General features: G+C 41.9%; 2 protein-coding genes across 2 annotated transcripts; both read left to right on the top strand.

The window, feature by feature from the left end:
- Nucleotides 1–1,171: 1,171 nt before the first annotated feature.
- TERB1 (telomere repeat binding bouquet formation protein 1) lies at nucleotides 1,172–18,254 on the top strand. Its single transcript, XM_066557665.1, has 20 exons — nucleotides 1,172–1,205; nucleotides 2,164–2,274; nucleotides 2,456–2,584; nucleotides 3,035–3,166; nucleotides 3,588–3,648; nucleotides 3,744–3,859; nucleotides 3,999–4,121; nucleotides 4,652–4,804; nucleotides 5,865–5,996; nucleotides 7,401–7,526; nucleotides 8,490–8,647; nucleotides 9,396–9,751; nucleotides 11,273–11,334; nucleotides 12,319–12,411; nucleotides 13,805–13,975; nucleotides 15,028–15,108; nucleotides 16,069–16,182; nucleotides 16,568–16,675; nucleotides 17,173–17,405; nucleotides 17,951–18,254. The coding sequence occupies exons 1-20, from the start codon at nucleotides 1,172–1,174 to the stop codon at nucleotides 17,978–17,980; spliced, it is 2,523 nt and encodes an 840-aa protein (XP_066413762.1). The 3' UTR covers nucleotides 17,981–18,254.
- A 2,294-nt stretch (nucleotides 18,255–20,548) lies between these two features.
- Nucleotides 20,549–47,136, top strand: DYNC1LI2 (dynein cytoplasmic 1 light intermediate chain 2). The gene is made up of 13 exons (XM_066557323.1): nucleotides 20,549–20,678; nucleotides 21,309–21,382; nucleotides 21,800–21,916; nucleotides 27,779–28,009; nucleotides 34,108–34,274; nucleotides 34,610–34,703; nucleotides 35,308–35,443; nucleotides 35,762–35,873; nucleotides 36,547–36,606; nucleotides 37,333–37,374; nucleotides 37,788–37,905; nucleotides 38,881–38,997; nucleotides 44,136–47,136. Exons 1-13 carry the CDS (start codon nucleotides 20,584–20,586, stop codon nucleotides 44,240–44,242), a joined length of 1,470 nt encoding a protein of 489 aa, XP_066413420.1. The 5' UTR covers nucleotides 20,549–20,583; the 3' UTR covers nucleotides 44,243–47,136.
- Nucleotides 47,137–57,109: the final 9,973 nt, after the last annotated feature.

Genomic DNA, 57,109 nt, shown 5'->3' with positions numbered 1-57,109 from the left:
TGGGTGGGTTTGGTTTTTTCTTCGGCTGGCGGGGTGGTGGCAGTAGGACAGAAAGACGTGAGGAAGGCTCGCAAGCTTTTCCTTGTGGCAGGGTTGGATTTGCAGGAAAATGAAATGCGTGTCTGTTTTCACTTCTGAAAGGCTGCAGGGAGATGAACTCTCTCAATTCTGGCTCTTTAAGGGAAGCAGCAAAGGAATGGGGGCCATCAGTAACTCCCAAGAGAAAGCAGGGCTGGCTGTCTTCATTAAGATGACAATGATTCTGCTTTGAGCCTTTGCTCCACTTTGAGAAGGAAAACAAATCCATTCTTAAGCTGCATTCGCCACTGATTTAAAGTTTCTACCTGGAGTGAAGTAATTTTTTGAGAAATTGTAGGAGGTTACTGTGATGCTTGCATCAACCTTCTGTGTTTGGGGCTTGGGGCACGTTTGAGGGAGCATCCTCCTGCCTCCAAAGCTGAATGTCACTCCTGCTCTGCTCTCAGAGGCTGCCCTGTTGGGTTTGTGAAGAAGCAATGCTGTGGGGTTTTGTGGGTTACATGGTTCATGGAATGGTTCATGTGACAATGTCTTTGGTGAATTTCAGTGAGTTCTCACTGTAAGGAATATGTCTCTGTGCTCGCTGCCCTTGGTTTGATCAGTACTGCCAGAACAATGCTGATGGTTTAGTGGCTCCTTGAGCAGCAAGAGGCCAAATGTTTGATAGTGTTCACCCCCTAAGAAACAGGACTTGGTCTTAGTGCCAGTTCTTGGCTGATGGCAAAGTTGGCCACTCTTGTAAGGAAAGTTGGATCAGCTTTGTTGTGATCAGTGACACAGAGCAGATATTCTTTTACTGTCAGATATTCTTTACTGAGAGTAAAGCCTCTCAGTGGTAACATGGAATGACCTGATTTCTGCAGAATGGCCACTCTCAAAAGATGATAACCTGGTAGTTACAAATGCAGGGCTGTTATAAAATACTGTATTTCCAAAGGAAAACTTTGCCATACAAGAATACATTAAGCTGTGTGTGTGAGAGATGACAGAGTAAAAGCAGAAAACTGGGAAAAGTGCATTTTAGAAAAATGATGTCATTTCTACTGCATATCTTATAAACACTGCTAATCTGAACAGAACTGAAAACACTTTTTCCTTGCTGTTGTAGAACAAGAACAGAGATAAAACAAAAATGAACTCTCAAAAGGTGCAGATAAATCAGTGTGGTAAGATATCTAATATAATTTGTCATTATAATCTGCATCAATTTTACAAAGTTTTAGCAGACTTTATTGATAGGCCTGTTGTGGGGTGGTGAGCAGTTGGGAAAACTTGCTTGGTGCTTTTTCCTAGTTGCCAAATTTTGGATACTGTATTGGATATGCAAAGGGTAAATCCAATGCCAAACCTACACACATAGTAAAACACACCACCACAAAGTCACTCTTTTTTTTTTTAATTTGCTAATATTTATCCACATTTTTATTGTATTTTAACTTGTTTAAGAACCCTCAAACCTTGTAAGGGTTTACAGTAAGCAATACCTTTTGTCACTGTTAGAGATAATTATCAAGTAAGTCTTCTAATGATAGCCCAAAGACTGAGAAGCAGATTTTCCAAGTCTGCTTACCCACTTTGGGTTGTATGTAGGTGCCCAGAGAATATTTTGTGTTATGTCTCCAAGCACCTGATTGAGGGCTCTGCTGCTGAGCTGCATGGTTTATGTCTCCTGTAACTCAGTACACGGAGCAGCCTTGTGCTCTTGGACTCCTTCCTTACTGCTCCATAGATTTTCAACTGCACTCTGAACTTTATTTGCACTCTGAATACTTTAATGGCTGTGTATTATTTACACTTAATGCACCTTGCAGTTGTGAATTTAAGAGTTAGTAATTTACATCAGACTTACTAAGAATTACTAGTAATTAAAGGCCAGAAATATTACAAGGAGGCTGTTACTCTGCAAAGGAAATCATGCTCAAATAACAAACTATGGACAGAAATATTTCTAGGTTTGTTGTTTGTGACTGAATAGAAATGATGTGGCTCCATTTTGGGTCACTTTTCCCCCTTTTTTAAAATGCATGTACATACTACATTTTGGACAGGTTTATTCTAATAGTGACTAGATTAATATCTAGAAAATATAACAATTTTAATGAAGTTTTTTGTGTTTGCTCCTAGATATGAAAACAGATCTGAACTTACTGCTTGAATGCCTTAAATATCAGATGGACTGCCCTCTGTCTCAGAAGGAGGCTTTGATCACTATCTATTCCATTTGCCAACAAAACAGTAAGAAAGGCTTTTCCTTAGAAGCAATGCAGTCATTTCTGTTCACCATATATGCCAAGAACTGGTGGGCACTGTAAAAATGTCTAAAGGACATAAGGCTTGAGATGCTGGAAAATCTTAGAAGCCTTTCAATTTGCAGAGAAACAAAAGCAAAAGTGTCTGTTCTTTTTTCCTCTTGTAGGTGAAGCGAGCGAGTACTTTCGAGAAATTGGAGGTTTGATGTTTATAAGTGACCTTGCCAAGTCGAGTGCTCATTGCATCGTAAAGGAAGCCGCTTTATTTACATTGGGGATTATTATAGAGAGTAATGGTAATCAAAATAATATTGTTTGTATTGCTGAGTGCACTATGGCCCCCTGCCATTACTTGTGCTCCTGCTTTGTCTCCATTTTCTTTTGGTCTCACAAAATGAGACTACAAGCTTGTCAGTGGAGCAGGGGCAGAGAGGGTGCCCCAGTTGCCCTGTCCATGCCTGGATTTGATCAGTGCCTTGCTGAGTGGTGCACACAGGGTGTCTTTGAGTTTCCAGACACCTGCACTCCCCTCTCCCTCAGCAGCAAGTGTTCAATGACTCCTGGATTGTTCCAAAGCTTGCCAGGGTCCTGCTTGGTGTAGAACTCACTGCAGGGGGAAGCCCTCAGGCACTTCATAGTCCTGCCCTGTCTCTGCTCCCCACATACTGGCCACAACTGAGACTTAATCATTTAGGATGATGAGTGGCTTACTTTAGGACTTAATGGTTTTCACTTTCTGTTTTCAGTGTATTGTCAACAGACTTTGTGTACTTCTGCCTTGTTTGAAGACCTCATTTTATTTTTAATTAAAAAGGATTCTGGTGTGAACTTGAAAAGAATGTCTGTTTATGTCATCTTAGTACTGGTGTCAAATAATAGTAAGTTGGGTTTTTTACTCTGTGTTACAACACTCCTTTTCTATTTGCCAGTCTGCAGTCCAAAATCTAGAAGAGTCAATAAGCAATGTTTTGGTGAAGTTAATTTATAAAGATGGATGTTTGCATGTAACTGAACCTGAATTGTTGAAGTAGGTCATTGTTCACTGGGATTTCCTTAAACAACAGAACTTGGTTTAGTTCTAAAAATATAATTTGCAAATGCAAACACATAGTTTCTGAGAGTGTCTAGAAAGAGAGAGACATAGAAAGGTTATTGACCAATATGTTGATATGATTTTGTTTCCTTCTGGGCAGGATTTGTGCCTAGGAAGGGGAATGTACGTATGTCACTTAAACTTGCTGTTAAGATTTTGTCTGCACTTGCATTTGTCTCTGGAGTCTTGTGTGTGTTCTCTTTTAGAAAATGGGCAAACCTGTGTCAGAGACACAGGCTGCATCAGCCTGCTGCTGCAGTTGTTCAGGTAAACAGGCTTGCAATTCAAACAGACAAATAATGGACTGATTAGCAGCCATGTTTCCTTGACTGTTTGGGACTTGTTTGCATTGTCTTTAACAGAACAACTCTCTCCACGTCTGAGAAGAATCTGTCAGATGAAACCTCTGATCCCTGCTATCAGCTCTGGTGCTCAGTGTGCAGCACTCTCTGTGCCTGTGTCAACAACCCCCAGAATGGTATGTGTTGCTCTGAAAATTGTGGAAGAACTTCAGAGATATTCTCCAAATCGGTAACGCTTTGGTTTCATTTTTACTGTTCAGCTGAAGTTGATTTCATTGCGTTTTGATTTGGGGGAATTTGTTTTTACTTTTGCAGAAGATAATCAAAACATTTGCTGTTCGGTTTTTCCCTATGCCAAAGAGTGGCTGGAGAGTTGCACAGAGCCTGAGATAGTTCGTCCCATCTGTTCATTTCTTGGTCTCACAGTTGCAAATAACTGTAAGTGCAGCTCAAGCTTTACACAATTTTGCATTTGATAAAAGGAAGTTTGATTAGAGAGCTAAGTGGTTTTTTCTTTCTTGTCAATTTCTCTCTATCTCAAAGTCATTTGCTGTTCTTCTGACTCTGACCACTGTGTTCCACCATCTTTGCTTACACTGCGCTGTGCTCAAGTCCACAGCCACAGTCTGGTGACATTGCATAGGGTCAGTAAAACTGTTGGGAGCTGTTCTGATTAAAAGTGTGTCTAAATTCAAGTCCTTATGACATGACTGAAAACAATGACTTAGGTTGAACTCGGGCATGATGTCTGCCATTTGTGTGCACAAATTAGGGTCATGTTTTCATGTTGCTATTTTATATGCAGTTACTGCATTTCTTGAGATTAATGTATATCCAGCTTCTGTTGTATAAGAAATCTAATGACTAACACATGCACAGAAAAACTCTGATGGACTTATTTGGTGAAATGCTAAAATAATTTGTAAACTCTGTCACTTAAATCACATTTTTTTCTTTTTTCCACTAAGCATATGTGCAGAAATATTTTGCTTCTATTGGAGGATTGGATACATTAGCCAAAGTTCTCCTTGAGCTTATGCATGATTCTTGTTTGAGTCACTCCAGCATGAAACTTGCCGTGGTAGTAACAAAGACTCTGGATGCCTGTATTGCTAATAACTGTGAGTCAAAAGACATTTTTGATCTATGGTAGTTTTAAAATGCAATTTTTAAAGTCTTGAGCTGGTGGAAAAGTTGCAGAAATGAATGCTGAAAGGCAGTTAAGTTATACACATCCCAGTGGATGTTGCAGTGCTTTTTAAAAGTCAGAGGTGTAAGTGGGGAGTGATTCAGTTCATCTGAGGTAGATTAATGTCCCATTGTTGCTAAAATAAATACAGTGACATTTAAACCCAACTGAAAATTAAAAATAAGATGCTACAGCCTGTGCTGGGTAAGTAAAGCTGAGCTCTGGGCCTGGATTTCACCAGTCAGTTTGGATCCTGGAGTTAGGCCTGTGCCTGAATAATAAATTGTGTAGCTTAAGGAAGCTTTAGTAATTCAGAGGGGGAGCTGAAGGAATGTGGTGTTTCTGCACAGCACACTCTGCTCTGGTCTGCTGGCTGGGTACTGCTCTCCTGATGAGGTTTTGTGTTTTTCACAGAAGGTTTGCAGAAACCTGTGATGCTGATGAACCTGTGCTGTGGCCATGGTTGGTGTATCTCCCACTTCTGCCATAAGAGCTTCAAATGGAAGTTCCCAAAAGTTTAAAAGCATCAGCCTGCACTGGTTGTGAGGGTGGTTTCAGATCAGTTGGGTGTGACAGGACTGGGCCTCAGCGTGGATGGTCTAGCAGGGGTGTTCCAGTGCCAGGAAGGGTTTGCCCCCTGCTCTCTATGGCAGATACTCTGTTGTTGTATTCAACTCTCTCTGGCTCCATGCTGGAGCTGATCAAGGACATGGAGGAACTCAGCAGGGATCTCCAAAAGTTGCACAGTGCAAAGCCCTCCTCATTCATCAGATCTTCTGCCTCATCTCCATGGAGCACAGGCTGGGAAGATGGGCAGGGCTGGATTTGGGAGCAGCACAGGAGGGGTGGGCTAATCTGAACTGTTCAAGGTGGAGCAGGCCCAAGGCTTTGAGGGCTCTGTACAGTTCCCTCAAAACCAGCATTTGATCCTTGGATAATTCCTCTACACTCATGATCTAGTTTATTTTCCTTCCAATTATTTTAACAAACAGCTGCCATGGGTGTTGTCTTGGCAAAGTATCACACTGTGTCAGAGCTGCTGAAGCTGCTGTCCAATGAGACACTGAGCACAGGAGAAAAAATCAGTATTATTCTAACAATTGGACACCTTACTGAAGTTTGTGGTAAGATTTGCTTTTTTTTTCCTGTCTGTCAGCTTCTCCTAAATTCTCATCCAGTGACTCCTCCAGTGGTGTCACTTCATCAAGGCTGGGACACGAGAGAGAGTTCTATTAAATAATACAATGTCAGTATTTGAACAAAAAGTTTTCTATAATGTTCCATCTTTAAATTTTAAAGCTTGTCAGCAGGAAGTGTCTTTAATAGCTTTGAATAGTAGACTAAATATGCAAGAATTCAAAGCTGGGCTTAGGTATCCCAGGGAATAGTTAATCCAGACCTGAAAGCTACTACAGTCCAGACATAGCAAATGGGTTGTCTTGAGACCCTTTTCATGGTCCTTGGCACATACAGCTCCTACCCACTGCTTACAAGGCCAGTACTATTTGTAAAAGCCATCTAAGAGCATTGGTTTCAAGACACAGAAGCAGCAGGTAGCCCTGAAATGTTTTTGTCATGTTCCTCAGGGCTTGTCCAAGCACATCTGGTACAAATACAGCACTTCAGTTGGTGTTTTGTGGTAGTGCAAGCAAATAGAAAGGGAAATTCATTTGTACTTCTGGTTTTTCTCATGTATGTTTAGATAAACAAGAAAAAGGCCTTATGTTCAAAAATCCCGGTTGATTTTCATCCTCTGAGTGCCAATGATGTGTTCAGGAATTAGCTCAATCAGTCACAAATTTATTTTAGCAGACATTTTCTCATGAAGAATTAGTGAAACAAGACTTAATGGAAAATGTCTTTTGAATTGAAAAATTATTAAAAAATTATTGAACAGTTGTTTCAACAGAAAAAAAGTTTCTCTTAAAATATCAACACTGTCAAAATAAAAGTGTTAAAATTTTTTTATTTTTTTATTAAGTGTAAAGAGGAAAGAACTATGTTTAGCAAGTTATCAGTTATATGAATACATATGTGAATGAGATCACAATAAAAATACAGCTAATTACATAATAAATGAGTTGGAACAGATTGGCTAGACCAGGATTAAACTACTCATTTTATTTTGCTAATTATAAACCTTGAGATTTTGATATTTCTACATCTCAGGCCTCACAGAAATGTCACATATCTACTCCAAGAGCAGGTAATGGAAGAGAGGAAATACAGGAGTCATTATTCAAATGTTTCAGGCCACAATTAATGAGCTTGGAATGAGCTTGGAACTCCATTGTATAATTTGTCTCAGTGATCCTTCAGTTTCCTTACAGCAATCTGAGTTCTGGTCAAATCATCCTGTGGGATGTAAAGCTGTCCTGCTGTCACTGCAGCAGGCTCGGGTCTGGAATGAAAATCTCTCTTTCTACAGAAACTTGCAGAGAGTTGCCAGTATTGGCCCCTAAAATTACTGTAAGGTTAAGGTGTGTGGGGCTGAAAGCAAAGCTGTCCTTTACCATGTCCTGTTCTAGAAGAGAACCAGTGTGAGCTGCTTCAGAACAATGGTCTGCCACTTATGATTCAGGTATTGACAGAATCTCAGGACGAGGAACTCATCAAAGCTGCTACTTTTGTGCTGCAGAACTGCAAACAAATGAGTAAGCTTGCTGTTCCTGCTTTAAAAATGAGAGTGATTGTTTCCATCTTTGGGTTCTGCTGATGCCCCAAGTGATTTTAACTGTGGCAGCTTTGTAATTCTGTGTACTCCAAAAGATGTTTGTTTTCTGCACAGAAAGTTGCTTACTTGTCATCAAGAACTGACTTAGGCAGAAAAAAGAGAAGTAAAAATTCCAACAGTGTTGCAAAAATGCATTTGTGAAACCTCTCCATGGAGGGCCAGCTCTTAAAGCTTTCCCATCTATAAATTGTGTGGAGAATACGAACATTGTCATTTAACACCCAGTGGGTGCTCTCTTCCTGGGGATGTACCACTAGAGGGAGAGAATAAACCAGGAGATAATCAAGCCCAAAATCACTGTGTGTACATTAATTTCTATTATTAAGAAATCTTGATCTTTTTTTTCTAAAATAGGATGTATTTTTAGGTCCCCCATCTCAGTTTTTTTATTACTTATCTGTACAATCCCTCCCATGAAACAGAGACCTTGTCCTCTAATCTCTAGAGCGTGGAGGGTGTGCAGTTGCTAATTAGGAAAAAATAAACCTGTATCCACATTTCTGTGCTGCAAGCACAACTGAGAGGTTTGAGTAAGATTGGGGAGGTGTGATTTGTAGTGTCCATTAATACAGAATTGTTTTTTAAAAAAGCAGAGACTCATACTGGTGAAGAACCCAGAGCTAATTCAATGAAAAAGCTTTTTTTTTTCACAGCATCATTGTGAAAACAGTTTATAGGAACTAAAATTGCAAGTTCACCTCTTATTACTGCAGCATATATTTCAAGTGTGTTAACATTTATGTATAAATTTAAGGTTTATAAAAATTGTTATTTTGCATTAAATTATTGGGGCTGTCCCTCAGCATACTAACATATAATAAATACTTTTAAAATGTTACTTGATAAAATTTTAAATATTAATCTTTTTTTCTATTTTATAAAGCTGAACAGTTGTCTCTGAAATTATGTGATAAGTCATTAAATGTGAACAATGCAGAAGATTTGGATGTGCAAGTCAGAAAAAGATGTCTGCAAGACTACTGGAAGAAAGCGAAAGAAATTTTACACAGAATAAACTCAATTGAAAAACAGCACGATGAGGTTGGCCTACTTACCAAAATAGTATAAAACTAATCACATCTTTCCAGAGTTTAAGGAGAAAGAGAAAGTAAATCCTTAAGATAATTTCCATGTGAGCAAAAAACCCAGGAACACACGTTGGATTTGTGTGAAAGTACAACCTGCAGCTTTTATCAGTATTGTAGATCAGACTGAGTTACAGGTGTGCAGAGAACGGAGGCATCTGTATTGTATGAAGTATTCTTGTTGATTGTAACCCCAGGTTTTCTATGAGATAGAAAAAGAAGTTGAATTAATTTTTAATTAATTCAGTTAATTTAATTGAATTGCTGGGCATTCAAATCTATAATTTTAATATTTGCATGCATGAAATGCCCAGGGTTGTATGGCTGTGGTGGAATAGATGATAAAGAAGAATGCAAACATAGGCTGAGATATTTTCATTTTCTCCTTGTGCTTTAAAGCTGCTGTGTATCTGTGGCTTTGGAACAGCAAGTTTATGAGTTATTTAGATGGCTCTTACTTTCTAGCAGTGCCTTAGTAGCAAATTCCTTACTTCAGCCTGAAATTAGCATTTAGGAAGTATCCCCTCAACACATTCAGTGGCATTGCTGTCTTGCTGGCCCTCAGCTTGGTCAGGGGGTTTTCTGAAGCTTCTCTGGAATTTGCTTAACTGTCAGAGTTAGACTATCTAGTTAATCCTGGCACTGGATTTATTTAACATTTTTATAGAGCTCACATAGTCACTAACCAGTACTTTTCAATACAGGAAAGAGTGCAAGGAGAAATATTTGTAGATGAATCCTCAGTAGCCAATTCTGAAGCACTAAAATCCCATGAAGTGAAACCTGTTGATCCAAAGAAATACACAGAAGGAACACAGAAAGTCGTCTTTTGTCCACAGTTGACCTCAAAGTTGAATAATCAGGTTCTTGCTCCATCTGTAACTTCTGCTCCACAAAAAAATGAAACAGTGAACGCTATGGATGCAGCTTCTACCAGACAAACTGAACAGAGGAACATTCCATGTTCAGTCACTGAGCTGCAAACAGACAGTGTACCTCAAACTCACAATGTAAATGGGAAAACCGCTTGTGGAAAAAGTCGCTCTGGTCTTCAGGCAGGGTGAGAGTTTTACACCTAAGCAGAAATACTAAGTTGCTTTTCTTTGGTCATTGCAGATTGACAGGCTTTTAAATTATCTGTAACTAACCATGGGTGTTTTTCATCAGAGAGTTTTTGAGGTCACAAATCAAAGATTACAGGCATTGCAAAGCTGCTGCTCTCTGAGTGCTGGTGGTGTACAGAGTGCCTCTTCTAGGGCACATTTGAATGCCTTCAGCATAGTGCTGAAAATCACCCATGGCTTTTGCCCTAAAGTTCTCACTGGTGTAACAGATCAAGATTTAAGCTGTTGGTTTGGACAAAACTACAATGGTTTCTGTAATGTGCACTTACTAGGGAAACAACAGGTAGAGAACTGCTTGGAAAAATACTAAACTGGAGTGTCTGCAAAGCAGGGGGAAAAGTTTCTGCACCTCTGCTGTTCTCCCCTCATGTTCCAGTGCTGCCCTGCATGGGAAGGGAAAGGAACAGCCCTATTTGGAACCATTCTCTTCCTCATTGCTCTCACGCAGATGCTAATTTTCTTTTTCTTTTGCTGCTTGTGTTTATCTTTCCTATTGATAAACCCAAAATTATTTATAGCTAACTTGCAATGATAAATACAGATTCCATTCTCTTGAGTTTATATCTGGAATATCCCTCAAGACAGTCAATGGAAAAGTATAAGCACAACTACATTTTTTGGGGTGGGGAGGGTTATGTTTTGTTTTGGACTTTTTGAGTTCCACGTTTTTCTTGTGTTTTTTAACTGCACCTTGCTCTGTGCAGTTTCCTGATATTATATTGTTACTTTGCAACTACCACAGAAATCACCAAGAGCCTGGATATTTTCCATGGTACATTCAGGTAAATTTTGCTTTGCTACTGGTTAGCATAATTTCACAGCTTCTTTAGTTGTTGTTCTGGGCTCTGATGCACAAAATTCTTAAAATATGAATTTTAAAAAAATCTGGTTTTGAAATACGTGTTTGTGTGAGCACAGGAGTTACTGGAAGGTAACCATGGATCAGGCTTCTTGCTCCTGTGGCTTTCAGAGGGAGTCAGGGACACAAAAATGCTCCTTCAGGGTATCATAGCAGTGTGTTGGTTGCACAGAAGTTAATTAATCTAAGAAAAGAAGAAAACCAGTTGCCTTTTAGAGTATTTGCTGCAAATGGTGAAGGGTACCGTATTCTGAAGACTTTGTGAGAGCTTTATGTACACTTGGTAATCTTTATGTGAATCTGAATTGCAAATTACTCTGGAAACCAGCGGCAGCTCTGCACTCCCTGCTGAACAGACTGCACAGAATGCCAATCACAGATCTCTGGGAAACAGGTTTTAACATGCACTGATTACATGCTGGGTGCCATAAGTCCAGTAGCTTGGGATAATTAGAATAATTTTTTTAGAGTTTTCTCTTTATATATTTAATATGGGTTTTTGTTGTGCCCTTGGAATGTGTGTATTCATTTGCAGGTAAATGTACATTGTTTTTATTGGTTTATTGGTTTTAATTTGTTTACATTTTGATCTTCCCAGTGAACAGTTATTTAAACAACCAGCAGAGACTGTTAGAAATATGAAACAGACACATACATCAGGTATAAATAGCTACACATATTCCTTTCTGAGCTGATTTTGTTCTTAACGAGATTTTAATTAGTTTTGTGTACATTTATCACTACTTTTTATCACTTATTATGTATCATTAGATGACAGAGGTGCCTTATGTGTAATATCCTTCAACAGGTTTGCACAGTGTTGGTATTTTATATTGTACACAGTTTTACCAGGAGAACATTTATCCTACTTTTCTTCTAATACATATTTTAGCTTTGTTTTTTTTAACTGACTCTAATTGTACAAATGAATGTATCAGAGATTAAGTTTAGTGTTTAATCTGTACTGACCAGTGAAAGGCACTAATAGAAAATGGAGGTTTGGTCCTGTGCCTGTGAGGCTGGGATAGAACCTGCCTGTGACAGTGACTTTTGCCTGATGCTGTTCCTACATGATGAACATGTGTTTAAGAGAAAAGTTTTCCAGATTTGCATGAATCCTGGTCTGATACATTTATTTCAGAACTGGGATCAGTTCAATCAAATCTTTATTCCCTGTTTACTTTCCTGTTAATTTATAAAATTGTTCATTAGATTAGAATTTGCCAGAATGGGAGCTTTACAGGTGTCCAGCTGATCTCCAGGTTACACCTGTTTAAACTGAGAATATGTATTATTCCAATACATTGCATTTTTCAGCACTTGATTCCAAACAAAAATAAAGTTTATAGCACTTTGTTAAGCAATATGGGTTTACTGGGCTCATTTGCTATGTACAAGTTGAAATAATATCCTTTGGGAGAGTGATGATAAACATTTAATTGAACATGGTTATTCTGGAATTACAGAAATGTGAATGTGAGGCATTTAACTTGAGAAATTTCATTTGGATTTCTGCTGTTCTATTAATTATACTTTAATAATCTACAAATAGAAAATGCAGTTGGATGTAGTTATGCTGATGCATGATTGCCATGGCAAAAGATGGGTTATATTTCTTAGTGACTTTTTTCCTCCCTCATTTAGGTCAACATTCATTCTGCTCAGAGAAAACTGAGAGAATCAAAAGTACTTCAGCTATATCTTCATCCCATAAAATGGCAGATTTAAGGTGTTTAGGTGAGTATTATCTTAGATCTTTCTTTCCAGTGTACCTAAAGAAGCCTTAAAGAGTCAGCAGTGCAGTAAGTGGATTGACTTGACAGAAATTGTAACACATCTCTTGTTACCTCTTACATAATAACAAAACCTGAGCCTTTCCCTTTCCCTTTCCCTTTCCCTTTCCCTTTCCCTTTCCCTTTCCCTTTCCCTTTCCCTTTCCCTTTCCCTTTCCCTTTCCTTCCTTTTTTTTACCTCCAATATAAAAGATAAATATTGAAATAAAACTGAGAAATTGCAGTTTTGGTCCATGAAATAATGTGGGTTTGCTGACAAACAGAACATATAGTAACTTGAATTATTTAGAAGAATAATTAGAAGAATACTTGAGCAGGTGTTTTCCTCCTTTCTCTGCCTTCAGAGGGAGGAAGAACACGTAGCCCTGCTCATTTCCCTCATTTCTTTGCCTGCTAAACCTCCTCAGTGTTCTGCAGCCCCTCTCTCCCTCACTGCTGTGAAGTACAGGCAGGCAGTTTCATGGTAATCCACGACTACAGCCCTCTGTTACCCCAGGCTCTAATTCCTCAGCCTGCTCCATCAGTAGGTCATGAGAATGCTGGTGGTACTCTGGATTTGTGAGTGGATTTTGTAATCAAGCCAATGTTTCTTTATTTAAAAACCCCCAACAGAACAAAAACCCACAGAAAACAAAAGAACCCCTAAAGCAGCCCATAACCCACGTTTGAACATTGTTTTTATCAGAGTTGTCAAACTAAATTCAAGCTGAGCTTTAGCACTGCTTTATCTTAAGGTAGAATGTTACAGATATGGATTTGTGCCCTCCCTGTGATTCCTCACACAAGTTCTCCTTCAGCTGGTGTATGAGAGCATCCATGAGAGCATCCAAGGATATCTTAAACCATAAATTACCCTAGGGAATGTCCTCAAAATGAACAGCAAGGCTTCCTGTGAGACCATTCATGCCTAAACTAGATTTACCATTGATTCAGATTAATACAGGTAACTGTTACAACACAAAGTTTAAAAAAAATATATAGCACATTATATATATATATATATATATATATATATATTGGCTCCTGGATAAATGTGCAAATGGAACTGAGGCCTATGTCTTCCCATCCCACCAATATTTGTAGTTCTGTAGAGGATCTGTGCCTCACTCAGTACTTCTGGAGTGGAAGTGCAGTATAACTTAGTCTCATAAAATGTTGAAAACAATTTTTTTTTAAGAGAACAAATACAAAGTATTTCAAGAAAGCACATAAAAGTGCCATGAGTATGGAAAACCTGAAGTCAAATTGATCCTAGTGAGCAAAATAAAACCCTGAACTTTGTGGTGGCTCCTTTAGAAGCCGTGATTGCTATTTCTGCACGATCCTGTTTTTCCCAGGTTGTACAGCAGGGGGACTGTCCTTGAACAGCAAAACCTTCACCAAGATGTTGCAGAGATGCCTGCACAGGTGTGAGCACCACAGAGTTATCCTGGAGGCTGAAGAAAGATACCGAGGGGAGCTCCGCAGGGTGGCTGCTGGTAACAACAACAGATCTGCAGCTCACCAGAGTATGGAGTTTATGTTCAGTACTTGGAACCATTGCTTTAGAGTGGCATTTAAAATTCTGAACTTTTGTTCATTTACTTCTGATTGTCTTGCTGTTTTAAACTCACTTGAATTTGGTTTACAGTGATTTGTACTAAGTGAGATCAGAACTGGCCACTCCTGTTTTGAAGGATTTTGTGTGTTTCTTGCCATGGTGACAGATGCTCATTATAGGCTTTCATAAGACTCTCACATTTGCCAGAAATAGTCAAGTCCTAAGAGAAAGGAATGTATTAAGTTGAAATATGTGTGAGTAAATGTATGACATCACACCAAAGTAAATTCATTCAATATTCACAGAATCAGAGAATGACTGGGTTGGAAGAGACCTTTAAGAGCATCGAGTCCAACCCATGCCCCAACACCTCAACTAAACCTTGGCACTGAGTGCCACATCCAGTCTTGTTTTAAATGCATCCAGGGATGGTGACTCACCACCTCCCCAGGTAGACCATTCCAGAACTTTATCATTCATTCTGTGAAAAACTTTCCTTAATGTCCAACCTAAATTTCCCTTGGTGCAGCTTGAGACCGTGTCCTCTGGTTCTGTCAGTTGTTGCCTGGGAGCAGAGACCAACCCCACCTGACTAGAGCCATCCTTTCAGGAGCTGTGCAGAGTGATAAGGTCACCCCTGAGTCTCCTTTTCTCCAGGCTGAACACCCCCAGCTCCCTCAGGGGTTCCTGACAGGATTTATGTTCCCAGCCCCTGTCCAGCCTCGTTGCCTCCTCTGGACACGCTCGAGTGTCTCAAGGTCCTTCCCAAACTGAGGGGCCAGACTGGACACAGCACTCGAGGTGTGGCCTCCCCAGTGCTGAGTACAGGGGAAGGATGATCTCCCTGCTCCTGCTGGCCACACCATTCCTGATACACTTATGGGTCTAGGATACTTAGAGGTCTTAATGAATTAAATAGAAGCACATCCTCTATTTTTTCTGGTTTAAAGAATGAATTCTGAAAATTAAACAGTTATTACTTATTGGCATTTGTACTGGTGTTCCTCTTATATTTTCCAGAAATGCCGCTGGCCTCAGTGAAGAAAGACAGGCTGCATAAAGAAATACCAACTTTTAGGAGCAAGAAGGACAGTTTCCAAAGTAAGGGCTTGGTTTGGAAACTAGTGTGAAAAGCCCTTGCTGTCTATTAATTCTTTTGCAGAACTTTATCATGGGTGACTGTGAATAGAAAATTATTTTCTTTTTTTCCTCTAGATTCTGAGAACAATCTGTATATTATTAGGCCAGAAAATGCATACTCTATAATCATGAAATTGTGTAATGCACATTATTTCCCAGCAAAGTTATCTGGTACTTGCTGTATTGATCCTGTTTTGAATCCTGTCATGGTTACTTCCATGGCATTTGCTATTCCTCAGTTTTTTGTGGCGTTGTTTTCTAAAATGGAGAGGTTTAGTCAGGCTCAGAGCAGAGTTTAGCTGCCTGAACCTGGATTCAGCACCACTCCTTATGCAGTTCCAAACATGTTATTCCATTAGATTAATTCCTGTTCCTGCTGGGAGCTCTGCTAAAGACTTGGGGCTTGTGATACACAGCTACAAGGGGAATCCTTAAGAATGAATTCTTTGAAATGAGAATTGAAATTTGAATTTTGAAATTCCCACCAAAAATTTATTTTTAGTACTCTTATTTTCAAAACCCTTGTTCACATGGTTATTTTATTTCATTAATGCCCAGTAGAGCATTAAAGCTAGTAGGTTGATTTTGAAATTTGTTTATATTTTTCCCCATCAGATTCAGTAATTGAGTAATTTGTCTTATGAAAGCCACAAAGGTATTTTAAAACATAAAAAATCCAACCAAAGCAACTGATTTCATCTTGAAAGCCCATTAGAACAATATATTATCTTTAGCAAGTACACATTTCCTGTAAGCTGAAGTAAACTGAATTTTCCAGTCTTTCTTCCAAGACCAGATTAGTGGTATGGCTCAAAAAATAGCTCTTGCTTAAATTTTTATTGCTAAAACATAACCTATGTTTTATGATTTGGGCTTTTTTTCTAATAAAGGTGTGTAATGTTTTATTGTTTATTTTTTAAGGCATTCTTTTGACTCCAAATAGAAAAGACAAATCTAATACTTCAAAAAGAGATGAATATAGTAGAAATACTAGGTGGACTAGCAACTATAACTTGACACCTGCTTATGAAAACTGTGAGTATTATCAGAAAATGAATTCTCTGATATGCACAGCTGAAAGATCAGTATTTGAGTTCAGGTCAGGGGATTGAGAGAAGCATCTGCTCTTGCCATTGGAGATGAATGGCTGTGCATTTAAATAAACTGTTACACTTTCTCTCACAGAAATCAACTTGAACATCAATAATCTTATTATTTGCTTCTGGTTCATCAATAGTCCCTATGTCTTAATGTGGATTATGAGAAAAAGATCTAAGGAGAATGAGATATTACTAACAAAGCAACATTTACATATTCAGATTAATTAGAATAAATGCTCCTTTACGGTTTTATATCCAGTTTTTCAGTAGATTTTAGTTAGCTTTAAGTGACTAAATGGTCCTTGTTCACAATTTTGTAGCTTTACAAAAATCCCAAGATGCTAACCAGAAGAGACAGAGAGTCAAAGAGATGTGCAGCCAGAAATGTCAGCATTTAAAAGAAAATTGCATACATTCACTTGACAAAGATGAGGTTAGTTATGCAAAGCCTAATCATGTTTATAAATGGCCAAATAAAAGCAGTAGGAATTGTGTAATTTCTTTTTAGTTACCTTTCACAGGAGCCTAGTAGCAAAATGAACCTTATTAAAAAAATATTCCTGTGTTGATTCTACTCCAGTCACACTGATTTAGCCCTGAATTGAGTTCAGCATTTTTCAGCTGACATATTTTCAGAATGGTGGATCTGAAGGTCTGATTTTTCCTGTATTGATGAAGATTTGCACAGTATGGAAGTAACAGAAACCTAAAGGAATAAACCTGCTAAAAGAATAAACTATGTAGGCACAACAGAAATGAAGATCACAGAAAAATACTGTATTTTAGTAAGTAGTGACAGTGAAGAAACCTTGGAGAAGCATTTTTCCCTTGCCAGTGGGCCCATTTCTTTACAACTATTAAATGTTGAATTGTAATATGTTACTTCCACGTGCAAAATAGTATGTACATTTACATAATTCTTAATGACACCAAAATAATCATTTGCAGGGCAATGAAATGTGTTCCCTGGCCATGAGCATGAGACCTCTGAACAAGAGAAGAGTCCGAAAAGATTTCACAACTGAAGAAATCAACTGCCTTTTGAAGGGCGTCCAAAAAATGGGCAACCACTGGAATTTGATTTTGTGGTCTTACCCTTTCCAGAAGGGACGGACAAGTGTTGACCTTTCCAAGAAGTACTACAGGTTACAGGTGCAGGTACTCATCACTGAAGTTTCTACTTATGGCAAATGCTGGGAGCCCGGTTCTCATCGTTAGCCCCTGAGCTGACTTCCAGAAATAAAGACAGGTTTTGAGAGTGTGCAGCCGTGGGATTGTGCCTTGTGTCAGTGCAGTGCCCACGAGAATGGCCTCTGGTGTAATTCCATCAGGGCTGGTGCTTGGAGAGAGAGATCTCAAGTAGGGAAAAGACCAGAGAGCCTTGGAACCCACCACTGCCACCTGGCAGGGTACAAAGAGAGTGAGAGTGTCATTAAGGACTCTAAATTAATCCCTGTGTTTATCAGGAAATTGGTCTCCTCTCTGCTCAGCTCTGTGGTGATGCTGGTCTGGGAGAGCTTCTGCAGCAGTTTCCCAGTGATAAATCCATGCATCCCTCACACAGGGAGCACTGCTCCTGTGCTTTGGAGACCATGGCAGCAATTAAGTGACAAGTCTTTGTCTATGGAAAGCTGGTCTGTAATTGTGCAGTGGTTTGGGGCAACATTTCTCTTGATATTTTCTCTTTTATCTCCATTTTATAGATGAAAAAAGCCCACAAAGGACATCAGTAACATCATCAGTGAGTGCTTTGTTGCAGAATGTTCAAGAACAGCCTTTGTAACAGTGAGGTATTACCAGAACAACTCAAGCCCTTGGAGAATTTAGGTTGGCTTGGACTCCTGTTTTTCAGTGACAACTGACAGAATTGTTACGCATTGTAATTTTAATTTACCATAACTTGACAGTTTATTTAAGTAATGCTATCATAGGCAACAAAATCTCTATTGGTAAAAATTACATTAATTTGGAACATAATTTAACCTTCTTGAGCATTTGATCTGTGCAATTTTTGAGTTAATTTTTTGTCGCTTGCTCTATACTATTTGTAAGAAAAGGATATATTGCTAAAATGAATACTTTCTGTCTGGAAGTGCTGTTAATGTTGTTGTGTCTGAATCTGTTTCCTCTTAATTAGTGAAATGTTTAAAGCAGGTGGAATATTTTGTCACATGTTGAATATGCTGCATGTGCAGAAAAATGTCTCTGTGACAGAAAACACTGAATTTGTGGTTAAACACTGCTGCACAGAGGAGGCAAATCTTTGACTGCTACAGAAATTCTGTACTCACTGTTGAACTGAGCAGGTACTGGTAGAATTTGGCTTCTGTTTATAATTGGACAGTTTTCTGGTGTATTTTTCAAATAAGTGAGCAGTACCAGAATTTCTGCTAATTACACATTTTTTATAGGAAGCTTTACTGAAAGCCTTGGTAACTCGCTGTTTCAGTGATAGCCTTAGTATTTCAGTTGTACTTTTTACTTGTTCTGATAAAGGAAGGATGAATCAATAGTTATTTTATTATGGAAAGGGTTTAGTTGTTGTATTAGCACTAGGTTTTCACTATGATGTGGCTTAAATGCTGAAAAACAGGCAAGGTAACCAAAACCTGAGAGACTTGCAATAAAGATGATGCCAATGATGCAATAAATATGCCTTCCAATATTTTCAGCTGTTGTAATTTGAGGGTTTTATTATTAAAATACTGAAACATCTATAAAAGATGTCTGTGAGTGGAGCTGTTGCCAGTAGCAGGGTTGAGTATCAGTGGAACTATTGGCAGAGTGGGAGCCAGAAGGGCTCCTGAGGTGGGGTGTCCCCAAGGAGGACACTGGGGTCCCTCACACGCTCCAGGTTGTCCCCAGGACACCAGCCTAGTCCAGACCATCTGTTACTGCATCCTTTGGCTGAATGTGTGTTAGTATCCACATTGTCAAGATCTGAAATATGTCTCGAGTGGCTAAAATATGTAAGGTGTAAATCTTTACTTGCCACAAGGTGAGAATGTTGCAATACTGACAATTTACCTCACCTTAGGTATAGTTCAGGTTGGAAAGGCCCTGTGGGGCCTTTGGTCTCCTCTCCTCTTTGGAGCAGGACTGAGGTGAAAGTTATTCCAGTTGTTCAGTGCCTTGTGAACTTCTGAGGGTTTTCAAGGAAGGAATTCCTGCTGCCTTTTTGGGCAGCCTCTGCTCATGCTTCACCTCCTCTCGGCAGGCAGGGGCTGGAACCACATTGCTGGAACATTCTGGTGGGATCTGAAAGGGAAGTCATGGACCAGGAACAGGCAGAAACCCGAGGTGTGAATTTGTGCAAGTCAGTCTTTTGCTCTCCTTTGGACTGACTGCATGATCACTTGATTTTGATGCATTGATCAGTTTAATTTTCCTGCACAAGCGCTTTGAAATCCACATGTAACAGGCACTACAAAATTGCGTGAGAATAGTTGATATAGAGAATAGTCGCTTTTAGGCTGGTTGGGCCACCCAGGGCAGTATTTCAGCACTTTGAAAAGCTGGAATGACTGACAAACCATCGAGGGAAGTCCGTTTGTAAAAACCCTGACGTGCTCTCCTGGTTCCGTTGGTCAAACAGAGCGTGTTAGGGGTGTGAGGATGGAGCGGTAATGACAGCTTGATCAGTCAGCAGCAATTTACACGGTGCGCTCATCCAGATCTGCCCCGGCACTGCCGGCACCGCGGCTGCACTGGCGGGGGCGCGGCAGGGTGGGGACCGCGGCTGTGGAGAGGTACCAGGGCAGGTGCCAGGGGGACAGGGAGGAGCCGGGGCAGAAGTGTCAGGACAGGAACCGAAGATCAGGAGAAGGTATCTGAGCAAGTCCCAGGGAAGGTACTCGGGATATAGGAGGAGGTACCTAAGCAGGTGCCTGGGGTGCGGGTGGAGGTTCCCGAGCGGTGCCGGGGTGCGGGCGGAGGTTCCCGAGCGGTGCCGGGGTGCAGTAGGAATTTCCCGAGCGGTGCCGGGGTGCGGGAGGAGGCTCCCGAGCAGTGCCGGGGTGCGGGCGGAGGTTCCCGAGCGGTGTCGGCGTGCAGTAGGAATTTCCCGAGCGGTGCCGGGGTGCGGGCGGAGGTTCCCGAGCGGTGCCGCTCCCGCGGGCAGCAGGGGGCGCTGGCGGCCCCAGGCCGGCGCGCGCAGGGCGGGCCGCGGCCGGGGCTGCCCGGGCACCGCCTGATCGCGGGGCGGGCGCGGCGCGCGCGGGGCCGGCGGGGCGGCCGCGGGGCGCGGGGGCCGGCGGGGCCGGCGGCGCGCGCGGGCGGGCGGGGCGGGGCGGGGTCCTCGCGGCCCGGTGAAGTCACTCTTTGTGGCGGCTCCAAGATGGCGCCGGTGCTGGCGGAGAAGAAGCTGCTGGGGCCGGACGGGCCCGGCGGGGCCGAGCTGCCCGGCGAGGAGGACGAGGGGCAGAACCTCTGGTGAGCGCCCGCGGCCGCCCGGGGCCTGCACGGCCGGGTGAGCCCGGGCTCCGCTGGGCTGAAGCGGAGCGCGGGCTCTCCGCCGGCCGGGGCCGCGCTTGGGTCTCGCGGGCGGCGGCGGGGCCCGGGGACAGCGCCGGGGGGCCCGGGCGTGCGTGACGGGAACCCCGCGGGCCCAGGGACGGGAGTACGGGGGTGACGCAGAGCGGGGGAGCGGGGCCCGGGACTGCGGCTCTGCGGGACGTCCGCGGGGCCGGCTCCGGCAAAGGCGATCTCGTGTGTTTTTGGCTTTTATTTCTAAAGAACGCTTTAAAAAATACCTATCGTGGCAGAAGGACGTATGTCGAATACATCAATCGATTGTGATGAGAGTTAGTTGAAAAGTAATGTTCTGCAGTATTGCGGCCTCTTGCAAGGGAGGAGAACTTTAAATGTCCCTGCCCATGGTTTAGAAATCATAAAAGCTCTTGTGTAGAAGGTGGCACACTTGTGGTGCTTCAGAGTGCAGTTGGCCTGTGGCTGTGACAGCCCTGCTCGTCCACAGCCCGCATGTGCCGGCTGTGGGTGCGGATGTGCTGAGCTCATGGTGCTGTCACAGCCGGTAACGCGGCCGCTCTGCTGCTTCCCCAGGTCCTCCATCCTCAGCGAAGTCTCCACACGGTCCAGATCTAAATTGCCATCGGGCAAGAATATTCTTGTTTTCGGTAAGTAACACGCGTGACCAGTTGGGTGTTGGTTTGTTGCTTTTTTATTTATAGAAACAAAGTGTATTTCAAACACCGATTGGTGCAAACTGACACATGGGTTCGTTACAGTTGGGTTATGTAATTTGATTTATGGTCTTGTCTTGTGCTTATAGATCTGCTTTCTCTTTCATTTCCACTGTTAGATTTATAGCCTATTTTAAGTAATAATAGAGAATAAGATAGTTCTTCATTCTTATTGTTCTGGTATAAGCCACTGGATTTAGCTGAAATACTTGAAAGAGAACAGCAAATAACTGTGATTCAGAAGTGTACAAGGATGTTTCTCATTAATTAAGCAAGTTGTGAAAAAATCTTTTCTGTGAAGTCAGATGTAATTCTGAAGGTGTCTTTTTTCCTCTACAAACTTACTGGCAGGTGATGATGGTTCAGGCAAAACCACACTCATGGCTAAAATACAGGGAGCAGAGCATGGCAAGAAAGGAAGAGGACTGGAATACTTGTATCTGAATATTCATGATGAAGACAGAGATGGTAAGTTTGTTTCAAATGCAATCTCTTTAATTAAGTAGCTGCCATGCTGTTTTAATAATTGTGGTTTGATGAGTGTGTTCTGGGCTACGCCCCACTAGCTGGTTCAGCTGGTGGTGCTGGGAGTTTTGGAGCTGTGTCCATTTTTGTGGAGGGAAAGGTTTTACAGTCCATGTCTGTTCTCCCTCCTGCCCCTCTGAGAGCCTGACCTGTGTATGGGGCAGGGCAGCTCTGGGGATCCCTTCTGGGCTAGGGGAGGTCCCTTTGCTGATGGTGACTTTGTAGCAGCTGCAGTGGCATTGCTGTGGCTACTGTGTGACCTGAGAAAGGGAGAGATACATCCCTGAGAATTTCATGCTCAGCATGGATTTCTGGGCACAGGGTGTTTCTCATAGGGGCTGTGTGGAATTTTGGTTCGCTAACAGATGTTTTGCTTTAGTTGACTGAGTGAAGAACAGAACTTAAAGTCAGAATTAGTGTTTACTTTTCTCAAGCTGGAGCTGATCTCTTTGCTTTTTGCCCCTTGTCTTTTTGTTGCTGCTGCTGATCTCTGGTCTCTCTACTGTATGGAGGGAGATTACACCAAGGGACCATTTAAAAACAGGCCTCATGATGAGATTACTCATATTTTTGAGAAGGTTGGGGACAGGAGGAGATGGGGAGTGAGTTCGTTACCTTTGCTCCTAAATGTGCTTCTGCTGATCTCATTTTGGGCAAGCTGCTTGGCCTCCTTGGGGTGATTGTCTGTAAAAATGGGGAATGCAAGTCTTCCTATTCATGACCTCCTTCAGAGCTCAGAAGAGGGAAGCAGTGGTGGTGGTTCATGCCCGTTCCTGGGAACAAGTAGGAAGATCCTATAATGGTATTTTGAAACTGGAGATGCACTGAAGGCTTGCAGGAGTGATTAAGTGCCATATGTGAGTGGTTGTTATGGAGATTGGGCCTGCACTCACGTGGCAGGAAGCTCCCTTTGGATACTGTTAGGCACAATGAAAGGATGAGTACATTGCCAAATCTTCCAGGGGCCTCCTTGCAGTTCCTAAAAATCTTTTGGGTTGTAATTTTAGGTGCTTCTTCAGGTTCTGGCTGTAAGGGCTTTTCCACCATGCAAAATCTGCTTTAGTTCTGCATAAACACTTCAGGGTGGAAAAAGCCCCTATGATTAGGAGGGCTGAGACAGCCTGTGTCACCAGGCCTATTGCAGCTTCAAAGGAGATGCTATTACAAGCAGAAAAATGTTTGCTGTGCTATTTTTCCTGGTGTTATCTATCAAACCTCAAGTGTATTCCTACACTGGAAATATTTTGGGGCTATTCCTGAGTGGCTGAAAGTGATAAGTATTTGAAGTGATTAGGAGAGGCCTGTCATAAGAACTCACTAGCAGGAAAAAGAGATCTTTTTGACTGACTACAGGCTCAGCTGGCCAATTCAGGTCTTCATGCATCCTCTAATGGGTGTGTTAGGAGCTAATAATACGTGCCTTTTTCCTTTCTGTCTCATTAGTGTCATCCACAAGCAAAATAAATAGCAAAGTGCGTCAGGACCTCCCAGCAGGCAGAGATAACACTCTTTCTTCTCTAGGACAGGTTTGGATTTGGTTTTTAAACTCTCTGTGTGCTTCAGATGAATGTATGCTCAGATCCAGATTGGGGAGCAAAGGCTTTATAATTGACCCACAATTCTGGGAGCCATAAAGAACATCAGAGTACACATTCAGGAGCTCAGGAGCAGATGAGTGGTTCTGAGGGTCTCTGCTTTTTATTAGACTCCAACCTAACCAAGACCAGATCACAAAGATTTCCAGGGGTTCCAGGTCAACACTGGTAACTGAAACTCTGCAGTGGAGTGAGATGATCTCAGCTTCCTTCCCAGGTGATAGAAGATTTATTTGCCCTCTTAGTCTTAGTCTTCTTCAGATAAGTTTACTCTGTCCAGGAGAAATATTTTCCTCATAATGCTGAGTCATTCATTATCTACTTCCCACTTCCCCTTGGAAAGCTTAGGGAAAATCTCTGTTGTTCCCCATGCCATGGTCTCCCCTCCCCATTCCTCTTCAAGGGATGTGTGAACCTGGCTGCTCCTACATCTAAAGTAGAATATTTCTGGATTGCTGGATGCAATCTTAGTTTACTGTTACTTTCCTCCTTAAGATCAGCTCAGCAATTAAATTATTCTTGTTGGTTTGTAGGAAAGTCCAGGGAGTATCTCTGCCTGCAGGCCCCCGTGGCTCACAGAGGTACCCACAGACTGTGTGCTTTCCATGTCCCCTGCTGGTTTCCTGGCAGTGGAGGCACATGGGCACTGTGCTCTGCCCAGCTGCTCCAGCTCTGCCAGGTGTCACTGCTCAGTGTGACTTGTGGGCTTCAGTTCCCAGGGCTCAGGATACTTAGAGTCCAAGTCTGCTACTGAATCTCTGTCTGAAAAGTCTCTTTCCTTTAAAATAAAAAGGTATCTAAAAAGATACCTTTTTGTTTTAAAGTTATATTTTATCACTATCCCAAATGCTGCCTAGACCAAGGCATTTGCTCAAGAAGAGGTTTGGAGAGACCTGAGAAGCAATCCTGGGAGAGAGAGGATTCTCCTAAATCCCCAGCTACATTATCCTTAGAGCATGTGGCTGCTCCTGCATACATGACACTGTAGTTCATCTGGATGAAAGCATTTATAGCACTGCCTGCAAACTTAGCTTTGAGCAGTAACTGATCCTGGAGCTCAGGCCCCAGAGTCCTCCATTAGTGGAATTTCTCAGGGAGTGTGGCAAATTTCAGTTTTTTGCCTGTCTTGCTGATGAACAGCTGGTTTTTGTCTCTACTGGTTAGTCTGCTTTTGAGGACTGAGAATCTGAATTCATAGGACATAGAAGAGAAGCTGTGCACAATTTTCCTAAAGGATCTGTGTTTCCAGAGTAGCTTTCAGAGGCCCTTGCAGGGCAGAGTTACAGTGGGGATGTAGAGCAGAGCAGGGAGCCAGACTGCATGGCCTGCTCTGTGCTCTGTGTGTCAGCTGGAGCCACAAGCACCACAGGGACATTTCTCACCTGCCAGGCTACAGATGCACCTCTCCTGTGCCCAGTGTGCAGGGAAGAGGAGCCATTCTGGGGTTGCATTCTTGCCTGTAACAAAACAAAGCAGTCTTGGGTTTTGCCTCAGGTTTGGACTGGCTTCAGCCATATCATATGCATATTCCAGCTGAACTGGTTGTTCCAGATTGAGCCAAGTCTTGCTGCTGCACTAGTTTCTAATAGTTTCTAATGAGAAAATGGTCTTTTTTTTTTTTTTTTGGTCAACATCTTTAAAATGGTTTTCTTGAAAGTTTTCTCCTTTTTTGCTTCTCTTCACAGCTTGAGCAAGGGATATGTGATTGCCACTGATATCTTTTGAGTAGATACAGATGTAGTTGCAGTTCACAGAATCAACCATGTGCAATAAAATTCATCAAAGCTGGAAAATCTTTTTCAAGACTAAAGGGACAACGGAATATTGACAGGATTTAGAGATGTGATTTTAGCAGCTTTTGTAATAGCCTGTGATAAGTTGCTTCTGCTTTTCCAACAGGACCTGGTAATTGTTTGCTCTGTTTTTGTATATAGGCATGGCCAGTAAGAAAGGCCCAGTTAGCATTCATGACTAAGTATGAGCTTGATGTGGTGCTGACAAAGCTGAATTTACCACCAAGTCCTTGCCACATTATGAGCACCCAGTGGTGTATTTTTATGTTTTATGTTTTAGCAAATGTGAATCACAAGACATTCCTCTGTCCTGTTGGAAAGGAGCAAAACCTTTCCTTTACATACAATGTTACATTTTTTTTGCTCGAGTACATTTTAATGTGAGTGCAAGGCTTCCTAGCAGATTGACTGTGAGTGGTAGTTCCTCCTGTATTCTAGTTCCAGTCTGCATTCCACATGTTAAGCAAAAATTAAATCCATAAGGGGAACAAAGGTGCATAGCAAACAAAACAACTTTAACCTTAGATATTGGCTTTAAAAGAAGACTTAGAAGCAGTGAATTTGGATATTATTAATTTTTCTAACTTGCCAAGGTGTGAGAGTCTTTTCTGCAGCGTATTCCCCACAGGAGAATCCATCAGTGCTGCTTAAAGCCGTAAACTTGCATGAAGTGTGGATAGATTTGCATTGGGTTTTCAAAACTTCCATTCATGCTCCAAGGAGACAGTTGTACATACACACAGTCCCTGTCTATTAATAACTGTTAGCTCATAGAAAGCTCACGGGGTTTTATTTCCTGGGAAGCTGCTGCTTTAGGGCATGTACACAGGATGGTTCTAGGATGCAGAGAGTCCTGCACAGATATTTCATTTGTGCATTTCTGAGCTCCACAGGGCTTACCCTCACTGATCACTGTAGAGTGAATTGAGGGGTGCAGCTGGCAGTGAGAGGAGCTGTAAGTTCACAGCGTGGCTGTTGGCCTGTTTGTGTGATGGCTGATGTTGGAATGTCTTAGGACAGCCCAACAGAACTTACAACAAATGCTAAATGTAGACTGCCACATACAGCACCTGGATGAGATGTCTGAAACTGGGCTGCTCAGTCATTTTGTCCAAGGCCTGGTTAAACAGGTAGGATGTATATATCTGTCATCTTTTTTTCCTCCAGGTTTCTTAGCCAAGCTTTTGCCTTTTTCTGCAGTCAAGAGGGGTGGATTCCTGCCCAGAATAAAGTTATGATAGCCATAGTAACTGGATTTATTTTGTGAAGCTGAAAGATTCAGGACACAGAAGTACAGTGAGACAGGGTAATTATGAAGCTCAGGAGTTGCTTTGAAAATCTGGGTGCTGCAGTGGCTGGTTTGCAGATCTCTGTGTTTCAGAAGTGACATATTGTGTATGTAGTGCAAGAGAGACTCACTGATCCCTCTGGATAACTGTAGTAAAATGGGGAATACTTAGGGAGGGGTACTAAGAAGAATCTAGAAGATAGAAACAATGAAGTTGTTCCTCTTCAGGAGGAAGTTCTGAGGATAATGTTCCCTCTCTCCTTCTCTCTTTTTTTTTTCTATTTTTTTTTTTAATTTGGAAGAATTGGTTGTTCATGCTGATACATCCTTTCTGGAGGAAACTTCTTTTTCAGTTCTTATACTCCTGCCAAGAGTTCAGTTTTGGGGTAAAATGCCAGCTGTCTGACCCAGCTGATCCCCCTCTACTCTGCCTTGCATTCCAAAGAAGCATCCTGCCACTTTCAAAAACACTTCTGGAAGAACCACAAAAGCTGCAATACCAGGTCATTTCCCCAGTGCTCATTTGGTCAGGAGCCTGCAGAAGGAGCTGGTGTTAAGTCAGTGTGAGTTAAGAGCAGGTGGCACAACCTTGTTGGGAAGGTGGGGAGTTCATCCTGTATTTGCTCCTCCCACTCCTGTGCTAGAAACTTAAGCTGCTTATTGCTGCTATCTTGTTTGCAGCTTATTTCTGCTGGGCAGTTTCTTGAGTGTGTGAAACCAGCTTATGTGTCTGGGAGACACCGAGGGCAGCGTTCATCCCCTGCTGGGCTGGGGCAGGGCCACCCCTTTGGGCCTTACTTACATATCCCCTGTGTTCTGGGTTCCCTGGGCTTGTTTCTAATGCAGGAATGTTGTGCAGCGATTAAAAACTGTCCTGACAGCTGTCCTGACTAAAAGCTCAAGAACAGAAATTATTTTTTTAAGGAAAATGTTCTGAACCCAGAAATGAAAGCATTTCTGACTAATATAGGCATTCACACAGGAACTGTCTTATAAATAAGCAGGCACAGTGTGCTGGTAGCTGGCTCTGCTCCTTCTGCTGAGCACTGATGCTCTCACCTGGTCATTCCCAGCCTGGCAAAGCAAGCCCTGGCATCTGCTGGCTTCCAACTGTGCCTTTTCCTTTCAGATCACACTCGCTGCAACGTCTGGATCCTGGATGGAGACCTGTACCACAAAGGGCTGCTGAAGTTCGCCGTTTCTGCTGAATCCCTGCAGGACACCATCGTGGTCTTTGTTGCAGATATGTCTAGACCTTGGACTGTTATGGAGTCTTTACAGAAATGGGCCAGTGTCTTGCAAGAACACATTGATAAGATGAAAATTCCTCCAGAAGAGATGAGGCACATGGAGCAGAAGTGTAAGTCTTTGTGCATCCATACATTGCTGTTGGTTTTTTAATTAGCTCTCACAACATTTGATGGATTTCTTTGGGTCAGTGTTTTGAGAATGGATTGGATAAAAATTACTCTTAAGTTGTGATTGCAACACTAATTCAAATATACTGTGTTAGGCTTTAAAACAACTCTTCTTAGTTTTGCTGTGCTGACAAAGCATCAGGTGAAATATTGGTCTAGATCCTGGGCAATAATGAGATTTTGATAATTTGATTTTTAAAAAGGGCAATTAAAAAAAATAATAAAATGACAGATTGAGTTTTTAAAAGATGGTGACAAAATTCAGTGATGAAGTGAGCTGTCTGCTTTGCTGTGATATCTCAGCCAGGTCCCATTCCCATACTGTGCTTGTCTTACAGAAAGTCTCTCTGCCCTTGTTTTTCTGGTGGCTCAGAACTGGTTCTGGTTTCTGTGAACCTGGTGCAGCTAATTGTGTCTCACTACACCATTCCTACCCTGTGACTTTAGGAATGTTGTATAAATTAACCTTCTTTCCTGGCATATCCATGGCAGGATGGAATCTAGCCCTGGCACGCAGTCATTGTTGCAGTATTGGATCCTGCAGCGCTTTCCTAAAGTAGCATTGAATGTTTCTTGAGATTTTTTTTTTCTGTTTTCATATTGAATTACTCCAAAATAAATTTCTTTAGTGGAAAAGACCTTAGCAACTTCCAGTCCTTTCAGATGAAGTAGATTCAGACTGATCCTTTGTGCTTGCTGCTTTTGCTCTTGGTGGCTCTCTCTGCTGGAGTGTGGAACCCTTGCAAATATGGTCTGGTAGGTTCCTGAGCTACCACAGGGAGCAGTGTGATCTGTTTGACCTGTGGCCACTCAGGTGTATTTGTATAGCTGATAATCCTTTCTGAATGTTAAATATTATGTTCCCAGAAGCCTTGTACCTACAGCATACCAGCTGCAGTTTATACTTAATGATTGAAACCACCCGGGTTTGATCATCAGGTTACATTTAAACAAAAAGCAAAATATGAGAGTTTTTAGGAGGAAAAAAAGTGTGTCAGAGATTTTTTGGAATGGGAAATGGAAAGGCAATTCTAGTTTCAAAATCCACCACTTAACACAATTTGCACATTTGTGGGACACTGCAAATGTTATGGCTGTCCAAATAAAGGGTGAGTTTGTGCACTTAAATTTTCCTTTTGGAAGGAGAAGCTTTTCAGCCTTGGCTTCAGAGTGCACTCTGTGTGTGAAGGAGCTATGGCAAAGCTTGGGTGCCCTGTCTGAGGAACTTAGAAGGCTTTCCAATAGTGGTATCTTAGACAGGGAATTCTAGAGTGTCATAGAAACTCCTGGTTTGTTCTGAGCTCTCCTGGAGTCAGGGGAGAGGAGATGAGGGAGGGGCTGAGTTCCCCGTGCCTGGCTCCTGTGCCATCCCCTGGCTCAGCTGTGGCACACAGGGCCTTGATGTCTTCAGTTTTCCATCTCCTGTTCTCAGGCCTTGTGCTGGACCCTTGTGTCACCTGGACACATCTCTGGCTTCTGCAGACTGTCCCTGGGGCCAGCTCTGTGCTCACAACTTTGGCCACCATGTCCTGTAATTCTCTTAGCAGCCCCTCCTGAGGAAGGGCCCATGGTAACTGTGTCAGGGTAATGCACTGGCCAGGGTACTGCCCACGTGCCTGGTGACTGCCTTGGGACTGCTGCCCATCCTGAAGCTGCACAGCAAAGCTCTCCTCACTGAAATCCCGCTGCCTGCGCCTCCTGGGGTAGGCTGCAACTTAGAAAATGAAGTCACTGGCTTGCAACAGCCCAAATATGTAAAAACTGGGATAATAAAGTTCACATGAGGACAGTTGAAACACAGAAATGGAGTGCAGAGTGATGGGATGTGCTGAATTTAAGCCCCCTGCAGCATAAGACCACCTGACTTCTCCAGCAGAGTATTCCCTTATCCTGCTCCTCCATCCCCAGCTGAATGTCCCCAGTGCTTTCCTGGCTGTCACACTCAGCACCAGGAGCCCTGGGGAACACTGCCCAGTCCTGCCCCATGGCATCCACTGGAAGTGCTGCAAGGTTGTTCCTTCTCCCTTGCTAAGGTCCTCAGAGTTTCCAGAGATGCTTTGTTAGCTCACCCTTGTCAGTGCAGTTGGACTTTGGACTGCTTGTCTCTGCTGGCAGGGTTGGGGAGGCCTTTCTGCACCCAGCCCTTGCTCCTGTGTTTGCTGCTTGAGATTCTGACTCTTGGCTTGCCTGGCTGGGTGAGAAGCTTCCCTCTGGAGTTAAAGAGCTTCCAGAGTGGGCAGCAGGACACACGTGGAGGCCAAGGCTGCCTTCTTGGGAATGTGCCCAGAGCAGTGCCTGCTGCACTCACTCCATCCCTGAGCTCCTCCTATTCCTTGCTAATAGCTTGGCTGATGTGGAGTCAGGTACATAATGTCAACTATGTCCATTTAATTCAGGCTCAGTTGTGGTAATTCATTATTTGAATAACACATATTTGAATAATTATTTCAGGGATATTGCCTCCCTTTTTAAGACAGCAGAGCAGATAAGGTGGCTGTCAGCAATCAAGACCTGCAGAAAGGAGGTGTACTGGTAAAGTGGCAATTACACCAATGACCTCTGGGCTGTTTGAAGCTAAAGAATAGAAACAAAATAACATGTTTTGTCCTATTCAAGCTGAATTAGTTTTAGATTGTCTACCTTTTTGCTTTTCTGATTTGACATAGAGCTGAAAGATTTCTTAAGCTAAAAGATTTTTTAAAAATAGTTTATCCAGGTATCTTTTGTCTAGAAATTCTTTTCACAAGACTAAAATTTTTAATGATCAGTAAAGATAGGGCACAAAAAAAGCTAAAAGTGATTGTGAAACTTTGAAGAGTGTAAATATGGAATGATTGTCTCAGAAAAACATTCTTCATTTTTCTCATTTTGCTCTTCAGGGCCTTTGGGCTTTATCCATTAAGTTGCAGCATTTGCCTGCATTTCCACATTGCAGTTGAAGAGCACTCCAAGCCTGAGCAGATTACTGTTACTGGAACAACCAAAGCTAATAATTGTGGATTGCTGTCTCAGTGATGCTTCTAGTGAATGCATGTCCTGAGTGATGCAGCAGTTTTTGGTGGAGTTACCTTGCAGTGCCTTGTGTGAACAACAGCAACAAAACATTTTGCTGGAAGCTCGCTTTCATTTGCTGTGTTCAATGCAAAACTCTATAAAGAGCCACAAGTTTGGTAAATAAATGAGCACTCTGTAGTGGAGCTGGGATTTCAATGGCACATCATCACCTGGTGAGAATTTTATTAACATAATAGGCCATTCTGAGTACTCAACCTTAGTGAGGGGTGGCAGAATTTTACAGATTTCCAGAGGAACTGTTATTTTTCTGGCTTCCTATTGTATGTGCATCATCTTAGGGGTATTTCCTGTTGAAAAACCTTAAACTAAAGTAATTTTCACTATTTCTTAATAAAGAAAATGGTTGTTTTCCATACCATATAGAAGATGATTCCTCAATTAGAACTATGGGGAGGAGCTAATATTCATGGCTCATTAGAAAAAATGGAAAAATAAAAGATTTTATGAGCTGTTTGGATGCACAACTTTATGTCCATCAAAAGCCTGAGAATAGAGCTCAAATGAGACATAGCTGTGGGAGGTAAGAAAAAGTATGAAATTGCTGTGTGTCAAAGAAAATTTGAACTGCAGTGAGCTGCTTTATTACTTTGTGAGAGTGCAGTTTGTTCATCGGGGCATCCAACAGTGCCTGGGGTTCAGGTTCACTTGGATTTCTTAGGACTAAGTTCAGAAGGGAATGGGGGTTGAGTGGAAGCCTGGAGCAGTGTTGAAGAGCCTGTTGCTGTCAGGAACTCCCACTTGTGCCTGACTTGAGGTGCTGTCTGTGTGCTCAGGGTTCCTGCTCTGGCTGGCGCCTTCTGTTCACTCAGCAGCTGTTTGCTCAGAGCTGCCCCTGTTGGCCCCAGTGTTGTGTCCCATTGCTCCATGGCTGGCAGGGTTAATGCCAGGCCAGGTGCATCCCTGGGAATGCACACAGAGCTCAGCTCCACGGGCAGGGCGTGGAGGGGGCTTCTCCCTCTGTGTGTGAGGTGTGGCCTTGGTGCTGCTGCTGGGTCCTGCTGGCTCCTGGGCAGAGGTGGGGCTGGGAGCTGTGGCTCTTGGGATTATGCCCTTCATTCCCATTCAGCAGAAATTCATGAGGTTGAAACCATCAGACTTCTGAAATTTCCATGTTGCATTTGCTCTTACTTACATTTCTAAAATTCTTAGAGCATCTTGTGTTTTCTCATGTTGTTGACTGTTATTCTTTTCAGGAGAGGCCTTTTTCCCCAAATATGAAGGGGTTTATGCTCAGTAAAGAAAAGATTATTTTGCTTTGATATGAACAAAACCCAGGAAAGGAATCCTGTCTGATTATCATGCTATGGTAAATTGAGAGCTGTATTGTCAAATAGTCTTTTCTGTGTGATTAAGTCAGAGAGACTCATCTGAACTGCTCTAATACACTTGGCCTCAAAAGTAAATAGTAATGGGAAAGCTAATAAAGGAAAGTGGCACTTCAAAAAACTCCTTTTCTAGTTAAATGCTTTTGATGAGATAATAAACACGTGGAATGTGCAGAATGCATGATGGAATTTTGATTTACTGTAGCTGACTAAGAAACAGTCCTGGAGAGAGCATCCTTTGGAGCACTGCTGTTTCTTCTCCACAAGAAGGCACTGTCTCCCCATGTTAAAAGGATGCGAACATTTTCATTTGTTTGTATTTCCTTGCACCCTGGCATATATTGAATTTGTGATTGGAAGTCTTATGGTCTGTATTTAGTTTGGGGTTTCTAGGCTTTTCTCTGGAATGGAGTTCTCTTCCACAAGAATCACACAATTTTATATTTCAGCTAAACATTGTAGATTGTGCAGCTTTAAACAGAAGTTCTCTGATTTGTTCTTCCTTCCACACACCCATGCCATTGCAGGAATGGTTCCTGTTTTGAAGAGGTACCATGACTTCTTTTTGCAAGGCTTGTATAAGAAGCTTCCCTGAGGTTTTGCCACTTCCTAAAGCTCAAGAGGCTCATTGCAGTTCCTTCCCTGGTCCAGAGGGTCTTCTGAGCAGCCTCTCTGTGTGGCTGGGCTGGACACTGGTGGCTTTTCTAAGGAGTTTTCCTGACTGTCCCTACAGTCACTCTGCTCCCACTGTTTCTAAAATGAAGGAACCCTTATGGGATCATGGAGTTTGCTTGGCTCTTTCCTGAGGGTTCCTTATGGCTGAGTGAGGAGGAGGAGAGCCCAGGGCCTCGGGGCAGTGAGTGCCTGGAGCAGCCACACCCAGGACACAGATTTAGCTGGTCTGTGGCTTTGATCTTGAATAAAAGACATTAAAGTGTAGATTGCAGCCCACATTTGATAAAGCATGTGTGGGTTCACAGAGCATTTCCAAAATGGCCTTAATACTATTGCCATAAATACTGTTGCAATAAAATTAAAATACTAATCCATAAAAAGCATCGAGTTTCCTCTGGACCCCACTGTAGTTTTCCAGAATGCAGCTGAGTCTCTTCAGGTAGCCTGCAGATGCTCTTGAGTAGTCTGTGTTTATGCAGATAGGTTTTATATTTCTAGCACTGGATGCCTGCAACAGAAATGCAGAGTAATAGGAACTAAAGTAATTGTTCATAAGGAAAAGTGGCTGTTTCAGGTTGGTGTTTTCTGTGTACATTTATATTTTCACCATGCTTTATTCCACAGTAGGTACAAATTGCAGGGTGTAGGCTCTGTTGCTAGACCACATTTATGTTTTCTGTTGTCAACTGCCCTATAATGAAACGTTTGGGAATACACATTTTTGCAAATAATTGTAATTATTTATAATGACTCCAGATCCCACTTGATTTAGCTTCCAGTAAGTTTTGGTGGAGGAGTATTGTGCTGTTGGAAAGGGCAACGAGGCTTAACTTGCATTCAGTTCTCATGTAGTATAAAAATTTAAAAGAAAAAAACCTTGAGATTTCTAGTTAGTTGTAGATTAATTATGGTTTAAAAAGAGCTAGTTCCTTTGTTGCAGCCTAAGAATCTCTCTCTTTTAATAGTCATGAAGGAGTTTCAGGAGTATGTAGAACCTGAAGAAGGTTACCAAGGATCGCCACAGAGGAGAGGCCCCTCGTCTGGCCAGGAGGACGAACACGTGTCCCTTCCCCTCGGAGACAACGTGCTGACTCACAACCTGGGCGTTCCCGTGCTCGTGGTGTGCACTAAAGTGAGGCTCTGCTTCTCTTTGCTGCTCTGCTGCCTTTCATTGCTGCTCTGGTAAAGACAGGCTTTCTGCAGACATGCAGGATGAATTCTGGATTAACAGTGGAGGGGTTTGTTCTACAAGTGAGCTTCTGCCATCGACATCAATTTTTGCTTTGATGGAATAGTAATAACTTTATCAATTATATTTAATTACTTTAGGGTTTGATTTATCAGCGCTATTTTAGAACCAGAGGCTCAAAGTAAATGTGATGGGAGTGTGTAAGATTAAGGGAGGTGTTTTAAGACGTGCTGGGGTTAAATGCCTGAATTTCTGGTTTGTTTACCTGCCTCTCCCAGTGTGATGCAGTGAGCGTCCTGGAGAAGGAGCACGACTACAGGGAAGAACACTTTGACTTCATTCAGTCACACATCCGCAGATTCTGCTTACAGTGTATCCTTTTCTGTGCTGAGGACATTGCCTCTAATGTGCAGGCAAGAAGAGATGTTTTCCTGTTGAATTGCACATTACATTTGTCCAAGAAATTGCTCTGCAAGGTGGCTTGGTATTTAGTTATTGGTTAGGGTATATGCTACACATACCTAACCTTAGGTAAGTATGTATATAGTTTGGTTTTTTGAAAACGTTGACAGATGTATAAAATATTTATAGTTTTTAAGTTGTGCATGGGACTTAGACCTTTTGTTCTTTTACAAAGGGTTTGCCTTACATTTTGTGAAATGTTCTTTCTTGGTTTTCCCCTCAGAAATTGCAATTTCCATGTAAGCCTGAGATCTCATGTGTGTATTAAGCTTTTGACTTTTTCCAAGTGAAGTAGGACTCAGTTTCCATGTAAACCTGGGAGGATGGATAATTTCTGTGTATGTCACTGAAAAGTGCCACGAGCCTTGCCCTGTTATATCCCCTTCAGTCCTGTATACTTAATGTCTCTAGTTTTGCCTAGTTAGTAGCTATAAATCTATTAATTCCTGTTTTGAAATTCTCGTTGTAATTTAGAAACTGTATATTACCTAATTTTCCTTAGCCAGAAGCCCAGATGGGGCTGCCTTGATTTATACATCAGTTAAGGAGGAGAAGAACCTTGACCTGTTGTATAAGTACATTGTACATAAAACCTACGGTTTCCAGTTTACCACGCCTGCCTTAGTGGTAGAGAAGGATGCAGTTTTTATGTGAGTCACTGGGACAAGCAGCATGGTGCCAGGGGGGGTTTATTTAGCACTGCACTGCATGTAACCTGGATATAAAAGTAAATTAAATGGTATGTTGTTCAAAAACTTAGTATGCAAGTCTTGTGGAATCCCAAATTTAAACAGCAACTTAGTGCATATTACTTGACTCAGACTATATCACTCCTGGTTTTGTATCCTTGGAATTTAGCTGAGTAATAGGGCTGATCTGTAAGAAAATTGCCTTGCTTAAGTAGAGGGCAGTAAATAAATGTTCTCTGTAGAAGTTGCAGAAAAAGTAAAGCTTTATTTTCTTTTCAGACCTGCTGGTTGGGACAATGAGAAGAAAATTGCCATTTTACATGAAAACTTCACAACAGTAAAACCAGAAGATGCATATGAGGATTTCATTGTAAAACCTCCTGTAAGAAAGGTAAAAAGGGGTTATTTGTTTCTGTACCCCAACAAATAAGTAGAGTTTGCTCGAATGGCTGCTAAGGACTGTTAATATTGAGGAACTCCAAATATAAATGTAACTCTTTTTTTTTAATCTAAATATGTGAAATGTCAGGCTTTCATTTATTAGTTATTTAAAATACTGCAAGCAAACCCAGAAGCCATTCACCTTATTGAATGAAAGGCAGTCCAGGAATAGCTATTTTTACATTTACCATTTTTCCATGCATGGGGTGGAAACACACCCAGAAAATGGAGAATTCTCTTGTAGGACATTTCCACTTGTACTCATGGCTTTGAGGTTGCCATGCAAAGGCAAAGCAAGATCATCTCAGCTCATTAAAGAGATGCTGATGAGATCAATCTCCAAACTTAAAAAGAAAACTGTGGCTACTTACCAAGTGCTCATCTCTGTAGGACAGTTCTGGCATCACTGTTCATCTACTCCGATATTTTTTATTTTACACGATTTTTTAATGGCAACTTCTTTAATGGTACTATTATTTTAAATGGGAAAGAACAGTTTAAAAAAAGGGAACAGTAGTCTTAAAGATTTGCCTCTCTCTCTTCCCTTTTGATCACCAAAGCATAAAAACTAGTTACAATAATTTCAGTTTTTACTTATAACAACAAAATGTTTTGTTCAACAGTTAGTCCATGATAAAGAGCTGGCAGCAGAAGATGAGCAAGTATTTCTTATGAAGCAGCAGGTAAGAATGGAAGAATGAATATAAGTCCTTACTATGTAAGATTTCACTTTAATTTCTCCCTTGATATTGCCTTTAGTTTTTCATTCCTCATTTAAATCACCAGGTAGGCTGTTTCTCAGCTTTGCAAATTCAGATGTAATTGTGAAGTAAGACTTTATTCTAACAAATGCAAGTAGGAAATGTGGTCACTTAACTTGGCAAGTTGAAGGGAAGATATGCTGAAAACAGAATGTACGTGTCAAAGGAGAAGAGGAAGAAGAGGCTTTGTATTTCACCACACAGTTGTATTGATCTGTGAAATAGAAATACTTTTAAAACCTAACATCTGAGCATTGCAGTTTCCTTACAGCCAGAGGTTTGAAAGACTTTATTGTGTCAAATTTGGCTATGCTGTAATTTGTTATTTTCTTTATTACTCTGTAGTTTAAAAAATATAGCAATACGTCCCTATCCAGGATTATAAATGTCCTGGAGGTTACAGACTGGGGTGTCTGTGATTTTGGCTTTGAGTTCTGGGCTGGCTGTGTGAAACAAAGGCCCAAAGCTTATTTACTCCTTGCAGTCAGTCCTCTAGAGGCAGAGTGGGGAAGGATGGAAATATCAAAGAGGAATCCTGTAAATATCAGGAAAAAGATCAAGTAAATTTATGGTTACTCAGCTTCACTGTATTTTATTCCTCTGTATTCTTTCAAATCTATTTAATATGCTAATATGTTGTTTTTGCAGTCATTCCTTGCCAAACAGCCAGCAACGCCTACAAGAGCATCAGTAAGTAGATCCAAGGAAAAGAGTAGGAGGTGTTTTGTTTCCTTGAAGGGAAAAAGGGAATGAGTCTAACCTGCAGAGATCCATTTTTTATATTTAAATGTAACCTACATAATCTCTGCAAACCGCAGAAAGGAAATAAATAATGAGGCAATATTTTAAAATGTTGCTTATGAATTCACTGTGGAAACATTGGATTATTGAACTGAAAATTTCCTGCTGTGATTCAGCCTTTCCTGTAGTAGTGGCACATTCCCAAAATAACTGATATTTGGGGTGCTTGTTTGTTTTCTTTCTCCAGTGTGCATCACTACAGTGGCAGTAGAAAGGCTGAAAATGTATGTGATGTTAAACTTGCTTAACATAACTAATCCTTTGAAATTCTTTTCTGATGTGTGTGATTTGGACTTTTTAAGGAATCTCCTGCAAGAGGCCCTGCAGGATCCCCAAGGACTCAAGGCAGAGCTGGTCCCACCAATGTACCCAGTGCCTCACCAATCACATCAGTTAAGAAACCAGATCCAAATATTAAAAGTATGAATGAGCATTTTACTGTTCTATCATGTGTTATTTCCCTTAACATGAATCCTCTTCTGTAGAAAGATTTGGGTACTTACTCACTAATTATATAGGTAGTTTAATAACAGAAATGCATTTATGACATAACTTTGGATTGTTTTTCTTTTCTGGTCATTTGTGTGACTTGGAATAGAGTTCTGTTACTGCCAAGCAGTCAGACAGAGGTCAAATGCATCCTAATTTCCTTAAATTGCCTCAATACATTTATTATGAATCAGGTGGATTATTAGGGTGGAGACTGCTCTAAACTATGAATAGTTTTATACTTCCTATCACTTATTCTGGAATCCACAGCAAGCTCTGTTCTGCTAAGCCCTCTCTGGAATGACATTTGCTGTGGCAGATGGAGGCACTTGGAAATGAGATCTTTCCCTGACATGCAGCTCCATGGTATGGAGGGGCTTCTTTACCCTCTGGGCATTACGAAAGTCTGCAGGGCCAGTGATGTTTTTTGTTGTGCACTGTAGGGCCATGCCTCGCTTCCAGGGGCTAAAATGCCCTTCTGGATCCTGTCTCATTGCTGAATTGCCAAGTTTGGATTTGTTAAAAGCAGTGTGGCATGAAAGGCTGTACTAGAACATCTGTGCAAGTTGTTAATGGGCTTATTAGTCTTTGAATTTTATGTCTGTACTTAATAATCTTGCTCTTGGCTTTAACATTTATTAAAAGCTTTAAAATGTACAAATATTTAGATTAAAATTTCATTACACCCCCCCCATCATTCCAGAAAAGCAGGAATGTGCATTCAGCCATCTCTGCCTATGCCAAGGTATGCAAAGGACTGGGGTATTCAAACTGAACAAAGGACAGATTTTCTCAGAGCTGAGGTTTATTTCCTTGATTGGCAAGAGATTTGTATCTGTGTGAAAATAGGTTATAATTTACCAGCTCCCACTGTTCTGTGTAATGGATATTTGCTTTTTTCTTTAGATAATGCTGCAAGTGAAGGAGTCTTGGCTAGTTTCTTTAACAGTCTCTTGAGCAAAAAGACTGGCTCTCCTGGAAGTCCTGGTGCTGGAGGAGTGCAAAGCACAGCCAAGAAATCAGGTAATTGTTTTTAATTGTTTATTTGGCTCCTTGGTCCCTGGGTGTGTCTCTTACACTGGTCAGGAAAGTGATGGACCTTGACAGATGAGAGTACAAAATGTCTTTAAAAGAAGAACTAAACTACTGCTACATCACAACTCCAGGGCTTCTGTTAAATTCTCTTATTCTTTAGTGAAGTTGCACCGCTGGGATTTCAGTGACATTTGAGTCTTGATCCTATGCTGGAAGTGCTGATTTATTTTTCAACTTCAGAATTCCTTCCTTTCTTTTCTTGATGCTTCACTGTTGCAAAGGAGATGCAGTTCTTTGGGTTTGGGCTGGAGTTAGCAGTGAAACTATTGAAATCTCCCCAGAGTTCAAGCTGAAATGAATCACTGCTTGTGACAGCTTGAAGTTGTTCACTCATTAATTATTTAGAATTTTATTGCAATCCAGCACAGCTGGTAACACTGACAAATGGGTGCCTTCTGTGTGTGTGCTGTGACTGCACTGTGGGAGATCCTTGCTGATAAATAATGCAGCAGTTCAGTGAAAATGAAAGAAACCTGGCAGAGTGGTTGGTACCCAGACCTTGGTGGTGCAAAATACATTGTCCACCTGACAGATGGAATTTACTGCTTTGATTCTGTTTCTGTTCAATACTGGCATTCCCATCACACTGAATGTTCAGGAGCTTTCCTTCCAGAATTCTTTTCCTATTAAATTATTGATAGATGCACTCCTTCTGATCCCAAGCTTGTGCAATCTTGTGGGTGTTAATGGTGATGCCAAACCCACAGTTCCTCAAACCCACAGCTGAGAGGGCAAAATAAGGCTTTCTGAACTGGAAATGAGAAATATCTGCTCCCAGCCACACTGATGGTTCTGTCAGTCAGAGAGCCAAGGCAGTTGGAGTCTGGGTATTTTAAAATTTCTTTTTAACTGGGAAGATTTATATATGACATTTCATGTTCTAAAAGTTCAGAAATGCCTAGGATTGGACTTACAGCAAGTCAGGTGTGATTTCTGGGGGTTTTGTTTCAGCATGATGAATCCTGTAATTTTGTCTTTATTAAATTTAATTATGATGAAGATAACAAAAGGGATTTGTATTATATTATTTCCATAATAATATTGTTTCCAGGTTATAAAAACACTGAACTAATTCTTTCATAATCCAGAATCCCCTCTTCAGTTAAACACTGAAAGATGTCCCCTGCTTCATCAAATGCAGCCTCATGTTTTACTCACAAAGTCAAAATAAATTTTGTAGAGATAGAACTGGAATTATTTTTAGGTGTTATTTCACCCATGCTTTCTACCTGAAGTAAGTCAGTTGGGGAGTACCTGGCTAGTGATTAAAAATCAAACTCAGAAATAAAAGCTGTAATGCCACCTCTCCAGGAAGCCTATTCCAGTACTAATTTCTCAGTTATTTTTTCCTTTGCCCAGTCTTTCTGAACCCCAGTACTCTTGGTCTTGTTTGGGTGGCAGTGGAGCTCAGAGTAGCCTCTTTGTGTTTGCAGCAGTGTTTGGGTTTGGAAGCTGTTCCCCTTGGCCTGTGGCTTGTGTGTGGGCTGCAAGAACAGATGTGTGTGCAGGCCATGTTGTCTGGCTGTGACAGTTCTGTCCCCCTGGCTCTCTGCTCACCCTGTTTGCTTTGTGCTCAGAAACAGCTGGGGCTGGCAGACAAGGCCCTGCCTGCCCTGAGAAGGGGTGAGCTGATCTGTGCTAGAGATGTGTTCTGTTCACATCTCTCAGGGGGACACAGCTTTGAGTTCAGCTCTGTGGCACTGAGCAGGATCTTCTATAACAATTCAGCCAGTTTAATACATTTTATGTCTCCTGGAAGTAGGGTTTCTAGTCTGTATCAGATTCAGTGTCTCAAAAGCTTGTGTGTTTGCTTAATCATTGTTTTCCATTCTATCATCATGCATTCCTTTGGGAATTTATGTAAATGACTTTTCCCCCCAATCCTATCTTTCCAAATCAATTGTTGTCTCTTCAGGCACACTTTCCTACATATCTGCTCTCTTCAACAGCAAGCCACAGTAGATGGCTGAATAAAAGTACTGACCAGTGCTATGAATAATTAATGGGTAATTTTATTAATTAAAATCCATTCATTTTCTCTGAAATATCAAGGCTTTTCTTTTAAAGTTTATTTCTGTGAGGATGATGTGAGATGTGATATCAACCACTTCTCCCTTCTGCACAGGACCTGTTATCCTGTCATAGAAATGTGGGTGGCTTGGCAGAACCTGTCAGGACAGACCCTGTTGCTTGTTGGGCTTGTAGGCTGTTCTAAACACCTAAAACATAACTGCATTTTCTGGGAGAACTGCTAAACTTGTCTATAATGGGCTGTACTCTAGAAGTCTTCTAGAACACTATTCCTTCCAGGACTTTCAAAGATAACAAGCTTTTTTGTTATTTTTTTTCCTTGTGTCAGCATTAACTTCTAATTGGAATAGATAATTTCTGTCCTGAAACATGTAAAGACAGCAATCATACATCCTTCCTTAACTTTGATTTTGATAGGCTAAATTAGAAAGTTCTGGTCTCCTGCTAGAGGCTGAGCTCTGTTTTCCCCACTAGTTTCTTCATTAGTTCCCATCATTGGCTTATTTTTGTCCTGAACCCAATGATCAGAATATTGTACTGAGCTCTGCAGGTCTCCCTTGCTGTAGTGCCTGCTGCAGCAGTTCTCTTGCTTGGGTGGAAGTGCTTCTCCTGAATGATCTCAAGCTTGGCTTTTCTTGGCTACATTGAGCTGGCAGCTCCTATTCCTTTCCTGGCTTTGGGAACAGAACAGCTGGCTTTCACTCACAGGAGAAGGTGCCTGTCCTTGGCACCTGCTGTGCTCACACCTTGTGTGAACCAGTGTAAGATTCAACTGTGCTGAGCAGGTAAGGGCTCCTCATGCTGCTCCCTCTTGTTGGGTTTGTGAGGTACCTGGTGCTGGTGAGAGCAGAAGACTCTACTCTTCCTCCTGTTCCTTGGTGGAAGAGTAGAGCAGAACATCAGAACATCCTGGAGAAAGCATTATTTCCAGCAGCATCCTCTGTGCAATCTGTAAATGATCTCTGTGCTAAAATTATCTTTGTAAGCATTTCAAATGTCTCAACTGTTTAAAGAGCCTGATGTTTTCAGAAGGTTGATGACAAAAATATTTAGCTTTAAAGAGACCATCTGTTTCTCTCATAGCTAGGAACAGCCTGAGGTTGAAATGTTGAGATTCTGTCCCAGCATGAGTGACAATGTGGGTCTCACAATACTGGTCAGCCTCATTGATGGATTGGTTTCTACTGTGGCAGCTCTTACCTGAGAAAAATCTCTCTTCTGGGCAGTGTCATGTCCATTTGTCCTGCTATGCCATGCTTCTTGTTTGCCTTTGTTTCTGGACTCTTTAATGTCTAGACCATGATATTTCAAAACACTTCAATTGGTTATTTCTGTGGTGGATTATTTTTCTGCATATGAACTTCTATAGCCACACAGTTATTTCATTTATATTCACAAGAAGATTCTTGCAAATTCTAAGGCTGCCTTCCCTCTCTATTCCTGTACAGAGGATAAAGAACTCAGGTTCCCTGCTCTCACTCTGTTCTAGCATGGGGAATTGTACAGAACTGGGGGCATGGAATTGTCCAGAACACATCTCACTGAATCACTCCTTGAAATTTATAGGGAAATGAAAGCAAGTGTCACTCTCATTCATAATTGAGGGGAAACTCTTATTTTCTTAAAAACTGCTCCCTGTATTTCTTCTCCTTTGGAAGGTGCTCCCTGTGGTAGGAAAGGGAGGTATGTTCCCCTGCATTGGGAGAGTTCTTCCTGCCCACATGAGGTATTTGCAGGACACTGCTTGGGGTTATGTTGGAGCCCCAAGGAGCCAGTTCATCCAGCATAAAAAACAAAGTCATGGTTTTTGTTTAGATCTGCTCTTGTTTAAGTGAGGATTTTGTGTGGCCTTTATTGTTTTAGGGTTTAGGCTTTTTTAGCTCCCAGGTGCCATTAATCTACACATGAAGTGTTTTGTATTTTAAGTTCTGTTACAGTGCATTAATTAATGTACTAACTCCTAAATTTTGCTTAAATACTCCTACTTTGAGTAGATACTGTGTAGAGTGCTGTGGCTTATAAAACCTTTCTAGTGATTAAAGGTAACCTTTTAACTTGGTTATGTCTTTGTACTTTGGAAAAAAACACTTGAATCTCTACCAGTCAAATCTTGCCTTCTTAATGTTTTCAGCATGTACCCTGGAAAAAATCCACCTAATATTTCACACACATTTGAGCTGGAAAACAGATGCTTGTTAAATTCTTTGGCTATGTAAGGGAGCTGTACATGGTTATATAATCTACTTTTTGTCTAAAAATATAGCTTTTTAATCTTAAATGGTTGTATGCTCCATGCATTAGGATATATTGTTCCAATTTTGGTGATGAATTTGTCTGTGGGTTTATAATTTTCAGGAACACTGAAGTAAGCTGATGGTTCAATTAGGGAATTGTTTAAAAGTTTTGAGTCTAATATAGAAATGTAAGATATGCCTTCCCATGAAATACTTCAGTGTGTCTGGTTCCAATTGAAGAAGTGCTTTGAAATGCCTGCTTGGAGATATTACATGAGTACACAATTCCTGTCCCCTTTTGAAGGGAAGTGTTGTCTGCAGATATCAGAGTTCTTCCTGTTACTTATTTCATATTCAAATGCAGTAGGTACAAGTGCAACCAAATAAATGGGATTTCTTTTTCAGCAAGTGTCCTACATACCTTGTGCTTAAAAGTTGGGTTTAAATAAAGTCCTTGCTATCAATGCCAATAGTAGAATTGTGTGTGGTTGATTTTTATGGAAGATTCTAAATATAGTTATTTTGAAATGTTAGTTGCTATAAACATATCCCTGGGAGTGTTGTGCTTTTTCCTGGTGTGTAGTTCAGCTTTTCATCTCTTTAAAGTGAATCAAACCTGAGTATCAGTCTTTACACAAAAAATACCCTACATTGTGCCAGGCTCTGTGGCCTTGGGAAAGTGGCAAAATAATGAGAAATAAATAATATATTGTTATCTAAAGGTGATTTATTGAACACTTGTGCTTCTTGGTTAAAACATTTCATTGAAACTCATTTGCTTTGTGTTCTTTTTCTCTCCAGGACAAAAGACAGTTTTGGCAAATGCTCAGGAGGAGCTGGACAGGATCACTCGCAAGCCTGACCCCATGGTAACAACAAACTCTCCTCCAACAGAGAACGAGGCTTGATGGGCAGAACAATGCAGATGTAAATGACCAAATAACTATGTATAGTGATCTGATAAGACCAGGAATTTTCTGCTATGGCAGATGCTATCAGTTTTCTCGGGGCAGGGGAAATGAGCTTACTACATCATTGCCTTGTCCCAGTAAAAAGTGCACATTCAGGAAGTTTGCATATAAAATCCCTCTGTATAAGATAACCATTTAGAGTTTATATAGGGCAATTCTTTTGGTTTGGAGGTAAAGCAGGTGCAGCTGCATTTCCTGTTGTGAAGAACACAGAGAAGCAAAATGGAGAATTCTCTTAAAAGTACTACTGACTGCACACGAGGCAAGGAAGAGAACTGAAACCCTCTTTCAGAGTTTCTGGAATTGGCTACTTGTATGTTTGCAATGCATTATATTCTTGGAGTGGTGGTGGTGGAGCAGCATTAACTGGGGGAAAGAAGCCAAGGTGGGGAATGGAGCCCTGAAAGGGGAAACGGATTTGGGACAGCGAGAAACCAGAATGTTGGATTGACTGGAGAGGAGCAATGTTGTCAAATCCTGTGTTTCACAGGGGGTAAATAGTCACTGTTTTTAAAAGACTACTTTACATTGGAGAATTCCAGGCCAAACACTAAGAACCATGGGAATTTATTCTTGTTATAAATCTTGTTTTAGTTTTTAAAGAAGTCTTAAGAGTGTGGATGCCCTTTCTGGTGTAGCTGACAAAGGGAGAAACTAAACTTGTTTAGCTCCAAGTGCCTGGCACAGTATGTGATGTGTCTTTAGAAGGTGCTTGAACTTATTGTGCACTGTAGTACAAACAGTCACTGTTTGGTTTTATTTGAAAAACAGTAGTTTGGCAATTTGTATTTAATTTTAAATCCTGTTTTCTGATAGCTTCTGCCTTTTTTATGCCAAGAGGCTGGCCTATGAAGAATGGTGGGTGACAGATCATTTTCCCATAATGAAATGTGCTACAGAACACTCTCAGTATTTTTCTTTCTTACTTTTTTGTAACTAAATATTAGCTACCAAGCTAAAATGGATTCCTGCCTTACACCTATGGAGGTTTTTAAAAAAAACTTTCAAGGCCCTAGTTCCAACCACATCTGCTGCAGGTGCAGCCAACTCCAATTCTGAAGGTAACCTAAAAAGTATGAATGTGTACACGATGGACATCCTGAAGAAGTTGTTTTGTGTTTTCTTTCATGTAGCATTTCATTTGAAAAGATGGGTTGTGGTTGTCCCCGTTGCTCTAAGGGAGCCCTGTCCATGGTCACATAAACCCTCATTCTGTACAAACAAACACAGCTGCAGTGATTACTGAAATGGCACTTTGATTTTGTACACAGTATGCTTGTTTTACATGGACACACTACCAGAAATTAAAAATACCAAGCATATTCTGTGCTCTTAATGCTGAAGGGAAAAACCACAATTTGAATTATACAGAGTTTACTTTTTATTAATATGAACTTGTTGTACTAAATCTGATGTCTGGATATAACTTCCCTAATAGATATTGTTACTTTAAGATAAGAATTAGACTGACCACTAACACAGTGCTGGGTGTTAACCTCAACTCCTGTTACAGCAAGAAGCTGTTCCTGTGAGTCTGTCTAGACATCTAGAAAGCTAAGAGTATTTACTTGCCTCTTTGACAAACATTATCATGAGTATGTTACTTGTGCCAGTTTTTTTGTTGAAAATACTCTATTTTTGCTTTTGGTTTTTGTTTTTGTTTTGGGTTTTTTTTTTACTTTTTTAAGAAATGGTATGACCTGAAGTTATACAGTTGTCTAGATAACAGTTAGACTAAGACTGTGGCTGGCTGATGGTGATGTGGATGCACTTTCTGGTGTAATGGGTGCCAGTTGCAAATTACCACACCAGAAGTAGTTACACACTGTCCTTCTGACATTGAGAAGTGAGATTGGAGACTAAACCATCAAAAATTGGACAAGAAAACTAAAGTGTGTGATTGTAATGGCATAGTTTGAAAACCTCAGTCTGAAACTGCCTTTTTTTGTCATCTAACCTGATAAGCACTTTTCTAGCAATATGGCTAAAACTTACAATGGAAGTATTTTCCATATGTATAAAAATGTTGAGTATACTAAAACTGATCAAAACTGTTACTGTGTCATAACTTACCAGCTTTGAAGAAAGACAAAACAGGGACAGATTTCCAGTTTCTAATTGCAAGTGAATGCTCCTAGTTTACTAAAGAGAGGTGTAAGTAATGTAGCATCCTGTGGGTGCCAAAGTCTGCTGGCTTTGGTGAGCTGCACACTTGTTATTCTGGTGTCTTCAAGCATTGGAACCAAAGGCCAAATGCAAACAGCCTTTACATTTTCAAGTGAAACTTCGTTTTCTTTGCAGATACACTTGTATGGTAGACTGTTTAAACTATTATATGCCTATATTTATATGCATTATAGTGACTGCATCTACTGTTCATGTTTAAACTAAGAAAACAAGAAATGAAAGCATTCAACTTGAAGCAAATAGAAAACTTTAAAGATTGGCCCTCCATAAAAATGCTGTGGTTATGCTGCTTGATTTTAAGTTTGCACTTTTTTTTATTGGCATTAAAAAAACAAAACAAAACTGTTTAAACTGAACAGAATTTCATATTTTATTTAATTTAACTACGTTGAAAGTGACTGCTCTGTACATCGTGAACTTAACAATATACATGCTGTAAATGAAAGTTCACTGTCCTGTATACTAAGTTTATTGGTTTTTCTTCCAACTTACAATTAGGACTGCAAATGTATGAAACAAACCTTAGTCCACTTGTATGGCTTTAACCAGGTGCAGTATGCAGTCATGTGGAACCTTGCTTTCTAGTGCTGGCAAAATGAGGACGTCTTTAATTACTGGCTTCAATAAACATGAATCCAGACTGCTTTCTGCTGTGCTTTTGTCTGGGAGATGCCCTCCTGGCACTGTTTGTGTGGGAGCAGGGTGTGGGTAAGCTCTGGGAGCAGGAGGAGCAGGTTGGCTGTGAGCTGTGTCCCTGGGTTAGTGACAGTCCTCTGGAGCTGGGAGCTGGGCTTGGGACAGCTCACAGCACAACTGCTTTGGTCCAAAAGAATGTATTTCATTGGGCTGGGGAGACAGCTGTGTGCTTCACTAGCTTCAGATGTATTTTGTGGAATACTGTTCCCAAGCACAGCACTGATCCTGAATTAGCAGGATTCAAATCCAGGCTATGGGAAGTTTAAGGAGTGAATTGCTGGAGTGTTGAAAATCCCTCTTCTCTGCCAATAGTCAAGTGTTCTCACTTGGCTGGGTGTAAGAAGAGCTTCCCAGTAAGCACAGAAGGAGTGGGCATTTAATTAGGATTCTGCTGCTTGTTTTCATCGTTTGTTTCATTTCATATCAATTGGATGCCTCTGTTCCTCTGCACAGATTGAAGCCCTAAGTATGAATGTTTGTTGAGTCACCCTGCCTCTGAAACATAAATCAGCTAAGCTTTGGCTTTCTGGTATATAATTTCTCCAGAAGGGAATCCTTATGAGGCCATGAAACAATTATCATTTTAGAATTGCCATAATGTTTTCATTAGCTCATTAATGTGAATAATCAATTTAAACTCTTTAAGACGGGCTTTAGAAAATATTTTTTGAGTACATGAAGAGAATTCTATTCTATTCTATTAGTCTGGGAGAAAACCAAGTGAAGACTTCATCTTCAGATGAGGTAAAGTTGAAAGTGACTTTGGAAAGATGGTGGCAGTGGATGGAAGTGGAAGAACTTATAACTCTTACATTTACTTTGCTGCTCTTCAACTATAAATCATTTTTTTCAAAGCAAAATGTCCCTAAGTTAGGGGAAAAAAATGAGATAATAAGGCTCTGGTGCAGAAGAATCTTTCCTAAGGCTGCTCTGAAGGCTGATTTAAGCTTTCTAAGCTGCTCTTAGAAGAGGAGTCATTCACTGCCTGTGCTGTTCCAAATGGTGGCATTAACCTTTCTGGCTTTTCAGGTGTGGCAGGGTTTTGTTAGAGAATGAACTGCTTGGGTAAGAGTCTCTGCTTGAACAGAACAGTGAATTTCTGAGTCATTGCAGTTCAAATACCTGCACAGGAGAAGCTGGGGGTTAAGAGGTTGTTACTGATGACCTGAAGGAGACTCTGCTTGTCGGGGTCTGTGTTTAGAGCTGAATGGACTGTTTGGTACCAAACCCAAACTTGTCTGTTTTATGGTCTTTTTCATTTAAAAATAAATAATGTATTCATAGGATAGATACAGTTTAATTCCAAAGGCACTCTTTTAATGGAATTCAGTTTCCCTTCAAGGAATTGACCTTAAAATTCCAGCCTGACATGCTGGAATGCCTTTGTAATAATGAATTTCTCCTTCACTGACCCACTCAGATTGTGTGGAGAAGACAACAAGCACAAATAATCACAAAAGCCAACAGTCTGAGCTGCTGCTTTGGGACACCGCTGGCTCTTGTGAGATTCCTGCACTCCCTGTAAGTGGTTTATCAGCAGCTCCATGGAATGGGCACTGCAGGCTGCAGGTGAGCACAGGGTGGGATTGAGAGGGATTTCTGCTCCCTGGAAGAGTGAAAGAAAGTGATCTCTGTTTCCACATGTACCTCAGTGAAATTCAGATGTTTAGAAAAAAGCTCAAGGAATTTTCTCCAATGAATTTCTTGACAAGTGGTAATATAAATATACTGTTACAATGCTTCCAAATCAGGCATGTCTCCAAAATCCTGAAGGATAGGGCACCTAATTCTGCTTCAGTTGTCTTAAAAGAATAAAAAGGCTTGCAGTATCAGCAGCACAGCTGTGGCTGAGAGCAGCAGTGCCCCAGGAGCTGCTGTGGCCAGCAGTGACTGATGCCAGCGCTGTGACCTGGCAGGGTGAGTGGATCTGGAGCACTGTCACTCTCTGAAAGAGCTGTGCAATCCCTGCTTTGTTCCAGGAGTCAGAGCCCCCTGCTGTGAGTTCCTGGAGGGCTTTATGGGAAGCACTTTTGTAATTGCATGCAGGAGGTCTGTGAGATTATGGCAGAACCAAGGGAAGCAATTAATTTTCTTTGTTGCCTTTGGTAGCAGACTTTGTGCAGCAGAACCAACACTATGAGTAGTAACACTTTATCTGAAGGAAAAGATCCCTCACTCCCCTTTCCCTAACAATTATGTTTTGCTGAACGTTTCTGGAGCTGAAATATTCCAAGCCCGGGAGGTGGCAGGCGTGGGATTGGTACCTGAAGGTGACAATGCTGGATATGTCTACAAAGGCACTGGCAAAAGGCAAAGGCACTGCTTGTCAGCTTCCCTCAGTAATTCCTGTTTGGCAGATTATTTCTGTTTTGATATCCAAGTATCTTCCAGAGAGTGAGTTGATGATTTTTCCCCCAAGAAAAGCGATTCCATTCAGTTTTATGAATTTTAATATGAGTTAAGCTGTTCTCCTTTTAATTTCGAGTTGACTAAATTGACACTGGTTTGACTGGTTTGTTTCTTTCAGAACAAAAGCTGAAATAGCAGAGTCCTGCACTGAAAGCCAACAGTTTTATCTGTCCACAAGAAAGCTGAATTAGCTTGCACAAGCTGCCTTTGAAAAGTGTCTGAGTTTTCAGTACAAATGTTTTGTATGTAACATGCAGTGTAGCTTTATGACATAAAAATGTCATCTTTAACTTGGGCTTGTGTGGTATTCACATGCCCTCTGAACAGAGGGAAGCTGTGAGACAAGCAGAGAAGAGGGAAAACACAATTCTTATCTCACTTGCTGTGCCTGTGGTGTGCTGAAGTAGAATGCAATATGGGGATTGTGTACCCACAGTGAGGATGTTTGCTTCCCTTGCCTATCAGGGCCAGGTGTGTGTGTGTGTGTGTGTGTGTGTGTGTGTGTGGGACTGGCACGGGACAGTCACCAGAGAACCAGGGATGAGTGCAGGGTGAGCAGCTGTGAGCAAGAGTGAGGGCAGGGCAGATTCAGTTTAGATACAATGTACATAGTAGAGTATAATAAAGTAATTCTTTAGCCTTCTGATGATGGAGTCAGATGCATCTTTCTCTCTCCCCTTTGTTAGTCACCTTTGATTTACAATAGGCTTGCCCAAAACAATCCCTCAAAACATGCCAGAAATGGAGTTGCAACTACTGCAAGCATGTGCAGTGAAATATTAAAGTTGAGAAAGGGAAAATGCCATTGTAGATCTCTGGCACTCACCTGACCAGTCTGACAGCATTCCAAAAGCCAAGGATTTGCCTTTTAGAGAGGGAGTGGAATGGACTTCATTGACAGAACAGAGGGAGTGAGACCCCTGAGGATGGATGGATGGATGGATGGATGGATGGATGGATGGATGGATGGATGGATGGATGGATGGATGGATGGATGGATGGATGGATGGATGGATGGATGGATGGAGAGGGCTGCTGAGATCAGATCCACTCTGTGTGTTGTCCGTGGCCTCAGTGAGAGAGACTGCAGGACAGTGCTGTGCCCTGAGGGCACCAAATTAAAACCTCTCCTTTGCAGAGGAGGAAAATGATTACCCACAAAGGACTTGGTACACTGATGATACTCTGCAGATTATTAGAAAGTGAAGATGTTCCAAATTTCCTGATGTTCTGAAGGAGTTCAGTTGCTGTGCCTACAGGCAGAGAGGGAGAAGTAGAAGAGAATTCCATTTCATTAAAGACCAGTCACTGACTGCACAGAAAATCTCTTGAATGCAAAATGAAGGCAGAAGTCCTGGAGGGAGAGCTCTGGGCACTTCCAACCAAGCCCACAAGTGGCTCTTTCTCACTCAGTTGTGGAGGTCAGTGATGCAGCCTGACCTCCACAGCTGGGCTCAAGCTTTGGTACGAGTTGGGAGCTCCTGTGGTGATGGGCTGGTTTGGAAACAAGCAATGGAACATCAGCCTTTGATCTGTGCAAGAGATGGGGGCTACTGAATTAATACTGGCATTTGTTTATGCTGTGAACCTGAATTATTACTTCCAGGTTTGTTTTCCTGGGAAGAGCACACATGCCCCAGGACAACAGTGGATTGTCAGTAGGTGACTAATTAGCTGTGCTTAGCTGCCTGAATCAGGATGTTTTGACCAGTATCTTGCAATGCTGAGAAACTGGCAGGATCTGAAATACTTAAATCAGCAAAATCCTGTCAAAATCTCTCCCAAGTCACCTTTCAGCTGAACAGAAGTACAACACAACTATTAAGAGAATGCTGTCATATTTCAAATATTTTAGCATGGTTTCCACTGCTTTTGCTTTTGTGCTCTGTCCTGTTCTATCCCCTCCTCAAAAATAACTTAAATCTTTTGGCCAGTTTCAGTGACAAGAAAGATCTTGCAGACAGCTGACTTAATCCCAGTTGCATGAAAATTAAGGGCTTGGTGGAGACGATAAATCCAAAGATTTCCTCTGCTTTAGGCAGGGATTGCCAAGGAAGTTTGGCTGGTTCCTAGGCGAGCCCAGCCAAGCAAAGATCTGTGGTCTGCACACACAGAACCTGGCGCAGCGCTGGCTTCCTTCTGCTTGAGCAGAGGTTGGAGGACAGAAATTGGAGCTGAGCTGCTCCCTGTGCAAGGGGACCCTGGGGAGGGGGCTGGGGCACTGGCCTCGCTGGGAGGGGAGAGCTGGGGAAGGTGGGAAGAGAAGACAAGCCTGCAAGGAATCAGGATTTATTAGTTCCTCTGTGTATGGCTGGGGAGAGCTGGGGCCATATGCCTGCCTTGGGTTTATAGCCAGTGATGGAAGACTTGAAATTATTTTTCCTGTTAAAAAAAAAGCAAAAAGCCAAAACTTTCCCTTCCATGTAGAAGACCCATGTAACCAAAGAAATACTCTGTGAGGGAATGAGCCAGATGAGCTGAATACAGAGTTCTATCGTATGGAGAAATTAGGTGCTGTTGCAAAAGGGAATATTCTTTGCACTGCTGTTATGGTTGCTGATGTTAGCAGTCAGCTGCAGGTTAGCTGTAAGTAAAACAAATTCAGGAGGGTAATTAAAGAATGAACTTCTCTACCATGTGCAGTTCCCCAGGAGAAGTGCAGGGACTGGCTGGGTTGTTGCATAACAACACACACAGGATTCAGACAGTTGAGGTCAGTTGTTTTCGCTGGCCCGTTCCGTCCGTGGAAAGAAAGAATGTAGTGAGTGTACTTCATCTTTTTTTTTAAGCCTGCTAAGGGACCTTTAAAACTTTTCTTATAAAACATGGTTTATACAATTTTTTCATCCTCCCCTTCAGCTTCCCACCTCCTCAAAAAATAAACCCCAGCTCTTTCCCTCTAAGGTGTGCTGTACCCTGCCTGTTCCATCACTTGCTATAAAACTACTGATGTTGCAGAGGAAGCATCCCCATGTCCATGCAAAGGAACAAGACTTTTCTGGCCTTCTGCTCTAGGTCTGTGTGGTTTTATGGTGTTATTGGAAGACCACCACCTTTTTCTCAGTTCAGGGCTTTTTTTCCCCTTGGTTCCCTGGATAAATGTAGTGCCATGAATAAAATAAACACTGCTGTCAGTCTCTCTGCATATTTTTTCAGTGTGCTTCATTATACAGGATTCTTTCAAAAGAAATGTAACTCACAGTCTTGGCTGGTTCCCAGCACCATTAAAGGTCTGCTGGCACTTTCTTAAGAATCTGGCATTTTGCTTCTCTTTTTTAGAGAAATTCATTTCACCTTCTGCTCTGTAGAATGTCTGCTGCCCTTTAGCCCAGCTGTGGCTGCACAGTAACCCCTCTCTGGCACTTGCACATTGCAGATGCCCTTAGAAGTTTTTGGAGGTGAAAGGAGCCAGTGACTTCCTCATTCACTACCAAACTGGACCAGTAGATGATACAGAATAAGATATCAGTCCCTAATCCTGGAGTAAAAACAAATAATGAAATGGTTCTGTGAAGGGCTCATTGTTAAAAGCGCATGAAGTCGTGTTCCTGTCTGCAAGGTAAGGGTCTGACTGATGTGTTTGGCAGCATTGCCTTTCTTGGTTTTGTTCCCGGGGGGGGGGAGGATTTTTTTTTTCTTTTTGGTTTGTTTTTGAAAGGGAAACACTGTTTACTGATAGTGATGGTGAAGTTTCAGCAGTGACACTTTCACCTGTCCCCTTAATGCAGTACAGCTCTTTGGCAGGGTCCTGTGGGGACTTCAGCTGCTGCTGCCTCTGGTCCCAGCTGTGAGAGCTGGTGCCATCCCTGGGGCTGGGGACTGTCACCAGAGGCTGAAGCCTGGGGGGCTCCAGGGCTGCTCTGTTTGTTTTCCAAGGCCTCAGGGCTGGAATCCAGGTGGAGATGGTGAAAGTCTGCAGGGACTAATGTTGTAGCTGAGGAGAGGGGTAGGACTCACCACCATTTTGGCTACTGAAGCTGCACTTTTTTAAGCAGATGAAAAGCCCAGGAGTCCCTCGTTGTGCTGTGGTGTGCGCCCAAGAGACCCTGGCCGAATGGGCACGGTGTTTTCAGCCAGTGCAACTTGCAAGAAGCTTTTAGAGGCTGCCCTTCATCCCAGCTTCTTTCTGTTCTCCTCTCTGCTTCTCTCTGAACTTTCCTCAGCTGGCAGGGCTGTGCTTTGACCCCTTTCCTCAGCTGTAGGATTGGTTTTTGACTCCCAGCTGTGGAACCCAGGTCTCCTCAGCGTTCCTGAGGTGCCTTTCCTGGTGGTGTCCTGCTGGGAGGCTGCAGTGCCCAGCTGTGGTGACATGGGATTGTCACACTGCTCAGCAGCATTACACAGAACTGACCTCATGACTCCCCACCATCCCAGTCTTCCTTCTGCTTAAAATCTGTGAGAACTCACAGCTTCTTCTTCTATTAATTCCTACTTCTGACTCAGCAAAATTATTTGTCCACCTCCCATGCAGCTCATGGCTTCAGAACCAGTGTGCACAGCACACTCCCACACTGGGAAAATGCGCAATTCCCTGCACTGAGGCACTCAAAGCTACCAGATGTTTTCCTAAAGCAAGTTCTTTATTAGCTTTTGAGGGTGGGGCTTGGCTTTTTTCTTTTCCCCAACTGAAAAGCTGAGAAAAAGCTTCAGCACTTTTTACATTGAGAATTTCAAGGGGAAAAAAGCCTCCTGTCTGATTCCAAAGTTAAACTCTAATCACTGCTCAGCTCTCCTGGAATTTGGCAGCATACCAGTGCTCCTTCCCTTTGGTAGGTCACGTGCAAATACCGGAGCCTTTTCTTAAAGAACCTCTCAGCTCTTTTCAGGTACTTGCACAGATGTAACTTTGCTGTTAGGATTCTAATGCCTTTTACACTCTTGACTGCATTAAAGCACCATTCCTAATAAGCACTACTCAGATCCACAAAATTTTATGTTTAAGCATTAAAATACTTTTAAGTGTGTTTAAACTACATAAATGCACTTTAAAATCTGGTTTTAAATTGATATTCCAATTCTACTGGAATAGAATCACAGTTTTAATCTTGGAAATAGCACTTAAATTTGCTTAATGAAAAGAACCCAAAATTGGTTCACAAGTTTATGAGAGGTTGTAGGAACAGCTGAGATGAAGGTTGAGAGATGAAGGTCTCTTTGTTCAGTTTGTTCACTGAGAATATTTAAGATTCTCTTTCAACTGCTTTTTACACCTAACTCACCAGCTGGTTTTAATTTAAGACCAGTGTCCTGGAGATTCTTTCTGATGGGAGGTTTTCAATTCTGTCAAAGCTGACCCAACTGTTCTGTAACAATCAGATCATTTAATTACAGTGTCTATGAACAGCATACTTGGTTTTTCCCTCAGTGCTGCTTCTTCTTTGTTTTCACTCTTCAGTCCCATTTTAGCTGGATGTGAAGAACTCAGTGATTAATTCCATGATCTGACTAGCTCGACAGTGTGGTGGTGTCTTGAGTGCTGCTGAGTGACCCAGTTCCCCATTTTCCTGGTGCCCGTGAGCAGGCACACAATGGAAGGGCAGGCTGTGCTGGAAACTCCCGAAGCCAAACTTATCTGAGAGCGATCTGATCCGCGGGGATGAATGCAGTGACCTTCTTCCTGGATCACTACTTCTATTTACATATTAAACGTCGACTTTTTTTTCCTTCCCGTTCTGCAGAGCTGAAAAGGTGCCATATCAGGCAAGAACGTGTGTAAAGGATTCCTTTGTTAAATGTTGGCAGCAGCCTCAGCCAGCCTTGCCAAGTCAGTCCAGCCCACCCACCCACCCATCCAGGAGCACGCCGGGGATCCGAGCACAGCCTGGGCTGGGGGTGGGCTCTCCTGGCAGGGCTGTGCCCTGGGAGCTGGGACACTTGGCACACGCTGGGACCAGCCCTCCTCTTGCCCCAGAACACCTTGCTGGAGCAGAACTCTCCCTGTGCTCCCCCTACCCCGGGAATTGGCTGCCCAAAACCGGATGGGTTCAGTGTGTCTGCACCTCCCAGCACCCCCAAACTGCTCTCATGATCTAAATACATTTACACTCCATGTTCTCCGCTCCAGGAGAGAAGGAAGTTATTAAGAAGTTTGCAGAAGGGTGTGCTGGAGGAACTAAGCAAACAGCCAGAATGGAGATCTCCTACCACCTCACCTTTTGCTAAACTACTCAACCATCTTCCCCCTTTGTCCTTCTTCAACACACCTTTAGATTCTCTTTCAACACATGGATGTGTTTTGGTTAGAATTGCAAAAGCTTGACCAAAATAATACTCACTGGATGTTACAGAAATGTTTTCCTTGCTTTGCTCAGGATAGTTTTCCAAAACTGCAGCAGCAGTCCTTCAAAATAAAGGTTAAATGTCTCTTCAGGTAAATACGCATAACTTGTGTTCCTGAAACAGCCATGGAGCCTTCAGTTACAATCCAGAGATGCTCTCCTAAATGACAACCACATATTGTGAGAGTTCTAATTTCTCTAGAGTTATACAAGAACTGAGATAAGAGACTGTAAACACCTATTAATCCAGCCCTGTGCCACAGTGGGATTTTCCCCTTACATGATTTCCTATTGTTAGGCCAGGTTCATGTGACCTAAGCAAGAGTTACCCTTGGGTTTCTCCATGCTTTGCTCATGTTTTCTTATTTTTTTCTTTCCCTGATGCTCACCCTTCACCAAAGGGCAATGACTTTCTTTTACACATCTCCCAACTCTTCACCTTGCTTGACAATATCGGCCTCACCCTGATGCACAGGGTGTAGCAGAGAAGCTGTGGAAGGACTTTGCACAGTCAGCTGCAGCTCCAGTTAGCCAAGCTGCGACTGTTAGTGGTGAACAAACCCCTGACTCTTTCTCTGGTTCTCTCTCCTTGCCCCTCCTTCTTTGAAGGTGTTTATTCAGAGGCCAAATGAAAGAAGAAAAATATCTTTAAACTAAGAATCATATGTACACGGTAGAAGCTATAAAAGAGGGATCAAAGGAGTTTCGAGGCAACTGAAAGGGAGATATGAGTAGTAGTTACCTGTCTACCTGGGTGTAGACACACAGGTAACTGGAAAGGAAATCCCCAAGTGGATAATTCCCAGTATTCATGGAAAACAGAAGAACTGTAGCAGTTAGACTCTTGGAGGCCAGAGGAAGATGCTAGAATTCTTAATGTGTTAAAGTCCTGTAATGTGGAACAGGTGACAGTGTAAACTATCAGTGACAAGAACAGGAGCACGGGTCTATCAGAGCCTGGCTGATAACCATGGCAGATCACAGGATGCAACACGGAACAACCGAACTTCACCGTGGTACACAGCAGTACGGCTGTGCAAAAAAAAAAAACCAAACTTAGCTGCATTTCCCTCACCTGGATTTGCCAGGTTATGTTGCAATTTGTCCTAATTGTCGTGACATAGCACAAGGAAAAGCACCCCAAAACCTGATTCAGAGCCAGTCAAGGCTACCTTGGAAAACGTCGCTGTTTCGAAAGACAACACTCGTGGAAGAACTGCGCGGAGGTTTCCGC

Source organism: Molothrus aeneus, chromosome 11, assembly GCF_037042795.1.
Source record: "Molothrus aeneus isolate 106 chromosome 11, BPBGC_Maene_1.0, whole genome shotgun sequence".
Classification (NCBI taxonomy): Eukaryota; Metazoa; Chordata; class Aves; order Passeriformes; family Icteridae; genus Molothrus; species Molothrus aeneus.
This window is presented reverse-complemented; position numbering and strand designations above follow the sequence as displayed.

Coding starts and splice junctions, on each gene's coding strand:
- TERB1 (XM_066557665.1), top strand. CDS start 1,172: ATGAACTCTCAAAAGGTGCAGATAAATCAGTGTG. Junction 3,649..3,743: donor CTGCTGCTGCAGTTGTTCAG/GTAAACAGGCTT, acceptor TGTCTTTAACAG/AACAACTCTCTCCACGTCTG. Junction 4,805..5,864: donor TGCCTGTATTGCTAATAACT/GTGAGTCAAAAG, acceptor TTTAACAAACAG/CTGCCATGGGTGTTGTCTTG.
- DYNC1LI2 (XM_066557323.1), top strand. CDS start 20,584: ATGGCGCCGGTGCTGGCGGAGAAGAAGCTGCTGGGGCCGGACGGGCCC. Junction 21,383..21,799: donor CAAGAATATTCTTGTTTTCG/GTAAGTAACACG, acceptor ACTTACTGGCAG/GTGATGATGGTTCAGGCAAA. Junction 28,010..34,107: donor GAGGCACATGGAGCAGAAGT/GTAAGTCTTTGT, acceptor CTCTTTTAATAG/TCATGAAGGAGTTTCAGGAG.